The sequence below is a fragment of the Mercurialis annua genome, linkage group LG5 (genome assembly GCF_937616625.2).
Source record: "Mercurialis annua linkage group LG5, ddMerAnnu1.2, whole genome shotgun sequence".
Classification (NCBI taxonomy): Eukaryota; Viridiplantae; Streptophyta; class Magnoliopsida; order Malpighiales; family Euphorbiaceae; genus Mercurialis; species Mercurialis annua.
In genome coordinates, this window is record NC_065574.1 from 48,427,229 (window position 1) to 48,488,176 (window position 60,948).

The 60,948-nt window shown below is 32.3% G+C and overlaps 5 protein-coding genes across 6 annotated transcripts; 4 read left to right on the top strand and 1 right to left on the bottom strand.

Annotated features, from left to right (window-relative positions):
• The first annotated feature begins 26,437 nt into the window (after positions 1 to 26,437).
• LOC126683145 (glutathione S-transferase T3-like) lies at positions 26,438 to 28,092 on the top strand. Its single transcript, XM_050378980.2, has 3 exons — positions 26,438 to 27,049; positions 27,168 to 27,767; positions 27,905 to 28,092. The coding sequence occupies exons 1-2, from the start codon at positions 26,651 to 26,653 to the stop codon at positions 27,723 to 27,725; spliced, it is 957 nt and encodes a 318-aa protein (XP_050234937.1). The 5' UTR covers positions 26,438 to 26,650; the 3' UTR covers positions 27,726 to 27,767; positions 27,905 to 28,092.
• Positions 28,093 to 28,992: 900 nt separating this feature from the next.
• On the bottom strand, positions 28,993 to 30,907 carry LOC126681984 (uncharacterized). The gene is made up of 3 exons (XM_050377541.1): positions 29,635 to 30,907; positions 29,307 to 29,425; positions 28,993 to 29,055 (listed from the first exon to the last, which is right to left on the bottom strand). Exons 1-3 carry the CDS (start codon positions 30,905 to 30,907, stop codon positions 28,993 to 28,995), a joined length of 1,455 nt encoding a protein of 484 aa, XP_050233498.1.
• Positions 30,908 to 32,017: 1,110 nt separating this feature from the next.
• Positions 32,018 to 33,849, top strand: LOC126679762 (protein JINGUBANG-like). The gene has a single exon (XM_050374739.2). The coding sequence runs from the start codon at positions 32,160 to 32,162 to the stop codon at positions 33,561 to 33,563; it is 1,404 nt and encodes a 467-aa protein (XP_050230696.1). The 5' UTR covers positions 32,018 to 32,159; the 3' UTR covers positions 33,564 to 33,849.
• A 3,190-nt stretch (positions 33,850 to 37,039) lies between these two features.
• LOC126681244 (uncharacterized) lies at positions 37,040 to 44,119 on the top strand. Of its 2 annotated transcripts, none has more exons than XM_050376736.2 (5): positions 37,040 to 37,890; positions 38,002 to 38,124; positions 43,051 to 43,142; positions 43,243 to 43,311; positions 43,583 to 44,119. In XM_050376736.2, exons 1-5 carry the CDS (start codon positions 37,287 to 37,289, stop codon positions 44,045 to 44,047), a joined length of 1,353 nt encoding a protein of 450 aa, XP_050232693.1. In that variant the 5' UTR covers positions 37,040 to 37,286; the 3' UTR covers positions 44,048 to 44,119. The 2 variants fall into 2 exon arrangements, with proteins under 2 accessions (XP_050232693.1, XP_050232694.1); XM_050376737.2 differs by having other exon boundaries at positions 37,045 to 37,890; positions 43,620 to 43,911.
• Positions 44,120 to 50,802: 6,683 nt separating this feature from the next.
• On the top strand, positions 50,803 to 55,323 carry LOC126681170 (extra-large guanine nucleotide-binding protein 1-like). Its single transcript, XM_050376603.2, has 8 exons — positions 50,803 to 52,336; positions 52,423 to 52,560; positions 52,648 to 52,752; positions 52,843 to 53,016; positions 53,277 to 53,451; positions 53,810 to 54,051; positions 54,169 to 54,326; positions 54,478 to 55,323. The coding sequence occupies exons 1-8, from the start codon at positions 51,137 to 51,139 to the stop codon at positions 55,055 to 55,057; spliced, it is 2,772 nt and encodes a 923-aa protein (XP_050232560.1). The 5' UTR covers positions 50,803 to 51,136; the 3' UTR covers positions 55,058 to 55,323.
• The last annotated feature ends 5,625 nt before the right edge of the window (positions 55,324 to 60,948 follow it).

The window sequence follows — 60,948 nt, forward strand, 5'->3', positions numbered from 1 at the left end:
ACCTTTTGGTTCAATAATTTCACGTTTTGAAGGTAAAATGAAATATTACATACACAATTACTAAAAACTCATTAATATATTCTAAACAAAAAAGTTGACAATTTGGTTCAATAATTTCATATTTTGAGTTAATTATATTCAAAATCTAAGTAAAAAAATAAAATGTATGATTGAAAATAATAAAATATAATTAGTGTTTTCAATTATTTTTGTGATAAATTAATCCATATGTGAAGGAAAAGTTCTTAATTGTTTTGCTATTAATTAAAAAAAATTGAGTTTTTTTAATTAGACTAATTTATTATATAAATAAATTCAAAAAATACTTTATTTTTTATGTATATTTTTTATTTACTTCTAGGATATAATTGACACATATTAGTGAATTGTGAACCAATTTTTTTAAAAAGATGTAGAATATATTTGACAAATACTAGTATTTAGTTTTTGATATATAAATTTAGTTTCCTTAAAAGAAATTAGCAACATATGCATATCAAATAACGGAAAAAATTTTAGATAGACTCAATCTATCACGTCATTCATAAACTAAACCTATTAAATTATAATACGTTATTAAAATAGTGTCATTATCGTAATATCGCCATTAAAAGGTGTAAAAAGGTAACAATCAAAATTACGATAATACCACTATTTTAGTGGCATGTTATAATTTAATAGGTTAGTCTATGTATAACGTGGCAGATCGAGTCTACCTAAGAATTTCTCCAAATTACCGATTTACAAAAAGAAAAATGTATGGTTAATTGTAGTCTATCAGATTAAGCCAATCACGATATAACACCTATTAAATAATCGCAACATTATAATAAATGTGTAATAGATGCACTCATATTTTAATGATGATATTACAACATTATTTTTATTGTAATGATCTGATATAATGTGATTGGTCTATTGATAATGTGGTAGGCTCGGTCTATCTAAAAGTTTCTTTGTTATTAAATGAGATTCCAACAATAATTTTATTATTATTTATTGAAGATAATCTCATATTGCTTATAAGTGGGAAGGTTCAACCACTTATTTTTTTGGATAAATGATTAGTAAATTAGCTCATCCATGAACAATGGATGGCAAAAAAGACAGAAACAGCAAAAAAACTAATAAAAGTTACAAAAGAAATCAAAACATCTAAAGACGTCATTGCTCGAGTAAGAAAATCCATGATCCTGTGTCCTATGAAACTCCACTGCTTTGAAGATTGTCAGATAAATCAAAGACGTAGCATCCACTGTTTCCTCATCAAATAAACGTCTTTTCTAACCTTCCGAAGATGCCAAACTCCATAGAACCAAAAGAGCTTCCAAAACTTGCGATGCCTCCCGTTTGGAATGGAAACCCATTGAATGAAAAAATCGTCCAAAGTTCCCGGCGCCACCCAACTAACATTGCACTTATAAAGAAAAGTCGACCAAAATAGCCAAGCAAATTTGCAGTGAAGAATAATATGAACACCCGATTCTTCCATTAAGCAAGTCGAACAAAAAACCAAATCAGAGTTAATCACCTGTCTTCTAACTAAATTAGCCTCAGAAGAGATGCGATCTCTAGCTAACAACCAAACAAAAAATTGAATCCGCGGAGGAATCTTTTCTTTCCAAATGCGCTGCAACAGAAAAGAAGTAGATGTACTGTAATATTTTGAATTCAGCGGCTGAATCATTGAAGCAGAAGTGTACTGTTGATCATTGCACCAAGCTGGCTTATCCGGACAAGAACGAAGAGCTGCTCCTTGAGGTAGCAGTTGCAACAAATCTGAGAATCGCTGCTGCTCACCAAGACGAAGTCGACGATTCCAAGAGAAACCCGTGAACTGCAATGTTGCCGAGTTAAAAACTGCAGAAACAGTAGCTTCCTTATTACGACAGAGAAGAAACAGGTCAGGAAAATAGAGATTGAGCGGAGCCGACATCCATTTATCCTGCCAAAAACGAATGTTGTTTCCATCTCCCAAAACCATTACCGCTGCTTCCTCGAAACAATTCCAAACATCACTGTTCTTAACACAAGAAATAATAATTCCTTTCCAAAGATGAGAAAGATTAGAGGAATTAACTGAATCAATATCAAACCCAGAAATAAAAGAAGAGCTACCAGAAATAACAGCAAACCAAATCGAGTTCCTGTCAGAAGCTATTAATTTCCAAATCCACTTTATTAACAGACATTGATTCTTAATGCGCAAAGGAGTGATATTAAGGCCGCCTGAAGAGTAAGAAATGCAGACGTCTGACCAAGCCACTTTACTGAAACCTTTACTATTAGAATTTCCAGTCCACAAAAATCTACGCATTATCCGCTCCAAAGAAACGACCACAGACTGAGGGATGCGAAAAGTGCAAAGGAAATAAACAGGAAGACTACAAAGGACTGACTTAATAAGAGTTAATCTCCCCGCAGTAGACAATAAATTACTTCTCCAAGTAGACAACTGAACTGAGAAATTCGAAATAACCGGATTCCACAGTTTAGAGCCAACAGCTCTATCCGACAACGGAAGACCTAGATAAGTGATTGGCAACTCATCTATTTTGCACTTGAGGATGTCTGAAGCTTGAGAGATAGTGGCTGCATCAACATTAATTCCAATAATCGACGACTTTTGGTAATTAATTTTCAAACCTGAGATCAATTCAAAGCAACGCAGGATACGAAGAAGATTTTCAATCATTCTCAAATCACAAGGCACGAACAAGAGAGTGTCGTCTGCGAATTGAAGAATTGAAAGATCCTCGACTAGGCCATCAATCCGAATACCAGACAACATCCCCATATTACAAGCTTTAGCAAAAATTGCACGCAGACTTTCCACCGCTAAAACGAAAAGTATAGGAGAAATAGGATCGCCTTGACGGACACCTTTTTCCATGAAAAAATTTTCTGTAGGGCAGCCATTCAGAAGAACAGAAAGTTGGGCAGAGTCGAAGCACGAAGAAATCCAGCTATTCCATTTGTTGTCAAAATTCATTTTCTTTAGCATCTGCAGAATAAATTGCCAAGAGATCGAATCAAAGGCCTTTTTAAAATCGAGCTTTATAAGAAAAGCCTGTTCCTTCCGCCGTTTAATAAGGTGAATAATCTTCGACGCAATCATATGACAATCATGTATACTCCGCCCTTTAATGAAGCCAAACTGATTTTCAGAGATGATCAGAGGAAGAACCGGAGAAAGTCTATTAGCTAGAGCCTTCGATAAAAGCTTAAAAACTCCATTGATCAAGCTAATTGGCCGAAAATCTTTGATGTCCATCGCACCCTTAAATTTAGGAATCAAAACAATAAAAGCCGTATTAATGCCAATCGGAAAAGCTGCCGAATTATAAAATTCCCCAAATAGGCCAATGAAATCACTCTTGAACGTCTTCCAAGCTTTTTTGTAGAAAAAATAATTAAATCCGTCGGGACCCGGTGCTTTATTGTCCTCGCAACTCATCAGAGTGGAAAAAATCTCCTCCTCAGAGAAGGGAATCGAGATCGAAGCAGCCTGCAAGTCAGAGAGAGACTTGATAGGAAGACTATCCAAAGAGAATCGAATAGAACATGTCCTTTTAAACAGATACTTATAATAAGAATGGACCATCTGTTTAATATCTGCAGGAGAAGAATACAAAACACCATCAATAAGAAATTCTGAAATCAAATTACTTTTCGAATGCATTGAAGCCACCGTATGGAAGTATTTTGTATTTCTGTCTCCGGTTAAATTCCAGTTAAGCCTCGATTTCTGATGCCAAAGAGACTCTAGATGCTTAGAAATCTGATTGAACTCGATGCGAAGGTCTGAGAGCCTAGTACTTTCTTCTACAGAAAGGCTATGAAAATCCGAGCCTCTTTCCATGTCAACAATTGCTGTCTGCACATCAGCAAGACGAGTATCCAGATTGCCGAATATGTCCCTGTTCCAAGCTTTCAACAATTTACGAAATTCCTTCAGCTTGAACACCAAATTCACACTAGGCTGCCTAAGGGTGATAGAAACCCAAGAATTCTCAACAAAAGAACTGAATTCTTTGTGACTCCACCAAGCATTAATAGATTTGAACGGTGTAGAACCCCAGTCTGTTTTCAATTCCGAGCTAAAAAGAATAGGGACGTGATCCGAATATGATCTAGGCAAGGCTTTCAAAATGTGATTCGGCCAGGATGAAAAAGCAGGAGGAGATAAAAAGCACCTGTCAATTTTTGATCTAGCTATACTGTTCTGCCAAGTAAATAATCTGCCCTGTAAAGAAGCTTCTATCAAGTTAGAATTAGAGATAAAATCTGAAAATTCCAACATAGACGAGGAGAACTCCGTGCAATTAAAGCGCTCCGAAGGATGCAGAATCTCATTAAAATCGCCAACAAGAATATAAATAAAATCCAGACTGAGTTCCGGAAGAATATCAGCCCACATCAAAGCTCGCTCTCTTGGACAATTGCTAGCATAAACCAAAATAAATCTAACGTTCAGACCACTCCAGATAAAGTCTAAACTAATCCATCTATTTGTTTTAACAATCCTCGACGGAGAAATAGACTTTGAGTTCCAAACACATAACAGACCACCCGAAGCACCAATAGATGGAACAAAACAATAATCAAAGTCCAAGTGAGGCCACAAGAATCGAATACTAAAATCATCAAACACCTCTTTTTTTGTTTCAATAAGACCCAACAAAGAAATATTATTAGAAGACACCAACGAACGAATAAAACGTTTTTTTGCGGGCAAAAGATAATCCCCCTCGAAAATTCCAAGAAACGAAATTAAAGTTGTAAGACATTAAAAAATGCTTAAAACCTAGATAGAAGAAGCAGCAAACAAATTGCTACACCTCCGAAGCAATCCCCTGCGAAAGAAGTTGGACAATTCCTTCTTCTTGATCTGGCGAAAATAACCCCAATTGCAATCCAACTTGCCATGTGTTGCGAGCTTCAATCTCCTTTTTAATTTTTTCTGATGTAGCTGAGTTCATTATATTCATGTTTCTGATGTGGCTGTCTGAGAAAGATGAGTCCGGGCTGGCTGACTGAGTTGAACAAACCAGACCTGAATAATCAATTCTTTTTGTCTTTCGAATCTGCTCTACAAAACCTTGGAATGAAACCGGCGTCTGATCAGAAGAAACGTTCCCACTAGCGTCTGAATTAACAGTTTTTCCTACCGCTGCTCCATCAGATGTCTGATAAGAAGCTGAATGAAGATGGAAAACAGGCGATGACACTGCTGAACCCACAAGAGCTGGGTGAACCTCAACTGTTTCAGCCGTAACAAGCTCTTCTCAACAGTCCTTGACTGAAACAGATTTTTTAACGCTACCCGATTCATCAGAAGAGTCTGATGAAGAATTATCCTCCCATTCTTCCAAAACTATCGGTAGGTTTGATTCCGAAATATGAAGGATAAATTGCTGCCCGTCAATTATTAAAGGAATTGAATCCTTAATAAATCCCATTGTAGTGGAAATCAGAATAGAACCTGTATCAAGTCTTTCTCTTGATAAAACCATCGGGTGTACTGTAATAGGAGAACCAATTTTTTTTCCAACTTGCATGAATAAATTTTCATCCCATGCACAGAGAGGTATACCCCTAATATTAATCCACACATATCTCCCACTGCTACATGAAAAACGGTCACATGGCTTGAAGGAGATGAAAAAATCTGATAAGGATGGAAACGTGATTGTTTCAAAAACTGATCTCGTCTCTTTCGAACCAAATCTGATAATGATTTCAGGCCCTCCCAAGAATGAAAAGGAATTATAAATAACTCCTTTGAGCTGCAAATAAGAAGAAACTTGCAACAATTGTGCCATGTGTTTCACTTCGACGATTAGAGAATCTGTCAAATCTATTACTGGAGTCTGCTGCTGCGTATAGATGATCGGATCACTGCGTACTGCTTGGGCGTAGGTCCTGCTATCGCGAATTGCTGGTTTACCAATTAGAGGTTTTGTGTTATCTATGCTGTGAGGAGCCTGCGTGATAGGTCCCTGTGAAACCCTAGATGGGTATTTAGCGTCGAAAGCCCTAATCCTGTAATATCCAATACTAACACAATTAAGCCTTGCACGAACAGTAGAGAAATCCTCCTCCGGATTAGGTCTGAAAAAACCGAATCTCTTGTTTCTGACGTTTCTTTTACGAGCCAAAGAAACCCGTCCAGCAACTCCGAATTTGAGGAAGGCTTGTTGAAGGTTGACATAGTTCCATGAATCCGGGTAGTTTTCGAAGTAAAAAACTGGTATGGTTATGGTAGGGTTTGGGATTTTGGTGGGGTTAGGGTTTTGGAGAGGGGAAGATGCCATCGCGTTTTTTTCGTTCCTTAGGTTCAACCACTTGTTAACTAGTACTAGATCAGGGTTGAATTCAAATACATTTCATAAGCACGTGGATTATCACATGCTCATTTTTATAAAATCTATTTTTGTTGTATTTATTTTATTAATAAAATTAAGCTAAATATTTTCCAGATTCATAACACTATGACATTCATTCAAAAGGTCAAATTCTTTTAGGCTCAATAATTTTGTATTATCTCTAACAGTAAAAATTCAACAAAAACCTGCCAGCTTTACTCATAAATTGTCAATAGTACTGCTGATTATTGATACGTAACCACTTCTTTACCAATTCGTTTTGCTTACATTAGTGGAACAATACAAGATTATGTTACTATTAAGATAACCTAATCTGTTCAACCCTAATGATACGTGTTTGCTGGTAGGCAGACGAATCCCAGAAAACATATATTATTAATCAAATTCAATACCTTAAATATTCTTTTAGACGTCCAAATCTTTTTGCTTGCGACAGTGAATGAAAAATATTACTAGTATATATAAAAGACCGGCATTGATTTCATCATCTTATATTTATTTAATTATATAATTAAAAAGACTTTTTTTAATCAATCAAGATTTGCCTCAAAGAGCATGATCAACCTTGTTTGGATATCAACGGACAAACACAAAAGAAATTCGACTGTAAAATATTAAAAGTGACTTTATTATTATAATAGATGCTAGTATTAATTAATGGAAAACTCTAATCTAGATCTGATCCATGATTAAGAGCTTTCATCAGCTTTAAAGCTTGGAATTATTCTTACCAACACTCCAACTTTAAAGCTTGAAATCTTGAAAATAATATATTGAATTTTTTGCATTAATTGAATGATTATATAACTTTAGTTGTAAATTAATCAAATATTTATGATAATTATGTAGAATTTTCATAAATCATAAAAATGATGAACCAACTAAAAAATTATAAATTTAGAACTCATTTTATATTAAATTATTTAAATTGTTTTAAATATTATTTATATATAATTTAATTACTTTAAATAAAATTAGGATTTTTCACAAACCTACCTTGTTTTTTAGAAATAATTATAAAATTATTGAAACGCGACTTAATTTAAAAAAAAAAACTAAATGTATATTTTTAAAAAATGTACTTTTCGAAGGTCCATCAAAATCCGCCAAAAACTACTGTTGGAGTCCAGACGTGGAGTACAATAGTGAATTTTGATAGATTTAATATTAGTAGATTTTAGTAAATTTTGATGGATCTTATATTATTGTATTCAAATGTTAAAATTCACCCAAAATTTACCTATATATGATGAATGCTAATATTCAATCAACAACTAACAAAACACCGTCGGACCACCACTGACTACCGCCAACCACCGTTACCCTGTCAAAAATTCAGCCAAATTTCGACGACCAGCCTTTATCCCACTGCTTACTGATGTCGGACCACTACTATTCTTATTTTTAGTAAAAATATAAATAAGAATAAAAGTAAATTAAATAAATTAAAGGCTTAAATGCATAAAAAAATCACCAGCTTTCGCGTGTTTTTGGTATTTAACATGAAATTTTAATTTTACATATAAATACATGAACTTTTAAAATTTTGCAATAATAACACACCATTTTGTGTGTAAACGACGCCGTTTATGATGTAAAACGACACCGTTTTGCATAAAAAAACGAATTCATTTTGAATGAAAAAACGCAAACATGATACATAATTGTAAATTAGAAAGTTCATGTTAAATATACTAAAATTAAAAGTTTATGTTAAATACCAAAAACATGTGAAAGTTGGTGATTTTTTATGCATTTAAGTCTAAATTAAATGATAAATAAAAAATATAATTTTCAAATATTACATATATTTTTGTATGTAAAATTTTATGAAGGGGTGAAATATATATTTTCCACACAAAAATAATTGATATTTCCAAATAGTTCATCTTTAAATAAAACAAAATGGGTGCCCTCCTCTCCACGTAGGCCTGTTCAGTTGCTGTATGGTTGGAAGTTGTTTGGTGCAACATTTTCCAACTCTAGTTCCATACGTTAGCAATATATTTAGAACAAGAGACAAGTGTCCTTACTGATTACCTTCTAGCTTATGCTGAGTCCTGAGTGTAGTATCTATGCTAAAGAGCAAATCACTTGAAATCAACAATTTTATTTTTTTATAGAAATAATTTAATTAAATAAAACATTATTATTAATATTAAAAATCAAGTAATATAATCTGATGGAAACTCGTTTTATCATGACCACAATAGTGAACCGAATCTTATGAGAGTTCGGCCAATGAAACCTATCTCAAAACTCGCCCTGACGTAATCAGCGATACGTATTGATACGGCCGGATCCCAAGAGATTCACCCGCCTAAGAGTACGCTCATACGGACTTCACATAAAAAGATATTAATCGATGCCTCAAGGAGTCGGCAATACTCAAAATACTGAACTCTAAAAATATGAATCTCGATAAGAGATCGGATCCAAGTCAACTATAAACGCTATATCATGGATAATATATAGAAAAATATCCTCATTAATATATCAAACACTGTCTCCTAAACAGAATCAAAGACGACGCCAATTGATGGAGTCTGTCTTCTGATCCGGTGGATTAACCTGCAAAACAGGGTAGAAAATAATCGGACGGTCCGATTAACTCTCTGATGCTAAAGTCAGTATTGAGGTTTGAGCAGCGTTTTGAGTATATGAATGTAGTTATCTGTTTAGACATACTTCAAACTCTTTATAAATTAGTTGAATGTATACCCTGTAGTTTGGAATAGGAAAGTGATTTTTATTTAATAGGGTTTGACCCTGATTAGGAGTGTAATTCCTTATTCGGATGAAAGTCTTATTCATGAATATCTTTCTAAATAGTCTTATCTTCTTAAATTGGAGTTCATCTTTCTAAGTTAGAGTTTGTATCCAAATAGGAAAGATTTTCGTAGATTTTTTGTCGTTTGGCGGAATTCCTAGCTAGATGGACGCGCTTTGTCTGAGTCATCAGAGTATTCGGTGAAGATTCATAAGGGGTTTTTGACGGATTTGTTCCTACGAGACTGAAAAAATTGCAATTTTATTTTAAAAAATAATACCAGTTTTGTGCCTGAACCCACCCAATCCGCATTCTAGAAATGCGGACTGGGTGAGCAATCCGCATTCAAAGATTGTGGATTGGTTTTGGCAATAATCCGCATTCTTAAAATGCGGATTGTGTCTTACAATTGTTTGGTGAAATGTATATTTTGCTCCCTAACTTAAACCAAGTGCTATGTTTACCTTTACACATGTTCTAATGCATATAATTTTAAGTGTTGTGTTTACCTATATATCGGTAGAAAATTTAAAAAGAAGTTCTTGACGAATATATTTATAAACATAAGGTTTCTATTTATTATATATAAATATAATTTATATATAAATCTTAACTAAATACTTTTATATTACGTTAAATTTTTTAAATTTTGATATTTTAATTTCGGGGTTTTATCCGAAACTTTTAACTCTACATTTTAAGATGTACATTGATATATTAATTTTTAATATATTTACCTTCTAAACTTTATTTGTTTCGTTCAAAACCGATAATTATAATTTAAATTATCAAATTTAAATTATAAATTTCTATAATTACAACCTACTTTCTCGGACACCTAGAAATTAATTTCGCACTTAAATAATATGTAAGTTATTGAGTTTAATTGAATATTTGATCGTTAAGTTAAAAAAAGTTTAAAAGAAAGATTGTGTAAGTTAAAGAAATGAAGGATTGAGAAAACTATTAACCATAATTCATATGATAATAATGACAAAAATAAGAAGTGATAACGTAGCACGTCTAGTAGGGGCGAAGCAACCTACTAGACGTGCTACGTTATCAAGAAGGAATCAATAAATAATTGATTTAATTTAAGGACTAAAAGAAATTTTTGACGGCTATATTTATAAACATAAGGTTTCTATTTATTATATATAAACTAAATGTTTTTATATTACGTCAAAACTTTTAAATTTTGACATTTTAATTTCGGGGTTTTATCCGAAATTTTTAACTCTACATTTTAAGATGTACAATGATATATTAATTTTTAATATATTTACCTTCTAAACTTCACTTGTTAAAACTGAATATGATGAGGCTGAGTCGAGGACTAGGTCGCTCTCTTTTAGACGTTTCGCGGCACAGCTCGGTGGTGCAAAGCTGACTATCAACCGCGGCGCCCCTAGGATAAAACAGCCGGAAATACTGATCACACTGCACTGTGAAATCAGCTCTAAAACACTTTCTTTGTATTGCTCTGTGTTTCTGTGTATTCTCAAATGAAAAGTGAAGCCAGTATTTATAGGCTAAGAAAATATAGTTGCTGTGTAAATAATTAATACAGAAAATGCTTTCTGATTAATGAAGGAAAACAGCAACAGTCAGATGGAGTGGAGAGGTAATCAGAGAGTCATAACAGTTACAAAAGAATTGAATAAAAATTATTAATACTTTTGTATGCAAAAAATAAAGTGCTAGCCGAACCGAACCACCCACCCAACCCAGACCAGGCCGGCCGGCCGGACGGACGGCGCGCGTGTTGTAAATCGGGTAGGATGTAACTCCTAACCCGTTCACAAAATTGGGTACCCCTTGGGGCCCAAACCCATATGAGAAAAACCAAGTTTATAAACCCAATGTATTGAGTTCTCCTAAGCAATGTGGGAAAACCACAAAACTCTCTATCTTCTCATTTCAAGCTACAAGGCACTTTTTCTTTTTTTAATTTTTAAATTCAATATCTTTCCAACAATCCCCCACTTTGAATTTTAAAAATAGTTTCTCGAGCAATTTCTGTTAAGATTGTGCATAAACAAAGGTATCTTTCGATTTGAACCTTTGCGTAGTGAGTAAGATTCTGATTCAACAAGAGTGACTCGTAGTCTTGAACTCTATCTCGGACATCAAACCACGCACGTTCTTTTCATAAGTGTTTTTCTAAAGCCCGTGCATTTATGGCCCTGCACGTCTATCCCAGTTTAGTGAACGCTCTAGAAATTTTGCCTCAAATTTCATAGGAAGCGGCCCCACTTCCACATTCACAAAGGTGAAGCTATCAAGAGTACTCCTATAGCTAGGTACTCCACTCCATATGGAGTATAGACTTCATTAAGAGATTCTATTAACTCATCCTCTTCTCGCTTTAGGAATCATGCATTAATTTTGCATGTTCTGGCTCATATCATTCATAACTTGTTATTACCCATTGAACCTATTTCTTGGGATCTCCAGTCAGTTAGGTCGGGTTACCATTATGGATGATTCATTCAATAAGCAATAGTCCCATTCCTTTTGAAGTTTTATGGACTTTCTCTCTTTCGTCAAAGGATCTGCTAAGTTATCATCAGTGCGTACATGATCCACTCTAACAGCCCCTGTTGAGATAAATTCTCTAACAGTGTTGTGCTTACGACGTATCTGTCGTTTCTTACCATTATAATAACGGTTCTCAATTTTTGCAATAGCCGCGGTACTATCGCAATGGATCAACACAGCTGGTATCGGTCTTTCCCATAAAGGAATCTCAGCTAGCAGGCTTCTTAGTCATCCTGCTTCTTCACTAGCAGCAGCTAGTGCTATCATTTCTGACTCCATCGTAGATTGAGCCAGAATCGTCTGTTTTTTTGATTTCCAAGAAACAGATCCACCAGCTATACTGAAAATATAGCCGCTCGTGGGTTTGGAATCATCTGACAATGTATTCCAATCTGCATCACTATACCCTTCAAGTACAGCAGGATGCTTCAGATAATGTAATCCAAGATTCATTGTTCTTTTAAGGTATCTCATAACCCTTTCAATAGCATGCCAATGCTCAATACTAGGTCTACTAGTAAACCTGCACAGTAATCCAACGACATATGCAATGTCGGGTCTAGTACAATCAGTGGCATACCGAAGGCTGCCAATGATGCTCGCATATTCAGACTGTCGTACACTATCACCAGTGTTCTTAAAAAGTTTTACACTTGGATCATAAGGTGTACATGCAGGTTTACAGTCGAAGTAGTTATATTTCTTTAGAATCTTCTCAACATAGTGAGATTGATCTAAAGAAATTCCTTTTTCAGATCTAGTTATCTTTATGCCAAGAATGACATTCGCTTCACCTAGATCTTTCATATCAAAGTTGGCACTCAACATTGATTTCACAGCATTCACAACATGAATATTTGATCCAAAAATCAGCAAGTCATCTACATAAAGACATATGAAAGTGCAAAGTTCCTTTTCAGATTTGTAGTAAATACATTTGTCACTTTCATTCACTTTAAAGCCATTTGAGATGACAAGATTATCAAATTTCTCATGCCATTGCTTAGGTGCTTGTTTTAGACCATACAAAGATTTGTCTAACTTGCACACCTTCTGTTCCTGACCATGTATTACAAAACCTTCAGGTTGATCCATGTAAATTTCTTCCTCCAGTTCACCATTTAAAAAAGCAGTTTTAACATCCATTTGGTGTACGACCAAATCATATAGCGCAGCGATCGAAATCAGCACTCTAATGGATGTTATTCTAGTAACAGGTGAATAGGTATCAAAGAAATCAACGTTTTCACGTTGTCTGTAACCCTTGGCTACAAGTCGAGCTTTATATTTGTCTACAGTACCATCAGGTTTCAGTTTCTTTTTTAAGATCCATTTACAACCTATGGTTTTGCAACCGGGAGGCAGATCAGTCAAATGCCATGTATGATTGGACTCTAATGAATCCATCTCATCATTTATGGCTTCTTGCCACAAATCAGAATCTAATGAAGTTAAAGCTTCCTGGAGGTTCGTAGGATCCTCCTCTAAAGAATAGACATGGAAATCAGTTCCAAAGTCTTTCGAAATTCTAGCTCTTTTACTTCTTCTGATCTCTGGTTCTTTATCATTAGTAATCTCATTATTCCTGACCACGGGAACATTACTAGATGATTCGCCCCCACTATTTCCTAATTTAAAAGGAAATTTCTGTTCATAAAAATCAGCATCTACTGATTCAATAATAACTCGTGCAGTCAAGTCATAAAATCTATAAGCCTTGCTATTGACTGCATACCCAATGAAAACACATTCATAGGCTCTGCTTGCTAATTTTATTCGTTTCGGATCAGGAATCCGAACATAGGCTAAACAGCCCCAAGTTCTCAAATAAGACAAATTTGGTTGTCTTTTCTTTAGGATCTCATAGGGTGAAATCTTCCTGTTTGATTTCGGGACTCTGTTGAGTACATAACAAACAGTCAACAGAATTTCACCCCACCAATAAGAAGCAGCTCCAGAATTCAATAAAATAGACACTATTGCTTCTGTAAGTGTTCTATTTTTTCTTTCGGCTTTACCGTTCATTTCAGGAGAATAAGGTGCTGTTCTTTCATGCACAATACCATGTGAGTTATAGAATTCTATAAACAAGCTAGATTCATATCCAGTACCTCTATCACTGCGAAATCTCTTGATTTTCTTATTGAATTGATTTTCAATTTCTGTTACAAATAACTTGAACATGTCAAGTGCATCACTTTTATTTTTCATCAAATACACATGTGTAAAATCAGAACAATCATCAATAAAAGTGATAAAATATCTTTTACCATTTCTGGTCAAGGTACCGTCAAGTTCACATATATCAGAATGTATTAAATCTAAAGGTTCAGATTCTCTAATTACTGATTTATGTGAGTTTTTAGTTATCTTAGCTTGACTACAGAATTCACATTTTTCAAACTCAATTTGGTTCATTTTAGGAATTAATCCTAGGGTGCTCATGTTGTTAATTATTCTTTTATTTACATGACAGAGTCTTGCATGCCAAGTATTAAAATCACAAACCATGTAAACAGAAGCAACATCTTTATTGATAATTTCAACATTCAACTTAAACATACCCTCACAAGCATAACCCTTTCCCACAAAAATACCATTTCTAGTAATGGTGTACATATCTCCACCAATAGTCTGAAAGAATCCAGCCTTGTTGAGAAGATAGCCAGACACCAAGTTCTTCCTCATCATAGGAGTGTGCATCACATCCTTCAAGATTAGTGTTTTTCCTGAAGTAAATTTCAGTTCAACACTTCCAATTCCAGCGACAGTAGTGGTGTGAGTATCACCCAGTAATACTTTCTTATCGTCCACGGCAGTGTATGTTTTGAACATAGCACGATCGTGGCAAACATGGCGATTAGCGCCCGTGTCTACCCACCAACCACTTGATCCACCAACAAGGTTGATCTCAGCCATCATTTCTGTTATCATAGCCGTAAAAGGCTCTTCAGTCAAGTTAGCCTGTGGAGCAGTACTTGGCTTGTTCCGACACTTGCGTGCCATATGACCCGGTTTTCCACAGTTAAAGCATAGAAATGGTGGCAGGTCATTCTTAACAGGTGGTGCCTGTTTCACAATATGGTTCCTTGAAGGATTACCATTCTGGTTCGCTTTGTTGCGATTCACATTTTGGTTTTGGTTCGAGTTGCGATTCTGATTCTTAAAATTCTTGCCATTAGGCTTCAGACTCATCGAACTAAACTTCCTTATGTTGTTAGAAACAACCAGCACTTCATCTTTTAGATCTTGTTTTCTCGCCTCTTCCTCAATCCGAAGACGAGTGATCAAGCTTTCCAGCGAGAACTCTTTTGTTTTGTGCCTGAGAGAATTCTTAAAGTCCCTCCACGAAGGAGGTAATTTTTCAATTAAAACAGCAACTTGAAATTGTTCATCAAGAACCATACCTTCGGAGATGATCTCATGAGCTATTTTCTGCAATTCATGGGATTGCGCCTCGACAGATTTTTCATCAGTCATTTGATATTTGAGGTAGCGGCTGACTGCATATTTTTTAGTCCCCGCCTCCTCGGTATCATATTTCTTTTGCAGCGCCTCCCAAGTTTCCTTTGCAGTCTTTCCATCATTGTAGTAATCATAGAGATCATCACTTAGTGCATTGAGAATAAAATTCTTGCACAAGTAATCATTAGTCATCCACTGTTGAAGTTCACCGTTCTGTTTTTCCTTTTCTTCTTCCTCGGCAGTTTCATCAACGACAGGTATTGCCATTGTCAAAACAGAAACCACCTTCTTGATGGTTAGGAAAAATTCAGTCTTCTGTTTCCACCTTTTGAAATGCAAGCCTTCAAACCGGAATGGTTTGTTGGCATCAACAGTAGAAGAACCGTAGGCAGCAACCTCATCGGTATTTATGGCAGCAATTGTAAAGGGACACGTCTAAAAATTGTTGAAACAATTGCTGTAAAACTGAATATGATGAGGCTGAGTCGCGGACTAGGTCGCTCTCTTTTAGACGTTTCGCGGCACAGCTCGGTGGTGCAAAGCTGACTATCAACCGCGGCGCCCCTAGGATAAAACAGCCGGAAATACTGATCACACTGCACTGTGAAATCAGCTCTAAAACACTTTCTTTGTATTGCTCTGTGTTTCTGTGTATTCTCAAATGAAAAGTGAAGCCAGTATTTATAGGCTAAGAAAATATAGCTGCTGTGTAAATAATTAATACAGAAAATGATTTCTGATTAATGAAGGAAAACAGCAACAGTCAGATGGCGTGGAGAGGTAATCAGAGAGTCATAACAGTTACAAAAGAATTGAATAAAAATTATTAATACTTTTGTATGCAAAAAATAAAGTGCTAGCCGAACCGAACCACCCAACCCAGACCAGGCCGGCCGGACGGCGCGCGCGTGTGGTAAATCGGGTAGGATGTAACTCCTAGCCCGTTCACAAAATTGGGTACCCCTTGGGGCCCAAACCCATATGAGAAAAACCAAGTTTATAAACCCAATGTATTGAGTTCTCCTAAGCAATGTGGGAAAACCACAAAACTCTCTATCTTCTCATTTCAAGTTACAAGGCACTTTTTCTTTTTTTAATTTTTAAATTCAATATCTTTCCAACAATCCCCCACTTTGAATTTTAAAAATAGTTTCTCGAGCAATTTCTGTTAAGATTGTGCATAAACAAAGGTATCTTTCGATTTGAACCTTTGCGTAGTGAGTAAGATTCTGATTCAACAAGAGTGACTCGTAGTCTTGAACTCTATCTCGAACATCAAAACCGATAATTATAATTTAAATTATCAAATTTAAATTTTAAATTTTATAGTTACGACCTACTTTTTCAAACACCTAGAAATTAATTTCGCACTTAAATAATATGTAAGTAATTGAGTTTAATTGAATATTTGATCGTTAAGTTAAAAAAAAGTTTAAAAGAAAGATTGTATACGTTAAAAAAATGAAGGATTGAGAAAACTATTAACCATAATTCATATTGATAATAATGACAAAAATAAGAAGGAATCAATAAATTATTGATTTAATTTAAGGACTAAAACATACATTTTACCTACTAATGGTAAAATACAGTCCGCATTCTTAGAAGTATATGCATTAGAACATGTGTAAAGGTAAATATAACACTTGGTTTAAGTTAGAGAGCAGAATATATATTTCATCAATAATTGTAACACAATTCGTATTTTAAGAATGCGGATCGTTTCCAAAACCAATCCGCATTCTCTGAAAGCGGATTGCTCACCCAGTCCGCATCTTTAGAATGCGGATTGGGTGGGTTCAGGCACAAATTTGGTATTATTTTTTAAACAGACACAAAATTATAATTTTTCAGTCTCGTAGAAACAAATCTGTCAAAAACCCATTCATAAGGTCATAGAAACTTGCACCTAACCAATAAAATGGAGTTAATTTATTTTTCACATATATTATAATTTTTAAATTTTATCAATTTACTTTATTATTTATTAAATCTTTTAAATATATATTCACAATTATTTGGAGTTACATTTATGTTACATTTATATGTATAATTTTTTTTATACTGGACATGTGCAATATCGCGCCATATAAACTCCAAACGAATTATGTATATATTAACAAAAATAAAAAAAATAATAGATCAAAATGATTATATATATAAAAAATATTTATTTGTCTAAATATATAGACATGACAGTGTAAAAAATCAAATTCAATTTTGTTATAACTCTTATAAAAATGTTAATTAAATAATTCTTTGATTGTTTTTAAATTTTATACTCCATCCGTCCCAATAGAGTTGTCCACTTTGCCTTTATCACACAGTTTAAGAAAAACAATTATTGTTTATAGATTTTGTAATTTTTTTCTTACTTTTCTTGTCATACCCCTATTTAATATAGAGTCAACTTACTATTTACTTCTAATTTACTCATTAGTGGATCTTTTGTAGGGGTAATATAGAAAAATTAAGTTTAAAAGTTAATTACTTTTTGAAAGTGGACAAGAGTTTTGGGACAAAATTTTTTCTCAAAGTGGACAACTCTATTGGGGAGGGAGTATATGTTTACTACTCATAACATTAATTGTTGAAGGACTCATCAAACTATTATATATTGCTTGTATTATCAAATATCCTTGTGAGCACAAAGGAAACAAGTAGTTAGCAAATATATTTTGTTTGTTTTATATATATACAATTAGTTATTATTTATATACAATATATATAGTGAACGTTATTGATTTTGGAATTGAAGGAGTATTATTTAATTGTTTGGATATGGATGGACTTGAAATTTTATGTCAAAAAATCTACTTGGGTTGATTTAATTGCCATGTAAGTTGAAATTTGTATCGTCCGTATTAGGAAGAAATTAAATACTAATATAGCATATATATCATCTAGTTGATGAGATGACTTCCAAAATTGTACTTTACCGCAAAAAACGAAACTGAAAAATCATTTATACATAATTATTCCTGACGAATGAATTTGTAAGCAATTAGGCTTTACTTGCTTTGCATGGGATGTTTTCAACCACTATTTTAAAAGTCGATCGAACCGGCTGATCAACAATCATTTCATTCAAAAATTTATGGATGTTAAAAGATAGGTTAATGCCTCAAAAACTTCCGACCTCTTAGCCCTTTTCCAATACTACTCTAATGTTGAAAACTGATCAATTTTATCATATTTCACATTTTTTTGTTTTAATTGTTGTACCCTGAAATATTAAATTGACGTTTTTTTTGTTTGGAAAAAATTAAAAAATATTCTCCATGTGTAGCACATATTAATTGTATATGTTGAAAATTTATTTAGATTTAATTAAATTAATTAAGAATTTAAATTAGTTTTAATTTGATTATAGTTTTTAGTTAGTTTTTAAAAATAAAATTTTATTTGTACTTTTTTGAATAGAAATAAATTTAATTTTATCTTTAAACTTAGTTAATTAAATGATTTTATCATTTAAAAAAATTGTGAAAAATCAAAAAATTAGGATATAATTGAAACGAGAAAATACAAAATAGGGTAAAATTTACCAATTTTCAACGTCAGGATAGAATTGAAAAGGGGCTAAAAGGTCGGAGTTTTTTGAGATATTAGGCCTAAAAGTTATGAAAAATAATTTTTTTTATTAAATCAAGATTTGACTATATCAATTTTAATCAGTCTTAATTAGGATAGAGACCAATTAAATGAGTACAACCCGGTTTTATGAAATATATAACCAGAGTTTAAAGACATTAAATTAGTTGGTCCAACCAGTTAGGCTATAAATTTGGTGGCAGTTAGATTTGATTTCCAAAATTATATTATTACTTTAATTATTTATAATGATATTTTTGCATTTTTTTGAAAGTCGAAATTTTATATTTTCAAATAGAAATATAATATATTTTATGATTAAATTGTCTACATTAATTGACATATTATTGGATGAACTGATTAAAAGTTAAAGTTGACAATGAAAATAAAAAATTTATTATCTTTTTTATTAAAATCCGCAGTTAGAAAATTCCATTGATTAATTTTGTAGCTAACGGCCAGGATAAAGTACATTCTCCATTCACGAAATGGAAAAGTGATTGAGAGTAGTCCCAGTCTACGAGCTATTTTTACCCTCTATAGGTCTTTTTTGATGGATTTTTTTGACATCACATGCATCTCCGGCATCTTGATGTCTCCTCCCGCATCTTTCCGGCATCTCGTGTTTTTTTACGAGTACAGATTACATTTATAAATTCATTTGGCTACAATTAATTTTAGCTTTTATTTTTGTTATAGATCTATTATTTTTTATAGTAATTATCTTGTTCTGTAATTTTTATATTCATTTGGTTAGATTTACTATTAGTTTAGGTAGTTTTGAATTTGTTAGGTGACTTCTAATAACTAAAAAGTCCTTATAAGATTTGTTATAATTTTAGTCCAAATACGTAACTAGAACTGAGATTTTTATAATCGGTTTATTTCATATGAAATTTTATCTTTAGAACAAAAAAAAAATAAGCAACATACTATTGTAAAACAGGGAAAGAAACCCAAGATTAATCAGAGTTACATGTTATTCATGAAAAAAAAAAGTAAACTTCTATAGACATCCATGTCAATATAAGAGAAACTTGAGTTGATGCTTATAGTGAAACCTAATTTTAGTTTTATAAATTTAATTAATAAAAATATAATACCACATATAATAATTATATTGTGATCAAATGATAAAATCAATTTAAATGTTTATCATTCTTAATAGTATTACAATAATATGAGCATCCAAATTTTGTTCAAGACCCCACAGGCAATCAGTGTATAGCATCATGCAAACGTATCATAACATAACTTACACGTGGCAGTAAATAGTTGCTGATGGATGAGCCACGTGTTTAAAGGGTGAATAATACTACTTTTGTTAACACAAAAGTCGCCATCGTATACCAGCCGCAGATGAAAGGTGGCAGCTAATCGAGAGCCGTTGACATTGCCGTATGTTGAGTGAAAGGCACGCGCCGTTGGTCTTGTATAATATGGATTTAATTTTTTTGAAACCTGTATAATGTAGACTTATTTCCTTTTGAGGTACATAATGCGTATGGTTCACCAACTTAGGACTTCGTTTACATATTTATATTTATTTTTTGCTCATGTTTTAAAAGAACATGTGACCTTTTTGAATATTTCTTGAATAGACTTTATGAGCTTAGAATTTAAGTTTTTCTTTTGAATTTTCATAGAAGTATTTTATTCAAAAGAAAAAACATAAATAGTCCGAGTTCAATTTGATCAGATGTAAAATTTTGAATTACAACAAATGTCAATTTTGTCAGATATAAAAATAGACGTTCAACATCCGGAAAAAAATTTAGAATTATAGAGACACTATGTTATGGTTATGCTTGATGTTTTAATGATCAATTTGATAATAATACATCGGAGGAACAATAACAAAGTCGAAAACTTGCTAAATTAAATATGATTGATGTAATTTAGACGCTCAACTTGGAATAAAGTTGGTGTGTGTGTATATATATATATATATATATATATATATATATATATATATATATTATTCTTTTATTTTTTTATTTTTTTCCTTTTATCATATGCTGACTTGAGCTCTATATAATTTATTTTTGAAAATTTGTTCCGAACATTTTTTGTAATAATTGGGGAGGAGAGAGCGCTTGTGGGAAAAATTGAACCCACGACCTTAACAGTTTGTGTCAGCGCTTATATTATTTGAGTTACAGCTCGTTGGTATTTCTTCTCTCTTCAGATATTTATTCGACTTTTGTTTTTTTTTTTAAGATCGCATCTAAACCCAAGAGTTAACTATTTGAATGCTCAGTGATTTATCAAATATAATTATAACTATGAGTGCAAATTAGTTAATCTGTCCTTATAGTTCATGAATGGTGTTTGCTTGATTGAGTTTATTGTATGTATGCGAGGTGAATTTCCAAATTGGTATGAACGCAGTCTTGATTTTTGATTCACCTGAATCAAAATTAAAATGTGGTACGAAAAGAACAGATCAGTCTATTTATCGGCTTTGAAAATTAAGACTGGGTGCATATTGTCATACAATGCATGTCTAATCACCCACACGAAATCTAAAGATTTGGTACTTTTATAAATTTTCATTTTATCAATATATTCTGATTGTTTTAATTATAGCTTAACCAGATAATTAAATAAAGAAAAGGTAAATATAAGAAAATATGCATGCATGTTCAATAGCTACTATAAGTGAAAGTAGACTCAATTAATTCAATGAGTGAATTTGACTGTAATTTAAAACAAAAAGCTTTCCAAAACAGATTATAATTTTGAATAATGAATTATTATAGAATCATTATAATTAGTGCTTATAAAATAAAATTATAAGGATATCTTAATAATTTTAAATTTAATAGGTATTAAAAATGATTTTTTTTCATCTTTATCAGGTACTAAAAATGATTTTTTATTTATTAATTTTTATATGACACATTAGTTTATCTAATTAATTTTTTATATCTAAATATATTTTTAAGATACTGGTATAATAAGTTGCTATAGCGTTTTTTAATAATTGAGGAGAAAAAGCGCTTGTGGGAAAATTTGATTTTAAATTTAATAGGTATTAAAAATGATTTTTATTCATCTTTATCAGGTACTAAACATGATTTTTTATTTATTTATTTTTATAAAACACATTAGTTTATCTAATTAATTTTTATATCTAAATATATTTTTAAGATACTGGTATGATAAATTGCTATAGTTTTTTTTAATAATTGAGGAGAAGGAGCACTTGTGGGAAAATTTGAACCCACGACCAATATATATATATATATATATATATATATATATATATATATTAGTTTGCCTGCTCAACGCGATATAGCTAGTAGTATATGTTGTTATTAATTAGTTCAAATCTCATTTATTCGTAATTTATTCCTTAGTTATTTTATGATTTTTATTGAATTTTAATAGTATGTTTATTCAGTTGCAATTTTATTTAGGTTTTATCTCTTTTTTTATCCAAGAAAAAAACCTAAATTCTATTTATCTTTTTAAATTCTTATTTGCTTTTCATCGTGCTAAGGAAACTTTTAGACTTGAGTAGCAATTTGCCCCTTCAACTTGTAAGCAATGGACAATTAATACGTAAATTAACTTTGTTAGCAAATTAATACATGAACTTGGTGATTATGGGCAATTAGCCCATTTTGCCAAATTAACTTATAAGTTAAGGGGGTAAATTGCCAATTTAGAATATAAATAACCTACAAATTAAAGGGGTAAATTGCCCATAATCGACAAGTTCATGTACTGATTTGTCCACAAAATTAATTTATATGTTAATTGCCAATTGCATACAAGTTGAGGGGGCATATTGCCATTTAAGTCGAAACTTTTACAGCCGAAAAGGCAGTGAGTAAAATTTAGACTAAAATATCTTAAAATGGCATAGGCATAATTATCTTTTTTTACCGTTGTAGTGTTAAATATGATAATTAAGTTCCAAAAGGTCCAAAACCCTTAATGTAAGTAAGGAAGATGCACACTATTCTCATTGTAAAAAAATTATATAAATTAAATGCATTACATTAGTAATTAATTAAAATAAAATGTGTACTACAATAGCTATACTAATATATATACTATCAATTTTATTTTTTTAAATATAAGATACTCAAAATATATAAGATGTGAATTAGAATGTAGGTAAAAATTTAACCTACAAGTTAAGTATAAGCAATCTTGTAAAAGAAGACAAGAAAGTACTTTATATCAATGGCATGAAAGGCATTAAAACGGCATCGTTTAAGAGACGCGTATAGAAAACAAATATCGAAGAGTCAAAGGTCAGACTGGTCAGTATATTCCTTTCTAAACAGTGAGTCAACAATTCATGTGAAACCGAATTCCATGCAAATGATCCCAGCCTCTTGTTCAACTTTCATTCTAGAAACATTAATTTTTACCCTTAATCTTGGATTAATTGAAACCCATGATCTTTTTAGAAAACAATACTCTCATGTTCGCATAAATTTCATATAGGTACTTATAAATTTATGGCTAAACACGTTTTGAAATTTTTGTACTATCAATTTTTATTTCATTTGGTTCTTAATAAATTTTTTATATTTAAATAATTAAGTATTTATTTTGTACATATATGATCTTTTTATGTATAAAACGTCGTCGTTTCATGCAATTAAAACGACGATGATGGTTTTTTATAGTTTCAATCCGTAAAAGAACCATAAACATATAAATAAAATAATAAAAATTATACTTGTATGTAAAAAGTTTTTTAAGGATCAAGTGATAAAAAATCTAATAGTATAAGAAATTTATGATGGATTTAGCCTAAATTTATTACTTTAAACGTTGGATATGATATAATTACTATATTAATTTTGATTAAAAAAAATTAAATAAAAAAAATACTTTTTTAAAAACTTTAATTTTATCATCGTTAACAGTCATTTTATTCAATAAAAATTTAGTTTTTATTTTTTTTATAAAACTAATATATTAAAAATAAAAAAGTTGACTATGGTGAAATATTTAATAATTAAATTTATAGTAGGAGTATATTAAAATTTAATGATAAAAATATTTTTTTAACTACTTTTTTAAAATTGGCAGACAGTATACTTATTTTTTTATTTTAAATTATGGATAATCATCTAATATTTAAGTAATTGATTTTCATAATATAGTAGAATGTCTTAATAAAAAGAAGATATCAAAATATAAAAATTATTACACTACAATAAATACTAGAATTACCAACAATATTTTTGCTGCTAATAGTGTTAAAATTATTATTATTAATAAAGCAATAAAAAAATCGTGACGTGTTGCTGCTAATAAAATGTTGTCATAAGTAATTAGCAATAAAATTTATCGTAAAATGCTGCTTATAACTAAGTAATGGTAACAATTTTTAAAGATATTGCTACCAGATGTCTTTTAGCAGCAAAAACAATTAGCTATGAAATTATTGTTATTAGTACTTTTTGTAGTGTTATTAGATTAAATTAGAGTAGGTGTGGTAAGTTTTTTATGAATTAATTTATTTTATCTAATAAACTAATTTATATATTTCTTAAATGGTTTATCAATTAAAATGATAAAATAATTTCTAATTTTAAAAATTGGTTAATAACATGAAGGGAATGTTATGTTACATTTAGGATCCGTTTGATTCGTCAAAAAAAGGAGAGAACGCGAAAGCGAATGGAAATAATTTCTATTGTTTGTGTTTGTTTTATTAAATTACACTAGAAAATGGAAATGTGATTACCCTTTCATTGGTAATCACTCATTCCCCTTTACTTCATGGGAATGGATTTTTTGGAATAAGAATCAAAATTTAATAAAATATTTTAATAATAAATAATAAAAATATAATTATTAAAAAACTATTTTTAAATATTTAATTTTAACAAAATTTTTCTTTTAAAAAAATACTTTTTTATATAAAAAAGTTAAAAAAAAAAAATTTAATAAATAATAAATAATTTTTTATTAAACTTTATCAATTCCCATTGTTATACTAATTTTGAACCAAACAAAAAATGAAAACAATCATTCTCATTTCCATTCTGATTCCTATTCTCAATCTTAAACCAAACAGCCCTTTAGCTTTTAAATTAATTGGCTCTATTGTAATTTCAATCTTATAATTATCGAAATCATTCTTTCTGTCTTAGTTAATAGATATTTTTTTTGGAGTCTTTCATTTTAACTTATAGATATATTATATATAGGAAAAGAGTCATCTATACTCTTATGATTTGGGGTCAAGATCAAGTGAGCTCTCAACGTCCGAAAAAGGTTCAATTGTGCTCATATGTTTGAAATTTTAAACGAGCATGTCTCCAATTTGACACAATCTTTGACTCCGTTACTTCAATTTTATATGGATATTTTTTACTATTGCCATTAATGACATGGTTTTCTCTAACTGAAAAGAGTCATTCATGCCCCTACGATTTGTAGTCAGGATCAAATGAGTCTTTAACGTTCAAAAATATTCATCTGTGCCTCCAACGTTTGAAATTTTGAACAACTAGGCTCCTCAATTTGACGTCTCTTTGACTCCGTTATTTCAATCTTATATAATTATTATTTTTCCGTTATAATTAATGACGTGAATTTTATAAGTCATTTTCTTTTAGTGTAAACCCTAATTTTTAAATCCCAACCAGATATGTAAATTCCAAACTTCACAAACCCTAAAAGAAAATTGAGTTATAATCAGTACCCTCATCATCGTCGTCTTTAATAAGGAGTGCGCAAAGAAAACAACAATGTCGAATACACCTATGAAAGTCGTATGAGGTGGTGTGAATGTTCTGGAAATTTTATTGCACATAAGTATACATTTTGAACCAAGATAAACCTTAAACATAAGTATTATAGCTGCCATAATTACAAGATAAAGTCTTTTTCTCTATTAATTTTTGATTATGCAGTACTTCGTTATTCAAAAATAGCCACATAGCTAGGATCTAAACAACGAAATCAGAGATGGTGTCAAACTGAAAGGCCTGCTTGTTCAAAATTTTAAATATATTGAGACCATAGTTGAATTGAGAGCTAATTTGATCCTGACTCCAAACCATATGGATATGGATGATCCATTTCCCTTAATTGAAAAAGCAATATCATTAACGGTAAAAAAATAGTCACGTAAAATTGAAGTGACGGAATCAGAGATGTTGTTAAAATATGGGGCTTGTTTATTCAAAATTTAAAATAGTGGGAGAACAGTTGAATTTTTTCGGATGTTAAGAGCTCATTTGATCCTGATATTAAACCATAGGGTATGGATGACCCTTCACACACACACACAAATATATATATATATATATATATATATATATATATATAAATATTTACTACTTGAGTGATTAATTATTATATATATTTTATTAATAATAGTCTAATTTATAAAAATAAAGTATGAATTTAAAAAAAAGTATTTTTACATTAAATAAAAAAAAGATTGAGAAATTGTATTTTACTTTAATTGTTTAAACTCTTAAATTAACATCATTAATTAGGGGGAAAAACTTTTTAAAAGGAGGTGTATATACAATTTGGTAGTATAAGAGCATCTCCAAAGAACTCTTCAAAATAATAAAACTCTTTAAATTAAAGAGTTTATCTACAAATTCAAAGTCCAACAGACTCTTTATAGCTTAAATTTAAAATAGAGAGTTGGTTTGACTCTCTACATGTGGAGAGTCAATCTTCACTCTCTATCATTCATATCACGATATTTTTGAATTTTTTTTATCCTCAAGCTACGTCATTCAACTAAAAAAATAGACATTCACTCTGTGTTTTTCCAAAAGAACAAAACGGACGTATTTCTCCATTCTTTATTCATAAGAAGAAGCACGTCTCCATTCTTTATTCGTAAGAAGAAGCACAAACCACATATGTATTTACTGTTGAAGAAGAAGAGATGAATTTTCAATATGGCGATAATGAAAATTTTATCGATTTATCGTTGAACTCTCAATTTCCAACCCAAATTCCAATCTCTAATAACACATCAACTTCAACAGAACTGAATTCAAAAAAGTCTCGTGGTGGAAAGTTTAGTATAGACGAGGATCTCCTCATCGTATCATCATGGCTGAATATAAGTTTAGATGCCGTGCAAGGAAACGAACAAAAGCACAAGACATATTGGGCGCGTTTATGGGAATACTTTCACAAATATAAAAACTTTCCGTCCGAACGCACGCAACTTTCTCTGATGAATCGGTGGTCTACGATTCAATTAGCTACCAATAAATTTTGTGGTTGCTATGCTCAAATTGAATCAAGGCATCAAAGTGGTGTAAATGAGCAAGACAAGGTATTTATCGCTAGTTTTAATTGTGTTGGTACTGTTCTTTGGTTTGTTATTGTTCTATATTTTCTGTGTTGTTTTGTTCTTTTTTTGTATTTTTCAGTTTTTTTTTTCTTTTTTTCAGATTGCTAATGCAAAATTCTTATATCAACAACTGAATAAAATTAAATTTCAGTTTGAACATTGTTGGAATATATTAAGGCTTCAACCAAAATGGATGGAAGATTGCCAAAAGAAAAAACCAATAAAAAAGAAAGATATAGATAACGTTGTCAATCTCAACACTAGTTCAGAGACTGAAATAAATTCCAGAGATGATAATATTGCAAACTCTAATTTTGTGGACCTAGAACGACCACCCGGAAGGAAAGCTGAAAAGGATAAAAAGAAACGGAAGCTTAAAGATATGGAAATTGACTCAACGAGTTCATATGTGAATTTATTACAAGAGATGAGGGATGAGAAAAAGCAATTTAATGAAAAAAAATTAGAAATGTTTGAAAAGGCATATGTTCAAGGACAAAACAAACTTGATTATCAGAAAGAAAAGTTGCGATTAGAACAAATAAAGGAAGATGAAAGGATGATGGCTACGGATATAACTGGGATGCCTGAAATGCTAGCGAACTTTTATATTCAATGTCAAAAGGAAATCATTGAAAGAAGATCTAAAAACTACTAAATGCTATTTTTGATAGTTCAAGAAGACGTGTGCAATTTTCAGGTATGTTTATGGTGTTGTGTAGTTTATTTTTTACAAAAGTTTAATTAAATTTTTTTTGACTCCATGTTATCGGTGACAGAAATATTGGCATTTGCAAGAGGCTAACGAGTTGCTGGATTTTTGATAATCACAACCAGGGTATTGGAGCTATGGTCTCAGAATCAACAATGGAGCCGGATCAGAAAGCTTTCTAAAAAAACTTGAATTGCTTATATTAAGTATTTTGTTTTTGTGAACCTTCTACTACTAGTTATTATGTTCTAAGGTTTTTATGAACCTTCTGCTACTAGTTATTATGTTTTTTATCTTTTTGTTTCTAATAGAACCTTAGATGATCGATATAGAACTTTACTTTCTGTCTTACTATGCAGTGGTCACTGTTGTAAGCTATTTTGCAGCTTTGCGAGTATGTCTTAGTGATCATGAGCTTGGCTTGTTTATTATTCATGGTATTCGTAATTAAACCGCATCTCGTTTTTATTCTAATAGCTATGATGTTAGTAAGGTCAGCGATGAACATTTGACAGTTCTATTTAAGAGTACTTGATTTCAGAAATATATAATTTTTATGTTATGATTAGACTGTTAGATTAGAGGAATTCTTATTGTTGTTTCAAGTACTGTGCTAGAAATGAATTCTGAAGAGTTATTTGATGACTATAGGTAGTTTTGCTGAATGTTTAAGGCATAACAAAGTCAAAATTGGATGATATGGCAAATGTATGGACATTTTTAAATTATGGAGAATGATAGAGAAAGAATATGACATATTTTTCTGTTATGAACTTTGCTGGATATGAAAACTACAATTAAAAAGTAATGCTAAATATGATTTGTCATGACTTGTGATTCTTGTTTTGCTAAATTCTTTGACATGACTTTTGTTTTTTTTTCTTTCCATATATATGTTATGTATTAGGCTCATTTAAGAAAATTAATTCGGTCATTTTTTCTTATCTTTTTGTTCTTCAGTTTTTGCAGTGTAATATTGAGTGTGCTCTTTTGTCATTCCAAGTGCTTCACAAATATTGAGTGTGATAAATATGCAGGTACAAAGAGGTGTTTATGAATGTAGGAGTATCTTAAGGGGATTGTGCCAAAATAGTTAGACAGGGTTACTTTATAATACAACTAAACTTGACAGTATGAAATACCAAAATTTAGAAATGAATTTTTTAGACATTATGAAACAAACATGTACGCTGCAGCAGAATTGCTTATTTCCTTAAAGTTGAATCCCAACTGATTCATGTTGCATTGAATACACATTGTTGTGCATGTGAAGATGCTACTAGTAAAGTATGCTTATCAAATAATAACTAAACTTTTCACTGTCATGGAGTTTACAATGGAAGTATTCATAATTAACCATCTGAGTTCCAAGTTGGGATATTTAAAGAAAAATAAAGTACAGAATTTGCAATTATTATGTAGATGACTGTTCATAATAATAAGTAAACTTGGCTATTTTTTTTTATCTGAGAATCTTAGATACTAAATTGAATTGCTTAATAAATTGAATAACTACCAAGTGCTTACATCCAATGTAGTTCCTCTCTGCTGTACTGCCAACAAGAGCTTGTTTGTGTATTCAGACTGTGATTCAAAAAGTTCCAGAATCTCTTCATAATAATTATAAACAAAATAATAACTAGTTTCTACATATAATCAAACTAATTAAATCAGATATACAATCTTATTCATTTCTCATAACCCAAACACAGAATTCAAACAAAAATTAAAACTAATTCAATAAAAACAACAGAAATATAGCTAATAACTAAATAAGAACACAAAAAAGAATGAATATCAAATAATTAAAATAGAAATAAACAAAAATCTAAGAACACTACTGTTTATATATGACGTCCATGTATTTCCCATATATGTTCGATTAGATCTTGTTGTAGTTGAGAATGAATATCTCTATCCCTAACGCGTTGATGGCATTGAATGAACTCTGACATCTCTGCTGTATGGTCATGTGAAATTGAAATATCTGGAATTGCATCAAATGTGTCGTAATTATAATCTAAGTTTTGAATATGTCTCTCATCTTCAATAATCATATTATGTAATGTAATGCAAGCTTTCATAATATCTTTTAGAGTTTCACGATGCCAAAAACGTGCTGGTCCACGCACAATGGCAAACCTTGATTGCAATACTCCAAATGCTCGTTCGACATCTTTTCTTGTTGACTCGTGAGCTGCAGCAAATTGTCTATGCTTATGACTTTGTGGAAATGGAATTGTTTTCACAAATGTTGACCATGAAGGATAAATGCCATCAGCAAGATAGTACCCCATTGAATAATCGTGGCCATTGACTGAATAGTTAGCTGGAGGGGATCGTCCTTCAACAAGTTCTGAAAATACAAAAGATCGATCTAACACATTTATATCATTATGTGACCCTGGTAGTCCAAAGAATGCATGCCATATCCAAAGATCATGTGAAGCTATAGCTTCAAGAATTATAGTTGGCTCTCGAACATGGCCAACATACATTCCTTTCCATGCAACTGGACAATTTTTCCATTTCCAATGCATACAGTCAATACTTCCTAACATCCCAGGAAATCCACGACTTTCATTATCTTTTAACAATCTATCAGTATCCATTTTATTTGGAGACCTCATGTACTTCTCTGAAAAAATTGAAATTATTGCTTTAACAAATTTTTTTAGACTTTCAATGGCAGTACTCTCACCAATTCTTACGTATTCATCAACATAGTCTGCTGTAACTCCATAAGCAAGCATTCGCAACGCAGCAGTGATCTTTTGAAGAGAAGACAAACCTAAATGTCCAGTTGCATCTCTTTTTTGAATAAAATATGGATCATGAGCTTCTATAGCAGATTGAATACGCAGAAATAGAGGTCGACTCATTCGAAATCTCCTTCTAAATAAATTTGGAGAATATACAGGATTATCTCCAAAATAGTCATGAAAAAGCTTATTGTGTCCATGAACTCGGTTACGCAAAATAACAGTATGACCAAAAACTGAACCTCCATGTCGTGATATTTTTCTTTTTTTGTTGAGCAACTCTCCAATGGTAGATATTGTAATCTCCATATCATCATCTGAATCAGAATCATTAAGAATGAAACTAATCAAATTAGAAGAAAACATGAACAAGTAAACAATATATAAGATAAAAAGGTTATAGAGAAGTCTGTGTTTGATTTTTGTAAAAAATGGCTTCTCTGATTGATATAGGTAATTTAGATTTGTCTTTTTGTGTTAATGGTAACTGAAACCAATAATTAAAGTTTCAGATTTTGTTTTCAAAAATAGAACGATTGATTTCCTGTTGAATGTGGAGGGAAAAAGAAGAGGGAAACTAAATTTAGAAAAAACGAAAATTGAAAATGAAAAAAGGATTAAAATTTAAAGAGTGTGTTGGACTCAAATAGATATTTTAGCTCTTTAAATTATAGATACTCTCTATTTTAAAAAAGATACTCTTTAAAATAGAGATTAGCCTTGGAGATGCTCTAACACAAGAATATAGAAATAATTTTTTAAAAGAATATACAATTTTTTTTAAATAATGTACCTGAATTATTTTTATAGTTAAACTGAATAAACTCATGTCTATATTTTTTTGCACCGGCCTAGTATTTCTTCATCTCAAATTGATACATGTATTTTTATTTGCATTTATAATAATCATATATCTTCATTAATTATAATAAAATATATTAAAATATATATATTAAATTTAAAAGACAAGAATTATTACCATACTAAATAAAGTAAATGTGACATTGTGTAAATTCATTAATTTTATTTTGTAAAATAAAAAATAAATTATATTATTGTTGTGTTATACTAATTTGAAACGGACGAAGTATGATTAACTGACCTATACTTTACGTCACTAGAGATGAAATTACTGAGAGTATGAGTTGTTAAATACGTTATGAACTCAACAAAGGCAGTGAAGATACCATTCACAATTTTACATCAAATTAATACAAAAAATGTTTACGTGTAAATTGTAAACGCCTACAAAAGTGAAATCCAAAGAGCCACCTTTTACCTAATTATTACCTATTTTCATATTCCAAATTATTGTTTCCGTTTCCTCATTACCGGCATTCCCAGTTTCCCGGTTCGCAATGGTTACGTCTTTTTACATTTCTAGTTTACACGTGTTACGTTATCACAGTACCAGGTCATCACCCCACTCTTCTCATCCTTCCATATATATTAAACCCTTCCCCTTCATATATTTCATTTCAATTCTTCTTCACCTTCAAAACCAAACCAACCAAAAACAAGAAAACCCTAATCTTTCACTAATCCAAGAAAATAAAATCTTTTGTTTCTTGAATTACAAGTCTTTAATATACAGAGTCTTTTTAATATATATATATATATGAGAGACGAAGAAAAATATCAAAACATCACCAAAATGGTTGCTTCACGCCTCAAAAATGGTGTTAACCGTCCAAAATTCGGTGCACTTTTACAGTCTGATCATCTTGCCAACTTTCATAAGCAAGATGATGAGCTTTCTAGCCCTAGATACTCAAACAGTAGCAACGGCACACCAACGAGCGGCGACGGCGAGGGATCTCCTTATTTTATGTCACCTAGCTGGAGCCAGCCTTCTCCTTATACTAAATCTCCATGGCTAATACCATCTCCGATGGTGAACCATAATATTGGTAACCATGGTCTTATTGGCTCCATTGTACGGGAAGAAGGCCATGTTTATTCTCTTGCAGCTTCTGGTAATTTGTTGTATACTGGCTCAGACAGCAAGAATATACGAGTGTGGAGGAATTTGAAGGAGTTTTCGGGGTTTAAATCTAATAGCGGCTTAGTTAAAGCCATTGTTATACACGAAGGAAAGATTTTCACCGGTCATCAAGACGGAAAAATCAGAATCTGGAAGATTTCAGCTAAAAACCCTAGCGTTTACAAAAGAATCGGAAGCTTACCAACTTTTAAAGACTACATAACTAAATCAGTTAACCCGAAGAACTACGTTGAAGTCCGTCGCCACCGGAACGTTCTACGGATTCGGCATTTTGATGCAGTTTCTTGCTTGAGCTTAAACGAAGAACAAGGTTTGTTATACTCAGGTTCTTGGGATAGAACGTTAAAAGTCTGGAGAATTTCGGACCATAAATGTCTCGAGTCGATCAACGCTCACGACGACGCGATAAACGCGGTGGCCGTCGGGTTTGACTCGTTGGTGTTCACCGGCTCAGCCGACGGGACAGTAAAAGTATGGAAGCGGGAGCTACAAGGAAGAGGAACGAATCATTTCTTGGTTCAGACACTGTTAAAACAAGAAAACGCGGTAACAGCAATCGCAGTAAATCTTGAATTGGCCGTAGTTTACTGCGGTTCATCTGACGGGTTGGTAAATTTTTGGGAGCGTGAGAAACACTTGTCACACGGTGGGGTCCTCCGGGGCCACAACATGGCGGTTTTATGTTTAGCGACTGCTGGTAATTTGGTATTGAGTGGGTCCGCTGATAAAAGTATTTGTGTATGGAGAAGAGAGCCTGGTGGGGTCCATTTATGTTTGTCAGTTTTAACAGGTCATGGTGGGCCAGTGAAATGCTTAGCCGTTGAAGAGGATCATGAACGTGGGAATCAAGGAGATCAACGGTGGATATTGTACAGTGGTAGCTTAGACAAATCTGTGAAGATATGGCGCGTGAGTGAGAATTGGAACCACGCGCAAGATTTCCGAGAGTATAATTATCAATCGCCTAGGCTAAGCTATTCTTCGCCGACCACATACAAAGTCGGCAACTATCATTAAGGATAAAAGGTTGAAAAGTGCAATGATGACGCGTGCGGAATGGAGCGTGAAGCTCACGCGGAACTATGAGGAATTGGTGTTTCCTTGGAGAAGGTAGGGTAATGGTTAGAAGTGGTGGTGAAATATGGACCGTGTGATCTTTTTACTGATAATCATGGAGATGCAAATTGTATAGTTATGATTCTGAATGCACAGTATATTTACCATCAATTTTTTGCAATTTCTCATTTTGTATGATCAAGTTTTTCCTAAAAAAAAAATATTTAAAATATTAATTTGTACATTACTTACTACCTAAAAAGATTGTAAATTGAGTACTATTAGTATTTTTTTATATTAAGGCAAATATTGTAATATGTCGTAAATTAACTATTCTAAAATATTTAAAATATATATAAATGGAATAATTAATATAACTTGAATCAAAACAAAACATGAAAGACAAATAAAATTTTAACAATGTAGATAATTTGAGTGTAGAATTTTTGTGATCGTCATTACACACACAATAGTTCTATTATTAATTTGTTTCAATATTCCAAATAAACTTTAGTTCTATGAGCAGAAGCACAACCTCAATTCATCAAGAAATTTATAGCTGAAAATCGAACAAAAACTTTATGATCTTAAATCAACTTACAAAATATACTAAAAATAGAAGCAAATCTCCAATAATAGAAAATTATTCTTTTTAAAAAGCAAAAAAAGAACATAGATAGATGTACATATACGGACGAAGACAATAATTTTAGAAAACTGGAAATCACAGTTCCCTCACCTTTCAAAATCAATAGTGTTAAATTTGAGAGAGTTTGGTTGATAGGTTTTGAAAAGATACTATGAAATACCTACTTGTTCTTGGTTTAATCTGTTTAATTGGTTTATTGGACAAATTAGTTGCATTTAGTTAAGGAGACAAGGGGCGGAACCAGACTATATGCCTAAGGGGGCATCCACTCAGTTCTATTCACATATGTGATATGTACACATATATTTATATAATTAATGACCAAAATGATTCTTACTAATTATATAGCAATTGGATGGTGTTGCATGCATTATATATATATATATATATATATATATATATATATATATATATATATATATATTGTTCATTCACATAAGTTTATTAATTTTCCAATCTGATTAATTAATGTTTTATTTTCATTTCATGGCCCTCACCTGTTAAAGCTAAAAATCGAAATCAGTAGTACTCCATATTATCTCTAAGTATTTTATCCAGATTAAGTGTAAATTTAGGGTAAGTTGATATTCCATCTGGTAGAAAGAAACATTATATTCCGATCTGGAATTTTCATGGACGATATTTCCTCTCATTATAATAACAAAAAAACCAATAATTCCGACGTACAGTTAATTGAATAGGCGGCACCATAGCCGTCCATAAGACATTAATGTCAATGAGACGCAAAATTTGCATGACATTATGCAAGGCAAGTGGGGGAAATTATAGGAAATTTGGAAGATGAACAAAAGGGGCATTTTGGAGGTCCACATGAACTAGGAAACGATTAATATCAGATGGTCTAATAGTGCCAAACAAATCAAATTTTGTAATATTTCAAAAATTAATTTAATTTTTTTAAAGAAAATAATAAATTATCTCCATTTGACTAATTTGCTGAAAATTCGTCCAATTTTTCAAAAGCGATCTAAATATTGTATCTACGTGAAAATGTCGGACTGATATAAAATATGAAATTATAATTTATTCGAACCGAATGAAATCCCAAACGGCAACCCCTCTTCTTCTCAGATGTAAAAACAAAATTATACATTTAATTTTCACGTAAGCATAATTAAATTAATTTTGAAAAATGAATAAATTTTCAGCGAATTGATCAAATTGGAACAAATTTACATCTTTTAAAAAATTTAAATAATTTTTTTTAAAATAAAAGATATTCACCCTTTTATCATCATTAAATCTATTGTCATTGGCGTTTTGTTGTATGCAACGGGAACAATTGACCTGGGACTCCTCGTAAATCACTACTTATGGAGAAAATTTAAGTCAATTTATGGGCCGACGTAAAACTATTACCCAAACTAAAGTGAGCATAATTTAAGAAAAATCAGTGCAGATAGTGATTCTTGATGTGTTTGTACGTCCATTTTTTATGATCAAGAGAAAATAAAAGAAGAAATATATGTATGTTTCGAAATGGCAGAACCATATTTTAAGTTACCTATGAGTGAAGCAAATCAGAAAATGAAGTTTGAGGCAACAAACTAATATAAGGAAATGAAGAAGATATCTTGTAGCTAAATGTTTGATATTTGAACCATATATACGTCTCTACTAGTATTAAACTAGCATGCAAAGTAGTGACAAATTTTGATTAGGAAAAATTATACAGGTGGTATCTAAACTTTTTAAAATATTCTATTTGAATGTCTGGACTTTTGTTTCTTTTAAGTTAGTATCTCAACTGTTTAAAGATATGTCAAATTGGTAATTTTTAGTTATTTTTAATCATCCGACTACTGGTGAGCCAAAAATAAATTTTAAATTTTCTAATATAATTTTCAGTTTGGATGCTAACTAGGAAAATGTATCATCTATAAAACATATTTTTGACCGAATTAATTGAATTTGTTTAGATTTTGCTAAGAACTGTCAAAATTGATATAATAGAAAATTTTATTTTTTGTCCTTCGAATCGTACGAATTAATTGAATCGGGTTAAAATTGATATTATTGTAATTTTCAATTTTTTCTCTTTTGGAATGATTTTTAACCTAATCGGTTAAATCGATTTAAATTTTAATTAGACCTGTTAAAATTAGGCTAATCCTCTAAAAATCCCCTCATCTTTCAACCCCCTTTCGTTTGCACCCTCACCTTTCAAAATCCCCAATTTCACCCTAATTATCACCTTTCACTTTCAATTGCACCCTCGAAATATTAAATTGACATTTTTTTCACTCAAAAAATTTCAAATCAATATTTTTTATTTTTACTCATTTTCTAAATAGTACTAAATGTTAAAATTTCAACATTATAAGCATCTTCTCTAAAAAATATTTTAAAAATTACTAAATTTCACATTCACTTTTATTTAATTTTACCGTTTTAATTCCATAAAATTAATTAAATTAGATACTATTTATAATATTTGTTGAAATATAAAGTATTAATTTGAACTTTTTGCAGTAAAAATAGGTCAATTTAATATTTAAGGGTGTAATTGAAAGTGAAAGGTGGAAATTAGGGTAAAATTGGAGATTTTGAAAAGTGAGGGTGCAAATGAAAGGAAATTGAAAGGTGAGGGGTTTTTCAGAGGATTAACCTTAAAATTAATATTATTGAAATTTTTAAATTTCTCTTTTCGGTTGGATCATAGTCTATTTTCCACCGTTTTTAAAGCCCATTTTAAATAAGAAAATCCCACCCATTTTCAAATAAGAAAAGCCCATTTTAAACATAGAAACCCACGTTTGATCACATATTCACGTTCGTCTTCATCATCATCATCATCATAATTATCTATTTCCAAACCCTAGCCGCTATTATTTCCCCGACAGAAACAATTTAATAGAAAATCAACGGCGGGGGTACAGATCCTCACTGGTTTAGTCTCGTTTGCCATTCTTAACCACCTTTAACCTCCAATATTTTCGTCTGATTGAAGAATCCGGTTGCACTTTGCAAGGTCCGACTCAGATCCCGTGTCGGGTCGGGTAGGAAGACCCGAAATGGAGAGTCCGGGTAAGAGAGCAGGGAGTCCGAAGCGCAGTGGTAGTCCAATTTCTGAACATCAACGAAGAAGGAAAGATGATGAAAGGGATTTAGATAGGGATTCTGAGTATTCAAATAGACATCCTGATCGATATTCCTCCAGGAGCTCTTCTACTAGGCATGACGAATACAGCAGGCGCGATGAAGAGAGGCGTCGAGATTCTAGGTTTGCTGGTTATTCTGATATCGTCCGAGATGAGAGTAGAGACAATTTGCGAAACGCTCGCGGTAAATATGGAAGTTCTTGGCATGGAAGCAAGGATTATAGAGCTAGCAAACATAATTCTCAAGATAACGATAGGGATCGGTACAGGCGGGATAGAGATGTTCGTGATGAGAAAAGGGATTACCATAGGAGTTCTGGAGACCACAAAAGTTATCGAAATAGAGATTCTTATGAGAATAACCAAAGAGAACTAAAGGATACCGACAAGGAGAAGGATCGGTACGATAGAGTATCACAAGGAGATAAATCAATTTCTGGGAGTGGAAATCAAGAATCAGTACCCAAAAGGCCTAAGCTATTTACTTCTGACTGGGATGTTCAACATTCAAAAGATGGTAGTCCTTATGTTTTTTCATATGACTTATAGCGTTTTAGTTCTCTCTTAGTTGCTTTGCAATGATATGCTTTTACAACTTTAGTAATTTCAATGCACTTTATATCTGTAGCCAATGAAACACTAAAACAAGTCGACGAGGTTGTCCCTGCACAGCAGTTCCATGCTACTAATTCAGAAGCTGCTAATGATCTCAATTCAGCAAAAGTTGCTGCAATGAAAGCTGCTGAATTAGGTACATGATAGTTTCTTTTCTTATTCATCTCATATCAAACAACGCAGAAACTGTATAATTTTCATTTTTCATTACTCTTGCTATGTTTATGACTTTATCACTTTTTTATCATACACTAAAGCAAGTTAGTTACAGGTTGAATATTTTTGCATTTAATGAACTATAGGCCTTTTACAGAATGGCTGCCAACGTTTCATTTGTTATTTTGGTAATCCAATTATCATTTTTACAACAAAGTGAGCTTACCCGATTATTTTAGGCAGTTTTTTTTACTGATGTAGTTGACAGAAAATGGTATGGTTAACCAAACTATATGATTTAATATTTTTTATTTAACTATTAAATCAATTGAGTAATAACCGCACTATTTTTCGACATCCACATCTGTAAAAATTGAAAGGAAATAATCCCGTTGCTGTAAAAATGATAGTTAGGTAACCAAAATGTAACAAATAGAATGTTGGACCATTATGTAAAAGGCATATAGTTCACTAAATGCAAAAATATTTAACCCTTAGTTTACATTTGAAGTTTCAACAATACATTGAACATAATGATTTAGTGAACTGAACATGTGTTTTATACAAGTATTTCAATTTCATTATCTTATTTAATTATCAGTGTTTTAAAGTAACCACCATTTATTTTGCACTTTGATTTTTCTTTTTCTCTCAAAAATTATTGGACAATGATTGCTTGCAGTTATCAAGAGAATTAGCTACCTTGCCCTTGTTTCCCTTCTTTCATCTTGTCCTTTTTTTTGTTACATCACATTGAATATCTTTGTTCACAAGCCATCTGGAATAGGGAATAGCTCACTACATTCGCAACATGTGGGAGATCCATGGACATATTAGTTACTGCTGTTCTGTTGGCTTGAGCATATAACTTATAGCAAAGTGCATTGACTGTGCGGTGAATGCATTCCAATAAATTGAACTTCTCTTTGTCTGCCTTAAGACATGTTTTTTGAGTACCATCAATTCTCTCTACTAACTAAATTTCATTTTTCTCATGTCTCATTTATCTCCATATTAGAAATAGTTTTCTTGTGTTCTTGCCATCAATTCATCTTCACATCACCTTGTGAAAAATCAGCATGATGTTCCTGGTTTCCCCCTCTCTCCCTATTCCCCACATACTAATGATTTTCCTTCTAGATGATCTTGATCAACTACTACTGATTCTCCTTCTTGATTGTCTGCTTGTATGTAAGAGACTATTTTGGAAAAACTTTAGATCTTTTAAGAATTTTTCTCCACAAATTTGTATTATGCTATTTGAGGGAATTGATGACTAGTGGTTCTTGTCAAGTGGTACATTAATTGTTTCCCTAATAAAATCTTGATATGTTGTACACATAAGTGACCTAGCAACCTTCTGTGGTGCTATAGTAAAAGTTCCCATGTAGCTACTTAGCAACACAAACAATTTTAGACTTCAAAAAGCTTGGGAGGGAACACCAAAAACTGTGAAAAATGTTATTTTCAAAATTTATCCGTGATCTGTAGTTTGCATTCCTCAATTAAAACTGAACTGAACTCTTCCAAAATGACACATCTTTCTATACCGATAGCATACAAGTGCAACCCGTTGAAGATATGAACATTGCCACCGGTAGGAGATATGAACATTCACACATTAAAAAATTATCTATTTTGCTATGTAGTCTGGTATTTTTCTTACATCAGGAACAACTCCACATCACCTCAATTTGGCCAATTATCAGTGTGTTCATGAGAAATGCTATCCTCTTTTTTTATTGCCTTTTCTCTATTTTGCTGACACCTATCAAATTCCATCCAGGCAACTTGAGGCATACGGAAATTCTCTTGAACTTTATATTGCTATGGGTAAATTTTACTAATTTAGTAGTAATATCTAATAGTTTGGATTATAAAATATATTATTAGTAAATTAGTCCAACACTATACTTTATAACATTATTAGTCAAATGAGATTCACACTTGTAATAATATAGTAAAAAATTTCATTCTATCATTAAGTTGTTTTGATAGAATATGATGGTGGCAACAAACTAAAGAAATGGCGATAGAAATAGGTATAAAGGAGAACTTGGCTAGTATTTTTCTTGCATTCACTCACTGTAAAGAAGATGCGAGGTAAACTTTGGTATGAATGAAAAGGTCTTTATTTGAGGCTGATTTTTCGTTTGTAGGCCGGTTAATTTTAATTTTGGTAAAAGAATTGGAAGCATGTTATTTTTTATTCAAGGATGAGCTTCATAAGGGTCTGTTTTTGGGAATTAGTTAAGGAAAGGTATGGATTTGGAAGGGGAATATTGTTTGGTTTCGAGAAGAATTGCTAGCTTGAATTGGTGCGTGAGTGTTTTCCAAATTAATCATGTTACTGCAGTTAATGTTTGAATTGCTAGGTTGAATCTAAATAATGTCTTCGGCACTTTAGATTGCTTTCAGAATGCAATCTCATAGTAGAGTTATAATCTTAAGTCTTAACAAGCTTATCTTGTCTGAACTAAACTGGTAGAATTTTCCACGCGTCCCAGTTATAGATTGCTAGAAGTTGTTCTATGCAGGTAGGATTTTTTTTCCCTTTAATGCTTTGTTCATGAAATTAGCTGTGTGGTTAATGTTGTGTAGCACGAATCAATTATCCTACAGTTTATTAAGTTGCTGTTCAAACTCTTAATAGCTATGAACCTGGTATGCCCATTTACTGCCAAAATAAGAGGCTGTAGGATATCTATTTTGTCATATGATTTGTTATGAGGTTTGGTCTTAATGTTTAATCATTTAATAAATCTCATTACATGGGGTTCCATTTTTGAAATTGTCATTAGCTCTAACAATTTGGTGCCTATACCTTTTAAAGTTTGAACCTCTGTTTTTTTCACCTAAAATTAAGAGCACATAATTTAATTTTTGGTTGGTATGGACATTAATCCATGATAAAGGGTAAAATGGATTGGGGTTGGTGCAGGTCAGAGTTGAACCTGACCAACTAATGCTGAAGCTTTGATGGGGATGATGCATTTTATAAATAGGTTTTCCAAGATGTACATCTTGAATATCCTTCAGGAACTGAGTTTTGTATTCCATTAAAGATTTGTACTGAGTTAAGTGTCTTGTCACTGATGCGAGAATGGTTCTGGCTGCAGGAGTCCTAGAAAAGAAGTGTTTAATACCATTGGCTCTTTTAATTGCATTTTTTATTGTTAAAGACTCACCCTTTTGTGCAATGTTTCATTAATGCTGACAACATCAGTAGAATTATAGAATATAAATCGGTTTAGAAAGCCCTCTAGCCCATAGTTATCATAATCGCGATTCGAATCGTACAATTTGATTCGATTCACCCATAATTCGATACGAATCCTTAGGTGAATCGAAAAATGACCTGAATCGTGGCCGAACCGACGATTCGGCAGCGAATCGCAGTATATCGGTGAATCGAGCGATTCACTGTGATTCTTAAATATATAAAAGAAAAACTTAAACAGGAAATAAAAGAAGCTAAAGGGTCGCTGCCTTTTCATATTTCGAGAGATTTGAAATAAATGAAAGAGGAAAAAGAGACTTTTCAGTTTCACTTACCTATTTAAATAGAACTAAAACCCATCAATTCCATTCATATTTTTAAAGTTTTAAACTTCAAATACCAAAAGAGCATGATGGAATAGCAAAGTTGAAGAAAGAATTGAATAGAGAATCACGGTTTTTTTTTATTGTGAATGAGGTGTTATTAATATTGACAAAGTTATACACTTACTTATGCATGCTATAGACTCACACAGCACATGCCACGCAACAAGCCAACATACATGATTATACTTTACGTTCCATTAGTCAGTAGCCACTAGCCAGTACTAATTTTTGTCTTATTATTAATTTGAGTTCTAGAATGAATATGAATTTGTGATTACAAATTAAACACTTTTATTAAAAGTACTCTATTTTTATTTCTTAAGACTTTTTTGTTGTTAAACAATTATATAATTCATATGTTGAAATATATATAAAATACAATTTATGTGAGTATATTTTTTTATAAATAATATTACAAATATTAACCGAATCTTACGATTTGCTTCGATTCTTGATTCACCGATTCAATAACCAAGCATTTCGATTCTCGATTCGAATCCCGATTTGACAACTATATAGCCCTACCTCTTCTCGCCTGCATGGCACTGTCTAGCATAGGAATAATAATGTAGTTCCCCAGTCACATATCAGTAATTGACTGTAGATAAAGTTTATATAAAGCAGCAAGTGAACTACTATTAGGATAAGTCCAGCTAGGGTGAGCAAAAACCAAACAAAACCAAAAAACCAAACCAAACCGAAGTTTGTTGTTTAGTTCGGTTGTTCGGTGAAAACGGTTTGGTTCAGTGGGTAATTTAGAAAAGTTTGTAGTCTGGTTAGAGTTTCAGTTTGGGGGTTTTTAAAACCGAAATAACCAATGAAACCGAATTTCCTAAAATTAATAAGGAATTTTTTTGACATTATATCTAAATTTCAGGGCTTTTTTGTTATTTAGCCTAAAATTTAAAGGTTTTTATTTTGGAAATAAGCCCAAACTGAATTTTAAACCTGAAACAGAAACCAAACTGCACTTTACAGAAAGTCCTTTCAAAAAAATTTCGGTGTTTGGTGAAAAAACTAAGGTCGGTCAACCATTCAGAAAAGTTTGGCACCGTCGGTTTCAGTCGATTCGGAAACCGAACAAGATTGAACACACCGATGCTCACCCCTAAGTCAAGCCTTGCCTCCAGTTGTTAGGCAACCAGTTCACACAATCTTGTGTCAGGGAAATTGATTCATCAAATGCCAATTTCCTATTTGTCTTTGATGTCCAAGGACTCTTCATGTTAATGTAAAATGCCGGAGCTGATATTTTGAAACTCTAGAATTTGCTCTCATTTCAACATTGTGTGTAATGCAGTTAACATAAACCTTGGTGGGGTTGGTTTTATGTCCACTGAGCAGAAGAAAAAGCTTCTCTGGGGGAGTAAGAAGAGCACAAGTTCAGAAGTGGTATGTGGTATTTTTTCCTTCAATTATATTATAGTCTGGAAAGTCTATGCGTGTTCTATATACCGGTCAGTGTATTCTAACCCCTTTCCCTCTTTTACAGTCTGCCCGTCAGTGGGATACTGCACTCTTTGATGATAATGAGAGGCGAGATAAGTTCAACAAACTCATGGTAAATAATATTTCCCTATTGCTCAATATTTTTTTTAAATTGCAAGTTGCGTGTGGTTCGAATGAATTCCATAAGATTCATTTGTGTATGAATATAGGTGTATTTGGTTTATATAGAAGTTCATTTAGTAACTCTATTTTGTATGTTCCGTAGAATTGGTCAATGTTTATATCAATTAAACTAGTAAATGAAATAAACTGTAGAAAAGAAAAAAAGATCCTAAATGCATGTTTGTACTCAATTACTTCACCACCTACTAACACAATTTTAGAGTCTGAGGTTGCATTGGTGCCTATGGCCAAATGTAGGGTGTGAAGGGCGACGTGAAGGCAGATCAGAAATCCAACACAGAAGATGGCGATGGTCGTCTTCAAGCAGAGAAGCAAAAGGAAGTCCAGTTGGATTTAGAGAAGCAGTACACTGCTGGTCTTCGACGGAGAGATGGCCGCACTGTCGGATTAGGCCTTTAATTGTCTTTCTAAGATTACTTTGCACTCGCACCACAATGTTTTCTAATATTTTGTTGTACCCATATGCGATAAATATGATTCTCATGGCTTTTAGACCCAGTGAGTGTAATTTGCAATTTGTTACTGACCATCTTACTCTTTTGCAGATTGGCCACCGGTATTGGGTGTGCGAAAAACCAACTAATCAAATTGATAATTTCGATTTAGTGTGGTTTGATATTTTTTTAATTTGGCTTTTAATTTGGTTTGATTTTGGCAAAAAATAACATATCTACTTCAAAATAATCTGTATATATGCCTTCTTCATCTATTTCAAAATAATATGCTTAATTAACTAATTAATGATATTATTTTATTTAAATAATCTATGTGGAATACTGTAAAAGATTAATTTGATTTTTTTAAAAACCATAATTTGTTCGTTTTTGATCAACTGCAGCGTATTACTTGATTTCATGTCTAGAATTGAGTGTGGCATGTGTGGGGTGGTTCGGCCAAATCTCTATATTTATAGGGTTTTAATTTTATTTGATCGTACTATGTTGATTATCTTCTCCCCCAGTAGTTTAAATAGGATTCAGTTAGGGTGTAGGGAAAGGTAGTGTTTAGATTAGGTTCAGCTTGTATAGGTGTTAGGGCCAGTTTTACTCCATCTTAGGTAAATAATTAATTAATTTTGTAATAATCAGTATATGTGCCATGAAAAGGTAACAAAAAGGTTGTTTGGTGTTTGGAAGTATCAAAAAGGGCTGATAGGGCCATAAGAGTTTGAATATGGTCAATTTTAGAGTTTTTGACAGATTTGTTTCCACAGAACAGAACTTAAAAAATTCAAATTCTGTGCCTCCTTAAAAAAAGATACTTATTTTGTGTTTGTGCCCACCCAATCCGCATTAGTAAATAAATTTAGAAGTTTCGACGTAATATAAAATATATAAGTTAAGATATATATATATATATATATATATACTTTCTCCGTCCCAAAATAATAGTCCATTTTCTCCTTTTTACACAGTTTAAGAAACACAATTACTGCTCTAATTTTTAACAACTTTATTCTCATTTTTTCTATCATACCCTCATTAAATGTTATGTCTAATTTATATTTTAGACTAATAGTAATAAATAATACACAATAAATAAGGGTAAAATGGAAAAATCAACACTTTAAATTGTGATTTACAAAGAATGTGGACAACTATTTGGGACAAAAAAAAGAGGAAACTGAACTATTGTTTTGGGACGGAGGGAGTAATAAATAAAAAGAAAAAAGAAAAAAAAGAGAGGTAGAGTATGATGGGGAAGAAAGTTTAGGGATTAAATTGAACCTTTTTTTCTTTTTATTTATTTATTATATAAATATAAATATAATTTTTATATATAGCTTAACTCATATACTTTTATATTACGTCGAAACTTTCAAATTTTGACATTTTAATTTTGGGGTTTTATCCGAAACTTTTAACTCTACATTTAGAGATTTATATTGATATATTAATTTTTACTATATTTACCCTCTAAATTTCATTTGCTCCATTTAAAACCGGTTATTAAAATTGAAATTGTCAAATTTAAAGTTTAGATTTTTATAATTACGATGTACTTCTTAAGACACCTATAAATTAATTTTATATTTAAATAATATGTAAGTAATTGAGTTTAATCGAATATTTGATCGTTAAATTAAAAAAGAAATTAAAAGAACGATCGTATAAGTTACAGAAATGATTGAGGAAACTATTAACCATATTTCATATTGATAATAAAGACAAAAAAAGGAAATAATAAATTATTGGTTTAAATTAGAAACTAAACCAATAATTTTACTTAATTTTGCATACAATCCGCACTCATATAATGCAGATTACAGCTTTTATCAATTATTACTCACCCAATCCGCATTTTAAAAATGCGGATTGGGTGGGCCCAGGCACAAAATCGGTATTTTTTTTAAGAGAGAATTAGAGAATTACCTAAATAAGAAAAGTATTAGCAATTACCTACCATAAAGTTTGGACTTGACTTACATACCTATCTGTGTCAGCCATTTATTTTTATACCCTATCCTATTTGTTTTTATACCTAAAAATTACTCCACCTGTTTTTATCATAACAAATTTCTTCTTTCTCCTCAAAATTTTCATCTCATCTTTTTTTTCTTTTTCAGATCTCAAATTTTCTCAAATTTCACTATTTTTTCTTCAATATTCTGTCAGATATTTTCGAATTAATGTTTCATTATTCAAATTCATACATTAAGATCAATAAAAACTGTGGATTCAGTGAAAAAAAAGGATATAGAATTGTTCAATCGAATTATTTTACAGTTTTAGTATGTTTAATTAGGTTTCAAAGATTTTCGAGATGTTTAAATAATTTAAAACGTAATAAAAATTATATAACAGTTGCAAACTGTTTCATTCGCTTAAATTCAATTACGGTTTCAAATACAGTTTCAATTACGGTTTCAAACCGTTTACAAAGGTTTCAAACAGTTTAAAACAGTTTCTAAAAAACGCTTTTAAAGAATCTAAAAATAACAGTTTCAAACAGTTTCAAAAAACAGTTTCGAACAGTATAAAACAGTTTCAAACCGTTTACAAAGGTCTCAAACTGTCTAAAACAGATTCTAAAAAATACTTTCCAATAGTTTATAAAATAACAGTTTCAAATAGTATCAAACAGTTTCAAACCGTTTACATAAAAAAATAACAGTTTCAAACCGTTTACAAAGGTTTCAAACAGTATAAAACAATTGCAAACCGTTTCCAAAGATCTCAAGCAGTCTAAAACAGTTTCTAAAAAATACTTTCAAACAGTTTAAAAAATAACAGTTTCAAACAGTATAAAACAGTTTCAAACAGTTTACAAAGGTTTCGAACAGTATAAAACAGTTTCGAGAAAACAGTTTCAAACGATTTCTAAAATTAATTTAAAACATTTGAAAACCAGATCAAAATATCATTAATGAAGAACATTACGATTTTTTCAAAAAAAGTTGTAAAAAATTTCAAAAAAACGATGCTACAATAATTTAAAATAAAATAAAAAGAAAAAAGTAGAAGAAGAAGAAGAAGAAGAAAAAGAAGAGAAGAAGAAAAAGAACTTTCTCATCTATCACCATTATATTATCTCTTAAATTTTTTTTTATTCAAATTTCTTTGTCTTAGAGTTCATTTGTATAATGTGGAAAATAGAAAAAGCAGATTCGAAAAAAACGAAGAAGAAAAAAATTGCAGATGAAAAAAGAAGAAGAAGAGAGAGAAGAAGAAGAAGAGAGAGAAAAGGAAGAGAGAGAGAAAAGGAAATGAGAAGGAAGAAAGAGAAAAAGGAGAGAGAAAAGAAAAACACGGAAAAAAAGGAGAAAAAGAAAAGAGAAAAAAGAGAGAGAGAAAAAAAGGAAAAAATGAGATATGCATGTGTTTAAAAGTAGGAGAGTAAAAATACAAATAAGTTATTTTGCTAATTAAGGTACAACTAAAAACAATAGAAAAATAGAGTAAAAAGTAAATTTTTAAAATTGAGGTATTTAGAACAAATAAGTTAAAAAAAGGAGTGTTTTGTGCAAATTCCTCTTTTTTAAAGGAGACACAAAATTAAAATTTCTTAAGTCTCATAGGAACAAATTCGTTAAAAATCCGTCAATTTTATCCCTCAAATCCACATGCGGATTGCTAGCTCGTCACCTAGACGAATTTTTCTGTTAATTATCATCAGACGCTTCAGTCCCTTATCACTTTTTATCTATAGAAAAAATCTGATCTACAATATGCCATCGATTCCAAAGCACCACAACAAAGACATGACCCACAACAATCCTAGTTCCATGAAGGATTACACTCTTGGTATGCAAATTATGCCGGATCACTCTTTGTAAAAATTGACGAGCTTTAGGCGTTACCATATTCTTTCATGTGCTACCAATCTTATTATCTCGAGACGAGCTAGCCTGAATAATGCCCCGTTTTGAAATAGTGCCATATTAGACGATCTACTATGTTGGAATTTCTTCATACCATGTCTTTGAAAATCGAAGCATCAGAGTCGCTCAATGGACGTAGCTTCCTACGCCAAACCATCGCTTCTTACCAAATCCTTAACGCCAAATGTAGCTTGGACCAGATCTTGCTTTCTCCTCGAGCAAAAAATGTCGTAGAAATTACTTGGCCTTGAGAAGACTTATTGCAAACAAATCCAAATGTTAAATCAAACACCAGTAATGTTTGGCTAACATAGCCAAGATGAAGTTCTCAATGTTGCGCAAATCTATACCGCCCTCCTTCTTAGCCATGCACATCAACTCCCAACCTATTTAAGCCATACTTTTACCATCGCCCTTATTTTGCCATAAAAAATGTGACATGAGACTCTGAATTTTAAAATAGATGAACGCATGAAGTCAACTAATATAGTTATCTATATGAGATGACAAATAGTGAATTTAATTAAATGTTAAGGGATAAACTTTTGATTTTTTAAAATGAGAGAAGTTCAGTTAGTTTGGCATACTTCTAAAATATTATTTTGATAATTGTCCCTACATTTAATTTAATTTGTTGGTTCCACTGTGAACTTAAGAATTGAAAAATATTTAGATGGAGAATTGATATAAGAATTTTAAATGTGTTAATTCGAGTATAGAATTGAATATTCTAAAATTGTTGGTTGGATTATGGAACAATATGTTGTACAGAGATAAATGTTAGCATTATAAAATGGCTTAATGGGAAAAAAAAACAAAACTTTTAATACTTGTTGCAATTATATCCAAACCTTTTAATTTTTGCAATAATATCCATATTGCATTATTTTGTTGCAATAATATCCAAATTGCACTTTTTATGTGAATTTTTTGAGTTTTTTTGCCATTTTTTGGGACTTTACTATATTATTATACATCAAAACATAATAATAGCCTAATATCTTAAGTGAAAACAACAAGTTTAACCATCAATTTGACTATTATTGCTATAAAAAATGCAATTTGAATATTATTGCAAAAATACAATTTATATATTATTGCAAAAATTAAAAAGTTTGGATATAATTGCAACAGGTTATAAAAGTTTGAGTTTTTTTTACCATTAAGCTTTATAAAATTGATGAAAATCACTTTTAAAATTTCGTACCAGTCATTAATTTAACTTCTAATCCTATGGACTATAATGATCTAGGTTAGAATTTCCCAATGATTTAGATTACTTCTCAGAATTTAACTATAAATTTAGATTTACAACACGGATTCTATAGAAAATTTAATTTTAAAAATATATAAATGTTAGTACTAATAATATTAAAAAAATTAGCTTTTAAATCATATAAATAATTATTTATCGTCTCAAAATTAAAAGCAAATTGTACCCTGTATATATTTAAATCCAGCTTTACAACTTCAACCGAAAACCTAATTAAAAAAAAATTATTTTGGTTAATGGAGCACCTTATTATTGTGTACCTTTTTTTTGGTCAATAATGAAAAACTGAAAGTCAATAGTCATGTTCATGAACTTAATTGGTCTTTGGTCATGCCGTGATATATTTTCGTCATTAATCAATATGTTTTGACATTTAAAATAGTTTTTCATGGTAAACATATAAGGAATCCTGCTATTTTAGAATTTTTAGTGGTACCTTTAGAAGGAAAATAATAAAGAAATTTTTCACTTCTTTTCTCATTTTTATAATTAATGATAAACAGAAGAGTGAGTCAATTAGTATGGCACTAATTAGCAAATTATAATGAAAATTATTTGTTAATTATAGTAATTGCATGTGGTGGTGCATGTGGTTTGGAGGATGATTATATTGTCATTTAAATGTCTTAATGTGCATCAAATTAAAAAATATGTGAGAATTTTATCTTATTTAATTTAAATTATATGGAATTATATGGATTTGTTTTCTCTAAATATATTTTAGCATATTTATACTAACTAGTTTCGTATTACGTGCTATGCACGTGGCTCGTAACGTAACTCCTCAATGAACATATTAGTAAATTTATTATAATTATATTAATTTTTTATTTATAATTAATATTAAATTAGTTAAGAATTTTTATAAAAATAAATATAATATATTCGGTTATTAAAATTTTTTCCATATTGAATTTATTTTTCTTTTGGTTTTATAATAACCATAATTAAATAATTAACTTAATTTTATTAATAATATCTTTAAAAATAATAAGATAGGAATATAAATAATAATATATTGACCAAATATATAATTTTAATTTAGTAGTTCAATCAAATTAAAAGATAGGTATTTCTACTAATTTGGAGACAATTTAATTATTTTTTAAATACTAAAAATTAAATTGGAGATAATTTAGCTACCTATTCTACTTAGAACTTTAATTACAATAGTGATTAATTAAATAACTAATTAGTTGATGACTATAAAACTTTTATTTAGTAGTAAACTGAAAAGGATTATTCAGTAAATTTGTCTGTCCCCCCCCCATCCGTGCTTTTATACATAGTATAGATAAATAATATTTGAGTTTAAGGAATTTTTTTTAAAAATGAAAATTTCAAAACTAAATATCAAAATCCCTCCTATATTAAAATTGAATCTTCTTTGATTACATGGATTTGTTTTATTTTTTTCTTCAATCATTAAAAAAACTAGAGAATTTAATAATTTATAAATTCAACCAAAAATTGAAACAACTAGATTGATTGTAAAAAACTGGCTAAAATTGCAACAAAATGTTGAAATTAAGCTATTATTATAAAAAATAAAAAAATTGAATAAAATTATAATAATCCGTAAAAATATAAAATTTATTTTACTATTAGACCTTGATATTATTGATGAATTTTTTTTAAATTTGTTAACAGGATTAGCGGGTATCTTGAAAAATTATGTAATTACAAAAAAAGGAATTTTTAAGTAATGGGCAAGTAATGAAAAAACCGCCAAAGTCGGTTAAGGTACAAACCAACATTTCATATATGTTTTTCCTTCTCTTCTTATTACTGTTCTTTACTCAGCAACTTCGTTCAACGCGTTGACGTACAATTAAAATAAATCAGACTTTCATTTCTTGAACCATTCTCTTCTCTTTTTCTTTCAAATTCTCTAGCCACCGATTACCACTAAAATATAGTTTCTTGATTCTTTTGTTCTTAACTATGCTTTCTTGATTCTGGGTTTGCCTTAATTTTTGCTTTCTTGATTCTTTAGAGAACTAATCTTGATTCTTGGGTTCTTGATTTTATTTGTTTTACTTCATTTTTTTGCAAGATTCTTGAATTTTTTGCTAAGTTCATTGGCTGTTTCATGTAAGTAACTAGGATTATTTGTTTCTTGATCTTAGTTTTAGATTCTTTGGAGTTGAGATTTTTAAGATGGCTAGGGTTTTGAGAAAAATTCTGCCTGTTGTACCACCAATCACTTCTAAAGAAGATGATGATAGTAATCATGAATACTCATACTCATTTGCTGATGAGTATTCTGGCCCTCTAATTACTCATCAAATCCCTAGAGCACTGCCTGTTAATGTTAGCCAAATCCCAGTTGCTGCCAAAGTTGCATCACCCTCAATGTTGAGTGATTTGCCATTGCCGGTTATTCATCCCATTAAGTCTAAATCAACTGATCATAAACCCCCCAAGGTCCCAAAGTTGGTAAAAAATGAGGTATTGAGTAGGAAGGATGTTCCGTGTGAATCGTCCTGTAGGAATGAAGGGTCGAAAATCGTAGATTTTGTAGATAGTGGTGAGTGTAAGCCTAATTCGCTTGACGGAATTGTGAATGGTGATGAATGCAGAGAAAGCTCTAGTAGATTAGAATCTGCGAGTAGTAACGAGTGTAGAACTGGTTTACCTGGTAGGATTCAGAGTTCTGATAATGTCTGTGACAATGATAGTATTGGAGTTGCAGGGAGAGATTTTGAAGATTACATGAACCCCACAAATTTTGATTCCATTGAATCTGATGTAACTTCAGTTTCCGTATCATCTGAGATTTTTTCGGGGAGAGAGGATGATGGTATTGAAGAAGCTCCTCACCATGTCAGGAGGCCATCTGTAACTTTCCGCGAGCCTGAGACAAGCAGTGGAGATGAGGAAGAATCGGATCTTTCTGATTTTGAAAGCGAAATGCCAGTACGAGAAATGGCTGTAAGGCCTGGTAAGAAGGGGACATGTTATAGATGCTTGAAAGGAAACAGGTTTACTGAGAAGGAGATTTGCATTGTTTGTGGTGCAAAGTATTGTTCTAAATGCCTGTTGAGAGCAATGGGGTCAATGCCCGAAGGAAGAAAATGCGTTTCGTGCATTGGTCAAAGGATTTACGAGATGAAGCGGGAGAGGTTAGGAAAAAGTTCAAGGATGCTAAAGCAACTATTGCCCAAACTTGAAGTTAGAAACATAATGAAAGCTGAGAGATCATGTGAAGTGAATCAGTTACCACCAGAGCTTGTTTATGTGAATCGCCAGCGACTTTCTCAACAGGAGTTATTCTTACTGCAGACCTGCCAACATCCGCCTAAAATGCTTAAACCGGGTTATTATTGGTACGATAAAGTATCTGGTTTTTGGGGAAAGGTATGATGCTGAACTCTGCTCCTCTCTGTATGATTTTGATGAACATTTGACTGAATGTTTCTGATTCTGCATATTCTTGTTAACAGGAAGGACAGAAGCCTTGCCAAATAATTAGTCCTCATTTGATTATTGGGGGTCACATACGACGAGAAGCTAGCAATGGGAACACAAATGTTAGGATAAACAATCGCGAGATAACTAAAAAAGAACTGATGATGCTGCAGGTTCGTTTGCTTAATGCAACTCCGTTACTTCCTTTTCCTTTTGTCTAACATGTTTGGATTGATGCCATTCTGTCAAATCTTTTGCAGTTGATAGGAGTGAAATGTGTAGGGGATAATCATTTTTGGGTTAGCGCAGACGGATCCTATCAGGATGAGGGAATGAATAATGTCAAGGGGAAAATATGGGAAAAGGTGCACTAGACTCATTCGATTCCCTATTCTACAATAGCATATTTAAAATTGCTTGTTTTCAACTTATTTGTGGAGTCTCTTGTTTTGCAGAATAGAGCAAAGTTGATTTGTGCTGCATTGTCTTTGCCGATTCCTCCCGCTTCTGCCATTCCTAACAGTGACCAAGAGAATAGTGTTGTTCCACCAAGCCTTTCTCAGAAAAGACTTCATAAACTTCTCCTTGTCGGGTATGCAAAATCCGGTACAAGTACCATGTTTAAGCAGGTAAGAAATCAAGCAATTCGTTTCCTCATTAAATATATAAGGTGGTGAATTTAGATATGCTCAACTTATGTGGAAGCCGCAGGCTCTCTCCGGCTATTCTCTTTTGCTTTCATAAGGATTGGATACTTCTGTATGTCGTCGTAGCGGTGAAAGAAAAAATTGTGACATAAACATGCACATATTGATTATTCTTGTTCTGATTTATGGTGAAATATACAAAAAAAACTAGTGCATTCAATTTCGTTAATTCTTCATTTCAGGCTAAAATTGTCTACCGTGTTCCATTTTCTGAGGACGAGCGTCAAAATATTAAGTTCATAATCCAAAGTAATCTATATGCTTATCTTGGTATACTTCTCGAGGCACGTGAGAGATTTGAAGAAGAAAGTTTAAGCACAAAGAAAAGACATTACATTGACCAAGCTAGTTCTTCAGGTAAACTGCAAATTATAATTATGTTATTCCCTTGGAAACTTGTTTTCCATCACTTCTTTATGACCTAGTTATATAGTTAAGTTGTTTTATGGTTCAACCTGTATAACTAAAGTTTGTTTAAAAGTTCAAAATTCACTTGAAAAGCCATTAGTTTTCTAACTTGTTAGCTTCAAGTTTCGTTTGCTTCTTGCTGCAAACTTTACTTCTCGTTATCCCCTGTGTTGGTCTGTTTTGATTGTTTGGCACTTGCACATATGAAACATATCCAAAACAATCTTTTTATAACTTGTTTTTGGATGAACCCGTAAAAGAAAGGAACTATGGTAGATATGACATCAGGTTTTTCGTGTTCTGGCAGATAATGCTGATCATACCACAAATGATACAGTCTATGCCATAGGCACTAGATTGAATGGTTTCTCTGAATGGCTGATTAAGATGATGGTTTCTGGTAATCTGGAAGCTATATTCCCAGCTTCTACGCGTGAATATGCGCCTTTAGTTGAGGAGCTGTGGAATGATGCAGCCATCCAAGCTACGTATAACCGCAGAAATGAACTGGAATCACTACCTCGAGTTGCTACATATTTCTTAGAACGGGTAGGTGAAGCTGCATGTCTTTAGTTGTTTCCTCATAATATTCCCAGGAAAAAATATTTTTTGTGTTTTCTGTGTTAATTTCTGGTGATTTAAGACCTTATGTGATCTTCCTGTCAGGCTGTTGAGATTTCTAAGGTAGACTATGAGCCATCTGATTTGGATATCTTGTATGCTGAGGGGATCACATCATCCAAAGGGCTATCTTCCATGGAGTTCTCATTTCCCGTTCCATCTCAAGACAGCTTAGAACGCAATGAGCATGATCCTTCACTGAGGTTTGTTGTTTATTTATCTGAAAGATGATCTAAATACAATCTTATTCCCGAGATTACAGGCGGTAGCTGTATTATGATCCTAATTCATTCATTTACTCTGTTTATGGAAATTCTATGCCGATATCTATCAGCTAAATGTTTACGGTTTCAGGTACCAACTCATCAGAGTGCATCCAAGAGTTCTTGGAGGAAACTGCAAATGGTTGGAGATGTTTGAGAATGTTGACATGGTTTTGTTCTGTGTTTCGCTGATCGATTACAATGTGTATGTCCAAGACAGTAACGGAGTTTCCATTAATAAGATGATGGCAAGCAAGCAGCTATTTGAAAGCATTATTACTCATCCAATGTTTGAAAAGAAGAAGTTTCTTCTTATACTGAATAAGTTCGATTTGCTAGAACAACAGATTGAACAGATTCCGCTCACTCGATGCGAATGGTTTCACGACTTCAATCCAGTCGTCGGTCATAATCCCAACAGCTTCACTAGCAGCCTTGCCAGAAATACCAACCCTTCACTGGCTCACCGCGCGTTCCAATATATTGCGACCAAGTTCAAGAGATTGTTCATTTCTCTTACTGACAACAAGCTGTTTGCTACATCAGTAACAGCACTCGAGCCTGATAATGTCGACGAAGCACTTAGATACGCGCGGGAAATTCTGTTCTGGGAGCATGAAGAACCTGTCGAATTCTCTTCCTCAAGCATTGAGGTCAGTACAACTTCATGATCAATTGTTTTAATATCAGGCAAAGGAGAACAAATAGAAAGATCGATACCACCTCACAGTTTTAGCAAAGTTTTTTTCCTGTATAATAGAATTTGTTCATATACATAGATTAAAAGAAATAGAATTCGGATCGCTTATGATTGTAACATGTATTGTAAGCATACAGATTTTCTTTAAAAAATCTGAGATTCAAACACCAGAAACATGTGGTATACAGGTTCATCTGTCATAATAGCAGATATATAACAAACTATATTGCACGGGAACTTCTCGAATCACCTGCTCTGACATTTCATTTATATCTCCAGAAACGCTTCTGAAACTCCGAAACTCTATCATAAAATAGATTTTTTCATGAAGTAACAAGAAATGCAAAGGGTTTCATTCCACAATTTCATTAAACATCTCCCAACTCATAAATACATTATTCAGACAAATAAACAATTTCTGAAGTACCAAGATTTACATAACAGAGTTGATAAAGCATCTTCTAAACACAGAACCACAGACCAAACCCAATTCCTTAAAAAAATACTAAAACTAAGCAATCATGATATATATATATATATAAACTATCTTGAAGATTATAAAGGAGCAAAGCGGTCCATAAGCAAGCAAACAGTAGCTTCATTCATTACACTATCTTTATGAACTGCTTTAGTTTCTTGATCTTCAGCTTCTTTTTCTTCTTCTTCAACTGTTCTTCTTCCTTTAGCTTTAGCCAAGAACAACAATGGCTTCTTTGGTGTAACTTTTTGTTTAAGCTTTTCCAACTCACTCACCCATGTCTCTACAATTGCACCCATATTTTTTTTCTTTGCAAATACTAAGAATCTTTTAAGATTTTGTTGATATGCTTTTGATATGAAAATGTATTTGGTGTAGATTTGTTGTGTATTTTAATGAGATTTGAGTGATTGGTTTATATAGAGGAGATATGAAGTGGTGAGTTTCTTGGAAAGGTTACATGTGGTTGGCCATAGACATAGGAGGATATTAATTATTTTATTTTGAATATTCTCTCCCATTTTATTGGGTATATGCAATATTTTATATCTTCATGGGTGAGGTGTTAGGGTGTGGTTGTTCTCACCAAATTTGCATATTCATTAGTCACAACTTACAACTAGCATCTTCTTGCTTGGAATATTCCCATCTATATTTAAGAGAAAATTTAATGCTTTATAAGTAAATATTAACAATATTTAATATTTAACCTGTCAATTTAATAATTTTATTTTAATTCAATTTAAAGATTACAAAATTTATTTTTTTTAATTAAAATTAGGATTGAGATTCCTCAAATTCATTTGAATTTGAAGGGTTATGTTCATGATCTACACAGTTCATTGTAAAATGAACGGTGTAGATTAATTTGATTAAAAGTGTATTATTAATAATTAGTGTAAATGCTATATTTTTTTTTTAATTTACATTGTTCATTTTATAATGAACGGTGTACATCGTGAACATGACCCCCTCAAATTCAAAATGAACTTACACTAATTATTAATAATATTTGTATTAAATAGATACTAACTAGTATTCAATAAAAAAATGGGTTAAGTTTTTTTTATTCATTCTCGAATAATTCATAAATAGTTGAACTTGTTTATGCTCTTATTCATATTCAACAATTTATAGCATTTACGGCTTGGTAGTGTTTTGAAGTTTAAAATATTTTCCAATATAATTAGCGAATCCAAAATTTAGGATAACAACTCTTTATTGAATACGGTTCAAAATACATACACACATGCACAAATTTTGATTATAACTTTTAGGAGGGCCAAATTAAGTGTATACAGATCAAATGTTTAAGAATATAATTTAAACATAAAAAAATTCAAAAACATATATAAATTTAAACGACATATTAAAAATAATATCAAAATATTTTAATTACAAGTCTGCTTTACGCTTCTTTATTAACTTGAATTCATCTGATAGTCTGAATCAAAAGTTTCTGTAATTTCTTTCTCAATGTGTATCAAAATGTTATATTTAAGATATTCATCTTCCATTTTATTACGAAGCTTTGACTTTATCATTTTTATAGCTGAAAAAGAAAGCTCTATAGTAGTTGTAGAAACTGGAAAGGTCAGGATGAGACGAATCGATCTATCAAGTAGATAATGGACCTTTGACTTCTCTGTTTCCACCAAAGCTCTACACAAATTGGATAAACTATAAAGATCCCTCAAATTTGGATGATAAGGCGCATCGAAAATAAAATGTTAAAGCTGAAACTTCAAATTAATTTTTTCTTACTCAGTGAAGTCCAAAGAGTAATATTTATCAACAAGCCTACAAATATCATTAACATTAAATTCTTAATAGCTATCATTCGAAATCAAGGATGAGCTAAGAGTCAAAAGCTTTATTGTTTTCTCATTGGATCTACTGTTCAATTCTTGTAGCTGCTTGTCTATTGTTTTCTAATTTACTTGAGACTGGTTCTTATTTTTCTATAGTCATGAGAAAAGTGAAAGCTGGAGAACAGACGGAATTTTTGCTACATATGAAGGGTTTCCGTTCAAATGGAATCAACTATGCATAGCAGTTTGCAAATACATATTATTCGTGAGCTACATGGAGAGAGAGACATGTTAGGCGTGACAGTTACTTACGGCTAGTGTCGTGTTTGCCAAGTGATAACTAGTGATCTTGAATCGTAGCTAGCTCCGACGAATACTTCAAGGCCGTACCTACAAGGTACAAAACAACCGTGAGAAGGGTGCCGGAAGGGGATTCCGGCAAACCACTCCGACGGTCTAGTTAGTAACTGTTTTTGTGAGAGAAAGAATAAGAAGTGAAAAGAGGTTAAGAGTTTAGAGAGAGAAAGAGAATTAACCTTTTTACCTTCTTTTTCATAGCCTTTTATACTATGTGTGTTGTTCCTCTTTGTCTGGGCCGACAGACCTGATTTTGTTCTCTTTGTCTGTGCAGATGTTGTCTAGAATGTCAGGGTACGTTCTGACAAGTTTGTCGTTGTGTCTTGTTGAGGGTAAACTCGGATGGAACCGAGATGGTATGCCTGGTGCTCGGTATGGCCGAGATGGTACCTTTACGTGTGGCGTTCGGTGACCGAGATGGTATATATGGTGTTCGGTTCGGCCGAGATGGTACCTTTACGTATGGCGTTCGGTGACCGAGATGGTATATATGGTGTTTGGTGCGGCCGAGATGGTACTACTTCTACGCCTGTTGTTAATTATGCGTTCTGGTTGATTAGTTGGATTGGTTTCTCGTCGTGATCTGCTCGGTTTGTATGCTATTTCGGGTTTGTTCCTTTGTGTTGTTATCACAAGTCCCCCCCTAGCTTGTTCGGATATTTATGTCCGAGACTGGTGTGGGTCGGTTGGGTCTTTTTGGTTTGCTTTCTTCTTTAATACGCTTTCTGGACACGTGTCCTCTCTTTAATGACGTTGCTTGACATCTGGTATCCACTAGCACATTTATTGAGGTGTCGTTTCAGTTGCCCTGTTTCGGTTCTTATAAAAAGCTTTTTCTTTTATTTGCTGATTTTCTTTTCTCTCCTTTTGCTCTCGTTTTTCTTTCCTTTGTTGGTGTCTACTTTCGTGTTTTTGAAGATATTCATTAGTAAGTTGCCTATTTTCTTTGGTTTTGATCTTGTTTATTGCTATTTCTTCATCTTTTTTCTGTTTGTTCTTCGTGTTCTTGAGTGTTCTTTCTTCTGGGTTGGTATAGGTGGGTAGTTGGTTGTTTGATTTTGTGTTTTTACTTTTTCGAATAATGTCTTCTGTGGAGGATTCCCAGAATGATTTTGTGGAGATTATTGATGAGGAGAGCAACTCGGACGGGTGTACCTCGGGGGGAAATAAATCAGAGGCCGAGCCTTCTGACTCGGCCAAGGGGGAATCCGTTGAGATCCTTCGTAAGGTAGAGGATGTGGGTTGTTCGGAAGCAACCTCCTTTGTTAAACCGAGACGAGTTAGGCCTAGGAGTAGTAAGACTGCTGAGTCTCGGAGAGTTAGGATGGAAAACGCTTTCGCCGAGCTGAACCAGGGGTATTTAGATTATCTCGTTTCTCAAATAAACTTTCGTGAGGGGTATCGGTTTGAACTGTCCCCTCCTGGTCTAACAATAAATGATCTGGCTGGGCCGGATTATATAGTGGTGAGTGTAGAACACCTTCATTCGGGTGTTCGTATTCCTCTTCAAACCGACTTAGTGGCCTTTTTAAAATTTTATAATATGCCTCTTAGCCAATTTCACCCGAATGGTATTAGGCATTTCTTGTGTCTTCGTCGGTTATGTCGACGTCGTAGGATTCCTTTCTCGGTAGAGCTGTTTGCCAGTATTTATGGTCTTATTTTTGGCGGTGCTTATGATTTTTCTACTTTCAAGATTCTTAAGTCGGAACCTAGGCATGTTATAGAGAAAGTGTCTACTTCGGTTAAAAGGATTAGGGAGGATTGGTTTCGGATCTATCATCCCACCGCTTTTGCCGACTTGCCGCAGCGGTGGTTATGTACCTCTCCCGTGACTCTGTTGAGGCGAGATGCTGCGGGGATTGAGAACCATAGGCTTCTCCAGGACGTTTTGAAGACGACTGGTCCAATAAATACTTACTCCCTTATACCGAAACTGCCTATTGTTAAATTTGACCCGAAGCGGGAAGGTTGTTCTCGGTTTTTGTCTTGCTTTATTTTGGTGTGTTGTTTTTTATTGGTGTGCTAACACTTGTATTTTTTTTTGTGTTTGTTAGTGTTTAACATGAGTGCTTTCAACGCTGCTCGGCGGAAGGGTGGTGGTGGTGCTGCTAAGGATTCTACTGCTAAAGGCAAGAATGAGCCAAAGCCGGTGGGAAAAACCATAACCCAGGCTATACCTTTGGCTTCCGTGCCTCCTCCTGCCAAACCGATGAAGAGGAAAATTTTGGACAAGGGGAAGGGGCCCTCTTCGGCTGTGCCAGTGAAGGATGCTGTGGCCTTCATCGGCGGCACTGATGTTGTTGTGGGGTTAAGTGCGCCCGAGAAGGAGAAGACGCTGTCTCCTCCGAATAAGAAGGCCAAGCTGGTTGAGTCGGGGGCTACTCCTGCTGCTCAGGATGAGGTGAAGCTGTCTCCTCGGTTTCTTGCCCGTTACCTGAAATCTAAGTCGATGGAGGATTCCGTTGATTCTTTGTCGACTTCAGTTTTTCTGGGGAAGATGGTATCCCTTCCTCGGGACCGAGAGGCCTTAGCGGCAACTTCGCCCAAGGATTTTCTTGACACCAGCGTGTCCCTTTCTTTCCAGGTATGTCTTTCTGATAATAATTTTGGGTTTTATTTTAATTTGTTTTACTAAGTTTTTGGTCGGTTTGTGTAGCTGATAAACCATCTCTTGGGGGCACGGTCCTTTCAAGAAGACTTGACTGCTCAAGCTTCCTTGGATCGTGAGAAGCTGACCACGGCTGTTGCTGAGTTGGAGAAGGAGCAGATTCAGAGGGCTAATGTTGAGTCCGTCTTGACGAGCAACACCGAGAACTTTAATGCTAAAATTGAGAAGCTGAGCGAGGAGGTCTCCATTTTGAAGAAGGAAAAAGCCGAGCTTGTTCTTGCAAAGGAGGCTTTTGATAAGGAGAAAGAGCAGCTCCGGGAGCAGCTAACCGAGGCTTTTGATAAGGAGAAAGCTGCCTTTCAGGAAACGATAGATGGTCATCATAAGAGTTACATGCGTTTGCATGACATTCTCGATGATACCACCAAGATCGTGGAGACTCAGCGGGACGATATGATGAGGGAGTTTGCTCTTCTGACCGATGCTATGGAGGATGACCTAAAGGAGCGTGTTGGGCCGCTTCTCCGAGCTGATGTTGACCCCATTTGCTTGTATCTTGACATGGAAGGCATGTATCAAAAGATTCAGGACGAACGAAACCTTGC

What these genes read in the sequence shown, in the direction of transcription:
- LOC126679762 (XM_050374739.2), top strand. Translation starts at nt 32,160, where the DNA reads ATGAGAGACGAAGAAAAATATCAAAACATCACCAAAATGGTTGCTTCA.
- LOC126681170 (XM_050376603.2), top strand. Translation starts at nt 51,137, where the DNA reads ATGGCTAGGGTTTTGAGAAAAATTCTGCCTGTTGTACCACCAATCACT. An exon ending in AAGAACTGATGATGCTGCAG is followed by an intron (nt 52,561 to 52,647) that starts GTTCGTTTGCTT and finishes AATCTTTTGCAG; the next exon opens with TTGATAGGAGTGAAATGTGT. An exon ending in TGACCAAGCTAGTTCTTCAG is followed by an intron (nt 53,452 to 53,809) that starts GTAAACTGCAAA and finishes GTGTTCTGGCAG; the next exon opens with ATAATGCTGATCATACCACA.
- LOC126681244 (XM_050376736.2), top strand. Translation starts at nt 37,287, where the DNA reads ATGGAGAGTCCGGGTAAGAGAGCAGGGAGTCCGAAGCGCAGTGGTAGT. An exon ending in AATGAAAGCTGCTGAATTAG is followed by an intron (nt 38,125 to 43,050) that starts GTACATGATAGT and finishes TGTGTAATGCAG; the next exon opens with TTAACATAAACCTTGGTGGG. An exon ending in AGAGCACAAGTTCAGAAGTG is followed by an intron (nt 43,143 to 43,242) that starts GTATGTGGTATT and finishes CCTCTTTTACAG; the next exon opens with TCTGCCCGTCAGTGGGATAC.
- LOC126681984 (XM_050377541.1), bottom strand. Translation starts at nt 30,907, where the DNA reads ATGTTTTCTTCTAATTTGATTAGTTTCATTCTTAATGATTCTGATTCA. An exon ending in TATATGGGAAATACATGGAC is followed by an intron (nt 29,426 to 29,634) that starts GTCATATATAAA and finishes GATTATATGTAG; the next exon opens with AAACTAGTTATTATTTTGTT. An exon ending in AGAGAGGAACTACATTGGAT is followed by an intron (nt 29,056 to 29,306) that starts GTAAGCACTTGG and finishes CTTTACTAGTAG; the next exon opens with CATCTTCACATGCACAACAA.
- LOC126683145 (XM_050378980.2), top strand. Translation starts at nt 26,651, where the DNA reads ATGAATTTTCAATATGGCGATAATGAAAATTTTATCGATTTATCGTTG. An exon ending in GTGTAAATGAGCAAGACAAG is followed by an intron (nt 27,050 to 27,167) that starts GTATTTATCGCT and finishes TCTTTTTTTCAG; the next exon opens with ATTGCTAATGCAAAATTCTT.